Source organism: Phaenicophaeus curvirostris, unplaced genomic scaffold (genome assembly GCF_032191515.1).
Source record: "Phaenicophaeus curvirostris isolate KB17595 unplaced genomic scaffold, BPBGC_Pcur_1.0 scaffold_219, whole genome shotgun sequence".
NCBI lineage: Eukaryota > Metazoa > Chordata > Aves > Cuculiformes > Cuculidae > Phaenicophaeus > Phaenicophaeus curvirostris.
Genome location: NW_027206834.1, coordinates 140,370 through 199,955, shown reverse-complemented (window position 1 = coordinate 199,955; position 59,586 = coordinate 140,370). Strand labels below are relative to the sequence as shown.

Genomic DNA, 59,586 nt, shown 5'->3' with positions numbered 1-59,586 from the left:
GATCTATCAATATAGAGACAGGAATCCTATATTTGCATTATGAGAGTTTGGCCCAAAAATTCTTAATGAGTTCAGCACTTGATAAATTACTTACGGAAGCTCCTACATGACGGCATTTTTCCACATAATGAACTAAACACCTAATGTGTTTTGATTCCACAGCTGTGTTTTTTTTGCAAGCAATGTGCTTTTGTAGGATTTAGAACTGTATTTGTATTTAAAGAGAAATTAATAAGTATTATCTTGCAGAATGCTAATCAATTACTGTTGATGCACTAAATTTACCTGTGCCACTAAGGATGAATGATAATGCAGAATCTTAGATGAACCTAGAAATTAAAAGCAGTTATGTTTAAAATAAACTCCGTGATAACATTTAAAAAGAAAATGGTATTAGAAGATGTTTTTCCCATTCACCAAATCTGAGGTTTTTCTTTTAAGTGCAACAATCAATAGGAATTGTGTCAGGATTCTCCCTGAAGCCTACAGCAAAATCTCACGTCTTCAGCAGAGCTAGATATCTAAGATTGTCTTTCATTTTACAATTAAACGTCAACTTCAAACTGTTTGGCCTGGTTGGAAAGAGAACATCTACTAAAAGTTGCGAACCATTTTCTGGACAGTCATCCACCTCTGTTACCTCCATGAATGTGACATTAGCATAACGGAGTATGTTTTATGTAACATGAACTAGACCTTCACAGGTCTTGCAATTGACAGAAGGTTTGAACGAGCCTGAAGTGTGGAGGACTGTTCTGCTCCCCCAGTCTGTAACTTAAATATAGAATCATAGAATCATAGAATAACAAGGTTGGAAGAGACCCACTGGATCATCGAGTCCAACAATTCCTATCAAACACTAAACCATGCCCCTCAGCACCTCGTCCACCCGTGCCTTAAACACCTCCAGGGAAGGTGAATCAACCACCTCCCTGGGCAGCCTGTTCCAGTGTCCAATGACCCTTTCTGTGAAAATTTTTTTCCTAACATCCAGCTTGAACCTCCCCTGGCGGAGCGTGAGGCCATTTCCTCTTGACCTGTCCCCTGTCACTTGGGAGAAGAGGCCAGCACCCTCCTCTCCACAACCTCCTTTCACATAGTTGTAGAGAGCAATGAGGTCTCCCCTCAGCCTCCTCTTCTCCAGGCTAAACAACCCCAGCTCTCTCAGCCGCTCCTCATAAGGCCTGTTCTCCAGCCCCTTCACCAGCCTCGTTGCTCTTCTCTGGACTTGCTCCAGAGCCTCAACATCCTTCTTGCGATGAGGGGCTCAGAACTGAACACAGGATTCAAGAGTGGTTTCACCAGTGCTGAGTACAGAGGGAGAATAAACCCCCTGGACCTGCTGGTCACGCCGTTTTCTGATACAAGCCAAGATGCCATTGGCCTTCTTGGGCACCTGGGCACACTGCTGGCCGGCAGATTTCTAGACAGACTTCTCCTAGTCTGTGGCACTGCACAGGGTTGTTGTGCCCTGAGTGCACTTGGCCTTGTTAAACCTCATGCCATTGGACTCTGCCCAGCGGTCCAGCCTGTCCAGATCCCTTTGCAGAGCCTCCCTACCCTCCAGCAGATCAACACTTCCACCCAGCTTAGTGTCATCCGCAAACTTGCTAAGGGTGCACTCGATGCCTTCATCCAGGTCATTGATAAAGACATTGAACAGGGCTGGACCCAGCACTGAGCCCTGGGGAACCCCACTTGTCACTGGCCTCCAGCTGGATTTCACACCATTTAGCTGGGCCCGGCCATCCAACCAGTTTTCCACCCAGGAGAGTGTGCACCTGTCCAGGCCAGAGGCTGACAGTTTCTCAAGCAGAATGCTGTGAGAAACTGTGTCAAAGGCTTTACTGAAGTCCAGGAAGACCACATCCACAGCCTTTCCCTCATCCAGCAGCCGAGTCACTTTGTCATAGAAGGCAATCAGGTTACTTTGGCAAGACCTGCCTTTTGTGAACCCATGTTGACTGGGCCTGATCACCTGGTTCGCTTGCATGTGCTTCATGATAGCACTCAAGAGCACCTGTTCCATGGCTTTCCCTGGCACTGAGGTCAGACTGACAGGCCTGTAGTTCCCTGGGTCCTCCCTGCGACCCTTCTTGTAGATGGGCACAACATCGGCCAGCCTCCAGTTCAGTGGAACTTCCCCAGTCTTCCAGGACTGTTGGAAGATGATGGAAAGGGGTTTGGCCAGCACATCCGCCAGCTCCTTCAATACCCTTGGGTGGATCCCATCTGGCCCCATAGACTTGTGGGTGCCTAGTCGGGCAAGCAAGGTTCTGACCACCTCCTCTTGGATCATGGGAGCCTCATTTTGCTCCTCTCACTCCTGGATTCACACACAGAGGGAACAACTTTCTTTACAATTAAAGACTGAGGCAAAGAAGGCATTAAGTACCTCAGCCTTTTCCTCATCCCCTGTCACTGGTGTTCCTTCTGCATCCAATAGGGACTATATGGTCTCCCTAGTCCTCCTTTTATTATTCATATATTTATAGAAAGATTTTTTGTTGTCTTTCACAGACTTTGCCAATCTGGTTTCTAGTTGGGCCTTAGCCCTCCTGATTTTTTCTCTGCACAATCTCACTTCCCTCCTGTAGTCCACCCAAGATGCCTGTCCCTTCTTCCAGAGCCCATAAATGTTTCTCTTCTTCTTGATATCACTCAAGATCTCTCTGTTCAACCAAGCTGTTTTTTTCCCCTGACGGCTTTTTTTCCGGAACATGGGGATAGCTTTCTCCTGAGCTGCTAGGATAGCTCGTGCTACCAGAGGCACGAGCTGGTATGGGAGGGGGGCACTGCCTGCAGCCCAGGGTCTGGGTAGCTGCCTGCACCCACTGCAGCTTTGGCTGGGTGGCAGCATCCCTCCTGCTTGCTGCAGCACACGGAGCAGCTTTAATCTTCTGCCGGGTGGCCACCGTGGTCTTCAGTGTCTTTTGGCTGGTCTCTAGCCCCTCTCTGCACTCTGCCTGCTCAAACTGCCCCACACCCCTTTGCCCCACTCCTCATCGCTGCGCTCCCAATGGACCAGGTTTTGCTGTATTTACTAAGGCCTCTGCTGGCTTCTCTGCTTGCTGGCTTGCTCTTCCAGCTGTGTGGCAACCCGCAGGGCATCCAAGGTTTCTCTGACAGAAAGGTAGTTTCTTGAGCTCGCCAATAGGATACCAGCCTCTAGTATACCAGCCCAAGATAGACAGTAAACACTTAGGGGATCTACCAGTGAAGACGGTCCCTCTCAGTTTGACTTTCAGCATAAAGCAGAAGAAGTGGTTGGCTTTCTCCTGCTTCGGGCAAAGGCAAACCCATTTGTGAGGTTGCTTTTGCTCAAGGGCCTGGGCATACTTGGTGGTAATAATGAAGGATGGTCAAGTCCAATGCATACCTCAAGGGAATCTGACTATGGCTTAGAACTGCTCAGCTTGGCAGAGTACGCCAAACGCTGGGTAACTACACGAGGACAATTAGTCTTGTCCAGCTTGCTTTACACTGCTTTCCTGGGCTCTTATCAGCCAAATCACAAAGACAATGAATCCTGTCTATCTTACTGAGTTTAAATCAGAAATTCTTTTGAAATACCCCATTACATCAGGCGCAGTCCTCCAGACCCTGCCTGAGCTCTGTCACGGTGTCCCTGTCTCCAGCTGTGTCTCAGCTGAGCCTCTGCCTGGCCACAGACCTCGCTGCTCCAGCCCCCGGCTGCCTTTCCGGCCTGCCCTTGGCCTCCCCGTGGCCCTGCCTGGCCATGGCTGGGCTGTGTCTGACCCTGCTGCCACCACCGGGCCTGAACCCCAGCCCGGCCTGGCCTGGTCCTGGCGCGCCCTCATAGCTGCGGCCTCACCAGGCACTTCTTCAACCCTCTGGGCTCTCGGCTGCCCCAGCTGCCTGCCCTGGCACCGCCTGCTTCTCTTGCTCACATCGGGCGAGGCTGGGCCCTGCCCCGCCGGCCGTGGGGATCTCGTTGGCTCCCAGTCCGCGAGGGAGAGTGCCCGTGCTGCTCCCTGACATCGCTCTCTCACCACCCTCAGAAGAGAAAAAGTTCTTCTTAGGTGGAGGTGGGTGACGGAGACCAGCTCACAGGGACGTCTAAGAGAGACTAGACGGACTACTGCTCTGGTGGCAAGTAGCAAATCTTTATTCCTCAACCAGAGTTTTTATACTCTCCTGGGAGAGCTTGTCAGTTTCTACCAAGCTTGAGTGCACTGTTTACATTACTGCTATTCTTACCGTGAGAATACAAGTTATGTAAGTTCTACAAGTGAGGGACTACGTGTCTGTTCAAGGATTCACACATTCTTCTGTTTGTGCTGGTCTTATCTTAGACCTGCAGGTGTTCTTGAAATATATTTAACTCGGGCCCTGGAATGATGAGAAACTAAGCATGTTGCCAAGAGCCCTGATAGTCCACAACCTCCCTTTCAGGAGGAGCAGCTTTGTTGTTGGCATGATACTCTGTTCCTGACCCTTTCAGGCCAGACAGAATATTGCTCTCCAGGCTCTTGGCTTTCATTATTCTGTCTTTGACCCTTTCAGGCCCCCAGAATGTCTAATAGTTCTCCTCATTCCACCCTTTCTTATTTGTTAAATTGAAAGTGGTATTGGCTTGTCTCTAATATGTTCCAATTTAATTTTTCTCAAATCTACTATTACTTGTCGGAATTGTTTTATGATAAGTCTTAGTACATATGGACAGACAAGTAGTCCCAACAAGATTACAACAGCAATTATTATCAGGCCATAAATCCCTTGTTTGAAAGATTCAAAAGACGGAAAAGCAGATTTTAAAGCATTGACAAAAGTTTCTGTCTGTTCAGCTACAGATAGATCTATCTTATGAGAATTTAACATATCTTGAATATGTTGCCTCAATTCGTCCAGGTCCAAAGAAGTATTGGCATTATCCCAAATGCTTTGTAAGTGACTTTGGATTTTGTGCCATGAGAATACAGTGCAATTATATGTCACTGGAGTTACACAAATAGTACGATACTTTACATGGCACAAAAGGGATTCTCGAGTTGCTAAGATCTGCAATTGTTTCCCCATAATATCAACAGTGTCTTTAAGCGAATTTAAACGTAGTTCAATTTTCTCATCCCAATTGATTTGATTTTGGAATGCCTTTGATATGTTTATTGATAGCTCATTGACATACGTGGCTGTTTGAATACTTGTGGTCAAAGAAATGGAGGCTACTGTTGTTACAGTAATAGCAGTAATTAAGGCTGTAATTCCTGCTATTATTAGTCCAATCATTCTCTTATGCCGGTGCATGAGTTGCTGCGTTGCCTTTTTCAATATTTCTGATCCTCTATCCGCATACCAGTTTTGCGATAGATTGACAGGTAAATATACATAATCAGGCTGTTTTACCAATAAGAAAGGATCACTAGTGCTGTTCATGCAATTGGAAATTTGACAGTTGGTACAATTAACTGTATTATTAATAATGGTCAACATTCCACTTAGGAACGCATAAGGTTCTGGAACACAAGCCCGCATATAAAACTCAATGACATTTTGTGTCTCTCCCATTGCCCATACTGATCCTATTTGAGTCCATGTAATATTTAGTTTTTTTGCCTTAACTTTTCCCATGGCGGCAACAGCCTTCCATAAATTAGAACAGAATGTACGATTATTTTTTGTCCATATTCCAGAAACTAAATTTATTGGCCGCAATTGTTTATTAATTATATTCCAGTCACATAGAGATGTATTTGAACATGTTGTTTCATTAGTGTGACACACTCTCCAAGATGGTGTAAAATCCATCTGTGAAGGAGATAAATTTCGGCATGGGGGAATATGCGGCGGGGGTACTCCAGAACCTTTACTTCCATTCGTAAGATTTGGATAATAAAAATCTAAAGCCCAATGAATCCCTGCCGACACATTAGTATCCCAATCATGCTGAACAATCACTTCTTCACACAATAATTCAGTACGATTAGTCTGAAAACACATTGGATTACCATCTATTTTTCCAGAAAAGTTAAAGTTTGCCGAAAAGGCCACAATATGTTTATCAGAATATTGTCCCATAAATATAGTCTGATTATTGTATACAGGTATGTCCACTGGTTCTTCCCATGTAACTGGATGGATAACAGGAGGATTGGGGACAAAAGCCCAATAGGTTTCTGCCTTACATCTGTGTTGTATCAGCCATAGGGTGCTCAGCAGCATTGCTACCAACCGGATCCTCGTCTCCCAGTCTCTGCTCAACGACAGTCTTTGCATTCGTCTCCGCAGCTTTCCCATTTTTGTTTTTGGCATGTCGGACGCACCGTTCTGGAATCCACCGGGGTGAGGTTTCATCTGTTGGAAATACACAAACATACCCTCTGCCCCAGATTAGTACCGGATCAGGACCACGTATTTTTCCATCCATTGGATCTTTCCAATATATCTCAGGCTTATTGTTATTTTTATAATCCCAATGTCTGTCAGCAGCAGACTGACCATCTTCATCTAATGTAAAAAAAATTCAGAACAAATAAGGCATGTGATAATAAGGAAAATGGGGTATCCTTTATTCCCCATGTCCCCCCTTTTTAGTTTATTAATTTGAGTTTTTAGAAGGTGATTGTATTTCTCAACTATACCTTGTCCTTGCGGGTTATACGGAATGCCTGTCTTGTGTTGAATAGAAAATTGTTGACAAAAGGTTTTGAATCCTTGACTAATGTAGGCAGGGCCGTTGTCAGTTTTTATCGTTTTCGGAATCCCCATAACACTAAAGCAATGAAGTAAATGTGTACATACGTGCAATAATTTCTCCCCTGACAGAGCAGATGCAACGGAAAAATGTGAAAAAGTGTCTATGGTGACATGAACATACGAAAGTTTCCCAAAAGCTGGAATATGAGTAACGTCCATTTGCCATAAATCATTAGGCAACAAGCCTCTAGGGTTAACGCCGTAGTGAGGGGCAGGCAGTAATGGAGCACAAGAGGAGCAATCTTTAACGATCAATCGTGCTTGTTCTCGTGTAATATTACACATTTTTCTTAAGGTACGGGCAGATAAGTGATGTAATTCATGGAGTTGTTTAGCCTTACATATATTATATACTTGCGGTTTTGTCAGATCATCAGCTAATTGATTGCCTTGTGCCATAGGACCAGGCAGATTAGAATGACTACGAATGTGCCCCACAAAAACTGGGCAGCAACAGGGACTGTATAAGACTTAAATGCTGTTGAATGAAAGTTACTTTAGAATGTATCATTGGTACTGTTTCAAGCATACACAGAGCCTGTACAATATACAAACTATCAGTAATAATGTTCAAAGGTTGCGCATATTTCAGTAATGCCTGGTAAACAGCATATAGTTCAGCCATTTGTGCAGAAACATCCTGTAAAATCCAAACAAAATGATCAGGTGGTGATAATAGTACAGCACGACCATTTGAAGATCCGTCAGTATATACAGTCAAAGCATCCTGTAAAGGTGCTTGTTTTACAATTTTGGGAAAAACAATAGAGTGATATGTTGCAAAACTGAGTAATTTGTTTAATGGGTACTTGTTAGATATTTGTCCTGGAAAATTTGCAAGGGATAAGGCAAAGTCATCCGTCATATTGAGCAACCATGTAATTTGATCAGGTTTATAAGGCAAGATTATTTTTACTGGCTCTTTTCCAAGATAAATTATACTTAATTTTCGACCTTGTTGCACACACTCTGCAACTTTATGGGGGTACGATTTTAAGACAACATTCTGACCATGACAGCCATGAATCCAACAGAGGATTCCATCCTGATACAATACTCATGTAGGAGATAATTTAGTGGGAAGAATAATTAATTCCCAAGGCTTATTTATGTCAGTGTAATTTAATCTCGCATCTGTCATGGCCTTTTCTACTTTTGTCAAGGCTTGAGAGGCTTCCTCAGTCAAGCCACGAGGGGAATTAGGGTCAGGGTTTCCTTCCAATATCTTAAATAAAGGGCTGAGGTCAGAAGTGGTGAGTTTCAGAAACGGCCGTATCCAATTGATGTCACCTAAAAGTTTTTGGAAATCATTCAAGGTTGTCAGATGTTGTACTGAAAGAGCAATTTTCTGTGGTGCAAAATACTTAGGATACAATTGAAATCCTAGGTATTTAAAAGGAAAAGTTCGCTGTATTTTATCTTGGGCTATCTTCAGCCCATTTCGCTCTAATTGTTGTTCCATATGAGAATAGGCTGCTGTCAGTAATTCCACAGATTCAGCAGCCAACAAAATACCATCCATATAGTGAATGCAAATTAATGTTGGAAAACACAATCTAGTTTGTTGAAGACTTTTGTTTACAAATTTCTGACATAAAGTGGGACTATTCGCCATACCTTGAGGTAAAACTTTCCATTGATATCGGTCCATAGGTTCACTGTAATTGACAGAAGGAACACTAAAAGCAAATCTCTGGCAATCATCGGGATCTAACAATATTGTATAAAAACAGTCCTTTAAATCAATTATTATTTTCTGATAATTTGGTGGTATTGCCATAGGGCTAGGTAGCCCAGGTTGCAGAGCACCCATGGGATGCATGGTCTTATTTACTGCCCGAAGATCTTGCAATAATCTCCATTTACCTGTTTTCTTTTTCACTACAAATATAGGAGAATTCCATGGAGAAGTAGATGGTTCAATAATGCCATGACTGGGTAAATGGATGTCAATACTTTCTGGATAATCTATTAGATCTACTTATAAATTCAAAATATTTGCTATGCAGCACTTAGCATATTCATTTATCATTGTGATATAAATGATTGTTGAGCCTTGGCCTAATAACTGAACACTTCTTTTTCTTCCTTTAGTGATTATCATTATAATCATTTCAATTTTAGTGAATATAGTTTTTGGGGTTAATGTGGTAAAATATCTACTCAATAATTTGTAATGAAGCTTTTGAATTTTCGTCTATTATTGCCTCAATTATCCCTAAAGGTTGTCTGCACTAGGACCCAGCAATTGCTGACGAGCAACATTGGAATGCAGAGTGTTCTCACAACATTTTCCTAGAAAGATAACACCGTTAACTCCTTTAGACTGCTGCAAAGCTGAAAGGAAAAAAAAACTTAGAAAGGAAAGAGAAGGGTGGGAGGGCGGGGGGTGGGGGGGGCACTCACACACATACAGCTGCATGTTTTGCTAGGCATTTTAAAACTTTTTTCTTTTACTAGGTATTTTAAAACTTTTCCTTCTGAAGCCTTTCATTCCAAAGATCTCCAGGTAAATCTACCTGTTTGCCGGCTTAGTGGACATTTGAGATTGAAAGGTCCCAGAGATATATTTTCAAGGTTAATCAAAAACAATTTTTAAGTCTTACAAACGTTTGAAGCGCTTCAAACACACATACGCACACCCACTCATTTCTCAGCTAGCCGAATACAGTCATACAATGTTGGTTATTACTATTGGATCCACAATTTTTCCATGTTACGGATGTTTAAATTACACACGGTACCGGGAACATACAACACTTAAATTACGCAGATGCATTATCTAATAAGGCTTATGTCGATTGTCTAACAAATATTTCACTTATGGTAATCTTTTGTAGTTTCTGTATTGATAGAATCACGGACTGGTCAGTTGAACCACAGCCTCTGTCTCTTCATGGGGTGCAACTGCTGAAAAACAAATCAGTTGAATGATTCTAGTGCCCTTTGATATAAAGTCAGGAGGCATAGGCATTCAAGCTATTACTTGCATCGCTCTCATAAAGTCGGCATCAGTCAATTCTGGTAAAACAAGCAATCTTTGTAACAGGTGATCATGCAATTAACAATGTACTAAGTCCATCTTTGCATTCTTTTAGGCTGATCGTTTAAGCAACACTTATCTAGCGGTGATATTGTCTGCTTGCTTATCTAGGGTCTCTTGTAGTTTGTCTAGAAAAGTCATGTAATAAATGCCATTTTCTAGATTTCTTTTTTATTACAAATACGGGTATGTTCCAAGGACTATTAAATGGGACTGTATGCCCGTGATCTATTTGCTCTTCCACTAAATTTTGAAATGTACCCAATTTTTCACTCGTTCATGATTCCAATGTCTATTCCCATTGTATTTAATACATCTCTCCCCCACAAGATTAGTGGAACGTGCACAGCTAAGGGTTACACTACATTTCAACATAAGAGGCTGAGTTTATAGGGACTAAGCCAAATGTATTTCAGGGATTCTAATGGACTCAAATCTTTGTGAGTCATGCTCTACAGAGTCAGCTTGGAACACAATTGCTTTGAATAAAATTAAATACACTATTCGGCTATCTGTTGGTATTAATACTAGTGGAAATGGTGTTCGTAACACTAGTGGAGACAGCATTCATACTCTTGCTTAAATCGTTCCAGTACAGCCTGCATTAATGACCCCAGGTAAAACAAAGATTCCCAATCGAATTATTGACAATCATTCTAATTACAAGTTAGTAAAGCCACCCCCCAATGGTCCGTTTACGTTCCGTGGTATTGTGTGAAGTGCAGACGATTGCAGCACCACTTGGTTTCGTGGCGGCAGTGGTGGTGGTGAGCGGCTGGAGCGGAGCTCCGGGACCCTGGGTGGGGGGGTGGCGGGGGGCGAAGAAGGAAAAGCATCCAGAGATTTAGAACGGGGAAGCGAAGGATACAGTCGTTTAATGGAGGAGCGCGTTTCTCTTACCCACTTTTCATCACCTGTGTCCCCTCTTAAACATTCTTTAACCAGAGACGACAAGGTGAAGGCATCAATAGGGACCTTTTCAGGCCCATGAATAGTATAATAGCCTTGAATCTTATCTCCTACCTTATTCCAAGTTTCAACATTAATTGTACTGTCTTTAGGAAACCATGGACAAACTTCTTGTACGAAATCTAAAAAATGATCAACTTGTTTTCTTGTAACTTTTACCCCCCTAGCACAAAGCAGGGACTTTAACATACTTGCAAAGATGTTACGTTCATTACTGAAAGCAATGCCCATTTTTTTTTTTTTTTTTTTTTTTATTATTCTTCTTCTCTTTTTTCCTTTTCTCTTTCTTTCTATTCTTCTCTCTCTTTCTCTTTTCTTTCGTCTGCCTCAAAATCCCTTGTCCTCGCCCTCGATTTCAACTTACCAACCGCGGCTCGTGAAGGCGAGCGACGTCCTGTCCTTTAGCAACCGAGTATCCCGGGTTTCGGCACCAAATGACGGAGACCAGCTCACAGGGACGTCTAAGAGAGACTAGACGGACTACTGCTCTGGTGGCAAGTAGCAAATCTTTATTCCTCAACCAGAGTTTTTATACTCTCCTGGGAGAGCTTGTCAGTTTCTACCAAGCTTGAGTGCACTGTTTACATTACTGCTATTCTTACCGTGAGAATACAAGTTATGTAAGTTCTACAAGTGAGGGACTACGTGTCTGTTCAAGGATTCACACATTCTTCTGTTTGTGCTGGTCTTATCTTAGACCTGCAGGTGTTCTTGAAATATATTTAACTCGGGCCCTGGAATGATGAGAAACTAAGCATGTTGCCAAGAGCCCTGATAGTCCACAACCTCCCTTTCAGGAGGAGCAGCTTTGTTGTTGGCATGATACTCTGTTCCTGACCCTTTCAGGCCAGACAGAATATTGCTCTCCAGGCTCTTGGCTTTCATTATTCTGTCTTTGACCCTTTCAGGCCCCCAGAATGTCTAATAGTTCTCCTCAGGTGGGATTCCCCCTCTTCCAGCTTGTGCCGCTTCTTCACATCTTACCCCTCAGCAGGCTACAAATCCATCAGATCCCCGTGAGATCTGCAAAGCTTCCATGGCTACCAGAAGCCCAGCCACCATCTTTTGCCTAGACTCCCTGGAGGACTGAGGATTGCTCTTTAGAGCTCTTTTTTCTGCATTTTAAGGCAAAAAAACTCCTGGTAACTGACTGTTAGCAGTAGGTCTGTGCTAGTCCTTGACCTGGAGCACAATCCCATCTCAAGCCTTCCCAGAGGAGGGAGGTGGGATCAGATCATTGGCCAGCCTGTCCTCAGAAGCCACAGAATTAGTCTGTGTAATATAAGAGAGGTACTTGAGAAGTGACACCGACTCCTTCTTTACCTGTTGCCATGCAAAAAACCCACTGTTTTTTCCTGCCATGCTAAAAACTATATAGGTTGAGACAAAGCAAAAAAAAGGGTAAACACCTCCAGCAAAAGACATGGTGCATGGTCTAGAGAACAACTGCTCGGAGGAGGCGCGTAGGAACTGGGCTTGTTTGAAGTAGAAAACAGGAAGCTGAGGGGAAACCTTACTGCTGTCTAGAGCTACCTGAAAGTAGATTGGGTCGAGGTGAATGTGGCTGTCCTTTTCCAAGCGGAAAGTCATAGGAGAGTATAGAACGGCCGTAAGTGGTTCCTGGGGAGGACTGGATGGGAGATTCAGAAAGGCTCTTCACTCAACGGGCAACCAAGCACTGGCACAGGCTTCCCGAGGAAGTGCTTGCCTAGCTTTCATTGGAAGTATTCAGAAAAAGTGTAGATGTGGCACTTATGGACGTGGTTTATGAGGTGAACTTGGAAGTGTTAAGATTCCTGTTGGAATCAAGGATCTTCAGGCTCTTTCCTGAAAAAATTATTCTATGATTCTAACTTAGAAGACTGAGAGTAGTAGCAGCATGGCTGTTTTGATGCTTTGATTCCAGAAACTAGGTAAAATAATAAAATGAGCCCTAATGAAGGAAACGGAGCATCCAAATAATCATTCTTCACAGCTTGTTCCTACATTCAGGAGTTTGGAGAAAAGATTTCTTGTAGTTTGTACCACTCCATTCAATGATGCAAATAAAAATGCAAAGACTTGTGACACAGCAGCATTTAATAAATGTTGTTATTGAGTGGTACAATTGTCCGCGATGTCCTGAGCACAACGGTCTGACATCATAGTCCTTAATTCATCAATGTCCTTTCGTAACTGAGAAACGTCCAAGAGCTTCTTTGGAAGGCTTTCTGCGCTGCAGTAATTTTCATTCTCATCAGCTGAACAGCTCAGTGATTGTATTTCCGGCGGTAAGGAAAGATTTGGCTCCTCACCCTGGGCTTTCTGAGTCAGAATACTGCACAGTGCTTTCAACTCAAATATGCAATGGGACATTTCCTTGAACAACTGGTCTGCTATATGCATCTTCTCCGATACTGGCTGCCTGGAATCTTCCACCTGCCGCATCTGCTCTTTCAGAGTGGCATTCTCTTCCATCAGTCTTTGATTTTCCGAGAAAATGTTTTTTAACTGCTCTATTTTCCTGTCTTTTTCTTCCAGTCCTTTTATCATCTGCTCCACTACCTGATTTTCTTGCAAAAGGTTCTCTTGCATAGACTGCATGTCTAAAATCAGTGCAGCTATCTGATTTTGCTGATTCTCTATGACCTTACTGGCTTTCTCATTCTTCTCTTTGAGACATTCATTCTCACTCAGAAGCTGGTTTTTGTCCAACAGGGGAAGGCGAGCACCATCTTCCAGGCATTTTTCCACTCTCTGTTGTAAACCCCGTACCACTGTGACCAGCTCTTTTTCTTTTTCCTTCTGACACACGAGTTGCAATTCTCTCTCTCTGCACTGCGACCGGACCTCTAGGAGCTTCGTTTCTAACTCAGTCGTAGTTTCTTGAAGCTGCTTGTTCTTCTCTTCTAAAATTTGTAGCTGTTTAGTCTGCCCTTGTATATCATACAGCGTTCGTAGATCAGTCAGATATTTCATTAAGGTTTCAATTTGTCTTTGTTTTTCTTTGCTTTGCTCAGACATCTTCAGGCATTGCTTTTTCAGGCTATTAATATATTGGTCTCTACTTTTAAGTTTCTCCTCCATCTTCTTTTTCTCTTCACTAGATTTGTTTGAAATCAGTTTTATAAGTTCATTGAGTTGTAATTCCTTCTTTTCAGCTGCTGCAAACTGTCCCAGAGTTGCATATGTCTGTCCAAATGCTTCACAGATGGCTGACATAGGTTTGCTATCTTCTTCACCATTACCATGCCGCTCCAAAATAGATCGCGAACATGCTCCGTCTCTGCCATCTTCTGGAACAATGCCATTGTCCAGCTCATCGTCGGAAGGCACAGATTCCTTCTGTGTAATTTAAAAGAGATACGTGAGCACTGGCACTGGCTCCTTCTCAACCCATTGCCACGCACAAAGCTCCCTCTTTGAAAACATGCATAAAATGTTAGAGGTGAGGGATGGAAGAGAAGGGAGAAACACCGAGAACATCTTTGGCATTTCTGTTGAGTAGGGCTTTTGAAAGGGGCTTAAGTACACCAGCCCAAGATGCACAGGGGCGAGGCAGAAGCACCTGTTTGTCTAGATTGTGGGTCCTATGGGCAATCCTTTGACACGGATGGGATCTGCAAGAGAGCTGAGTGGTGGAAAGGCATTTCTTCTCGCAGCAGAAGCCACCTAGGTTTTCGGAGGACTCTAAGTGGCAGGAGGCTTAACTGCATCAGTCCTCTACTAGAAATCAAGCTCAAAGGGCAGCTACTAGGAGAGCCAAGTCATTAGATTGCCCTAACATTGTCTCAGTCCTAATTGAACATCTTGTCTACAGCACTGGTGCGTCAAGGTCCCCGTGAGAAGGTGTGGCAGAAGCAGCAGAGGAAAAGGAGTCCAGAAGCAGGTCAGCCCAGTGGGGCTCCACTGCCTCCTTCAGAGAAGGGCAAGAGTGACTGGAAAGCTGGCTGGTGGAGAAGGGGCTGGGGGGTGTTGCTCAATAGGTGCTGAATATGAGTAGGAAGGATTGCCAGGCAGCCAAGAAGGCGAATTGCATCGTGGCTTCCAGCAAGAGCAGTTTGGCCGGCAGGACTAGGAAAGTGATTGCCCCTTTTGACTTGGCACTGCTGAGACCATTCCTCCAATACCGTGTGCAATTTTGTGCCATAACTACAGATTTTATCATTCTACCTCAGAGTCCTTCAAGACGTCCTCATCATTTTCTTCATTTTCAATGTCTAATATGGGAAAATCATCTGCAAAGGAGGCAAAAAGCACAAAGGAGCTGTGGAAGCTTTTTCACACTGCTTTTCCCCATCTGCTTTTCCCCATCAGAGAATCTGGAAGACGTGGCCCTTCTAATTCATTACGAAATTACCATTGCCATCCTTCCCCAAAATGGAACATGAGCATGCTCCGTCTCTCTCTGCTCGTGGATAATGTCATTGTCCAGCCCATTGTCGGAAGGCACAGAATACAGGCCACTCCTATCTGTCCCCATAGCCTCCTCCATGGTCAAGTGTCCTACCTTCTTTCATCGATATAGGTTCATCCTTGGGAAAGGCTGCAGCCGCCTCCATTTTTTCCTGGCCTTTTGTGCCCCACGCAGAACATCCTTCTGTCTTGTCATCTTCTGCATCATCCTTCTGATGGTCAGTAACACTACACACAGAAAGGAAGGGAATGCATTCCGCAAAAATACACACACACTTGCATACACTTTCTGCTGGAATTTAACGGCCATTTCTTTGCCATTCTACCTATATTCATAGACCTCTGAGAAAGGGTAACTCACACACAACTTACTGCACGACTCTAGTAGTGGAGACTGAAACACTGACTACAGGCACGTTCATGCTACTGCCACCTATTCTTGTCCCTGGAGTAACTCATCCCTGCTGGCTACAGTCGCATCTGATAAATCCCCTCTTTGCTTCGAGGGTCGGGGAGGATAATAAGCCCACTGGAATACCGACATCTAGCTACAAGGCTTGTACCTCATCAGGATGCTGCAGTAATGCTACAACAACTCTTCACATCATGCTCGGCTAACATCTCCTCAAACCCAGTCCTCATTTTGAAGGGATTCAGGTATTCCCACGGATAGTCTCAGGAGCCGTTTTTTTAAAGAGCTCCTAAGTGGAGTAGCAAGGGACCAAGAAAGATGGGGGTTGCATTCCAAGCACTGCACTGCTTAACTACTTTGCATAGGCATTCTCTTCTAACACCCGTGGCAGAGGGTCTCTTGGTGCTCCAGAGAGAGACTGCTTTCAGGTTTGCTTCATAAGCAGAACTAAAACCAAAACAAAACCCTCAAACAAACAAGGAAAGAAAACATTAACAACATGCTCCAGGTCAAGTCTGCTCCGCTAAATGGTGTGTTAACGCCATACTGATACTTTGCCAGAAGCCTGGAGGCAAGGGAATGAACATCTTGTTTTGATAGAGCAAATCCTTAAGCTTGCTGTCTTCCTAAAGGGACTTTTACTACAGGCACCTTTCCCTCCTGCTTCCCATCAATCCAGGCTGAGAGAGGGGCAGGGGAAGAAGGACTGAAGTTGAGATCTAGTGCCATGAAGTGTCAGGCAGTGGTTTGTAGCAGGACAAGGCATGCTCAGCTCCTAGGCATAATGCAGTTCATTCACCCACCGCTGGGCTCCCTGCCCAAAGAGACTCCTGTGCCCAGGCACTGGTCTCTGCCTCCAGCAGGGCTGCCCAGCCATCAAGCACAGCAAAAGAGACTGTGTCTTGGAAGGCAGGAGTCTCTGGAGGCTACCTACATCTATGGAGACTGGAAAGCCTGTATAGAACTCTGGTTTTAACCCTGATCAGTCCCACATCAGACATGTCCCAGAGACAGAGGGGATTAGGGATTTCTAAACAGCAACGGCACGGCTGTGTGGTGTCTTCCTGGAAGCACATGCCCTGCTCAAGCCAGGTGTTCAGTCAGACAAGAGGAAAGGAGCCATCTCTGCTTGGACGAAGGCCTGCTGAGCTCCACACAAGGTTTCTCACAGGCACCAGTCTAGCAGAGCAGAGCAGGGAAGGGCACGGCAGTGTAGGGCAGAGTGGAGCATCCACCGGCTCCTGTCCCAGCTTGGGCAGTCCTCCTCCCTCTTCCAGCCAAGGGGCTGGAGACTTAGCAACAGGCATTGCCTGAGCCTTACGATTTCTTTGCAGACTGTCTCTTGATGCGAAGCCTCTTCCACCACTGGTGCTTATGCGCCTTGGCCAGGTGACCACTGATGGCTACGCTGTGCAGTCCGTCCCGGCTCTTCTCCTGGGGCTCGTTGCGCTCGTTGGGCTCATTGGGCTCATCGGGCTCATCAGCCACATCAACAGCCGCAGAAGCGCTGCGGCATGACAGTCGCTCCCATGCCCGCCTCAGGTGCTTGGTGAGGCGCTGCATGGTACAATGGGGATGGGGGTGGAGAGAGCGTAGGGGTGGGGAGGTTGTGAGGGGAGGGTGAGAAGAACCAAGAACTGATTCTCGTCACTGCCAGGCAGAGAAGTGCTGCCAGTCTAGGCACAGCCCCGACAGCACTGAGGGCTGCTGCCTGCGGGGTGTCTGGACAGGGGTGGGGAGTTTACTGTGGTGTCACAAAGAGGGGTAGGGCTGGGGGTGGGGTTTGTTGGGGCGTGTCATGTCAGGGCTGGGGGTGGGGGGGCAGCAGGGGGAGGGTCAGGGTGATGGAGGCTGTGGAAGTCAGAGGATCACAAGTTTGAAGAACCATAGACTCATAAAATGTTTTTGGTGGGAACATCATCCATTTCCAACACTCCTGCCAAGGGCAGGGACACCTTCCCCTAGATCAGGTTGCTCAAAGCCTACTCCAACCTGGTCCACCCTTGTAGAATTTTCTTGTGTTAATTTGAACATGATACTAAAGCATTGCATAAAAAGTGATGAAGCGGGCTATCATTCGAGATGACTGATTTTCATCATTACCCTTTCAGATTACATTCCAAAACTCAGGAAAAATTTTCTGGATTTCAAATATTCTCTCTCTTACATTTCACAGTATCTGACACAGAATCCTCTGGTGTGGCAACCTTGACCGCCTCACTCATTTCTATTTAGGATTTCTAGCACAGAGTTATGAATTTCTATTTCAAGTGTAAGCTTGCCACAGTGAAGAATTTAACCCAGAGCTACTTTCCAGTGTCGCTTTAGCAAAGAAGAAGTGCGGCCACCTTCGGAGTAAGGAGGTATCCTTCTGTTCCTCGAGCATTCTTGATCTGTCCTACTGAGGAAAAAGTGTATTGTTTCTTCTAGAGGAACAATGCATGTATTTCTATTTGAAGTCCCCGCTAAAGTGTGCCGGTCATTTTACGAAGCAGTTATTTACAAAACTGGAGATGAGGCAAAAGGGCCTTGGCATGTGGATATCAGAAGAACGGTACACTAGGTGTAGTCATGTCCTGCGTTGTGTACACAGAGTTTTCCAACAGCTGTATCCAAGAATTCCTAGGTCGTGTTCTGCATTAATACCCTAGTTGCTTCCCCTGTGGAAGCTTTTAACAGGGGCAGGAGGTTCCTCCTCTGTTCCTTTCAGCAGCTTAGACTGGAGGAAAGCCACCATGAGCTGGCTACCCAAAGATGATACTCAGGAAGCAAGATCATCTCAGAAAACCACTGAATTGGGCCAGCCCATCATCAATATCTCCTCTTCTCTGGAGTGTTTGCATCTCTTCTAGACTGCCCTTATGCTGAGACCTTGAGGTGGCAACAGGAGCAGCTCCGGCAGATATGGAATGTTGCTCAGAGGACCAGGGCTTTAACTCCCCATAATTATCTGAAGTAGAAGAGAAATGGAAGCCAGAGATGAGGATATCTCTGTTCATGAATGCTATGGGTGAGACCAGGGGCTGGTGGTAGGCCCCTTTGTTTCCCCTGTTCACAGCTCTGACCACTGAACTCCATCAATTCCTACTATACCTTAGCTCACAAAGCATCAAACATTTTCAGAGTTAAGAGTATCCAATTGTTTCTCAGAGTGCTCCTTTCTGGACCTTGTCAAAGACCACTAGGGGGGCTTGAAATCCCATGAAGCTTCTGCTTAATCCCTGCCATCAACTGCTTCAGTCAGTCACCGCTCTTTGCTCCAAGCTACGCAAGTGCACTGCCCAAGGATACTTAGCGGTTTCATAGAAAGAGTCAGACAAGAGAGGGAATCCTAGACTTGAGCTGGGAACAGAATACTCCTATGCAAATCCGAGATCACCAACTATCACCTGCCCAGCTCAAAAGGAAATTTCACCCTGATTCTGTGTCAGCTTCTGTGTGTCCGTTACCCACCCTGTGCAAGTTCCTGCCTCTGTCCTGGCAACCAAGCAAGCCCGGCAGGGCACCCTCTCCTTGTGTAGCCCTCCGAGGCTTCTATCTGGCTATGACCCCGTGTTGTTGCTCTTTGCCTTCCTGCACGTGATGCTGCACACACGGATGGTACAGGAACAGAGCTGCTGATGCCGCCTTTGATCTGTAAGCAGAACTAATAGGAAGAGCCTGAGACATTTGTGGTTTTCTGGAATGCATGGAACAGACACAGATGGGATCACCCAGCAAGTTGCCTGCATCCCTTGCAGGCAGGGTGAGCAGGGAGGGTGCAGTCTGTCTCCGAGGTTAAGAGGTAAGTTCAGTCAGTGAGAGGGAGCCCAGCCATGGTGTCCTCCTGGCGAGACTGCATCCTCTGCACCTGCCAGAAGGGAGGTGTCAACCCAGACTGAGCTCCCAGGAAGACACAGCCATTCACGTCTCTGGCTGCAGGGAGTGACACCAGCGTGCAGGGGAAACAGAGGGCAGTAGAGGCAAAAGATGTATAAGCTGTGATCCAGTGGACTACCTCTTCAGCCTGGTGGCAGAGCTGTGAGGGGAAGTAGACAGGCTAAGAAGCATCAGGGAGTCTGAGTAAGAGTTAGACTGGTGGCGCCACACACTGAGATCTCTGAAAAATGAACAGAGACAACCACCAGAAAAAGGCCCACTTCTCCAGCTTGCCCAGGTCCCTCGGGATGACATCCTGTCCTTCTGGTGTGACAACACCAACTCTCAGCTTGGTGTCATCTGCAAACTTTCACCAAATATCATGTCTCTTCCCTGCCACCATCCCCACCTAAAAGCCAATAGCCCCGCAGCCATGAGATGCATCAGGTCAAGTTCTATGTCAGCATCTGGGTGTCCATTATTCCCCCTGGGTGAGCAAAAATATTCCACTTTATGCAGCAGGAACTACTTCTTGTATCACCTGGTTGGTTTGCTGCTCACCTGTATCCATGATTTGGAGGCAAAAAGGGCTGGGACTGATGAGAGAATGCTGCCCTAGCGATGCTTTGGGGCACGTGGGTGCCTGTGCTTCCCACTTGGGGCGGTATGACAGCTTCTAGTGCGGAGGTGGTGAGGGGCGTCCAGCAGCGGCTGCTCCTGGACTGGATCAGTGTGATGGAGAAGTAATAGAATATGCACAAGATTTCTGGGAAGATTTATCTGTCTGCCTGTGAGTGGGAGATGTATTCTGTAACCAGCACTTGTGTTGCAGCACATGATTGATGGAGATCAGTCCCTCGTGTTGCCCAGGCCTGATAAAGGATGTTTGCTTTTTAACACTCCAGAATGAGCCTTAGAGGATTTGTTTGCCAGTATTGCTGGTATGAGCAGATGTGGCCTTGGTGATTCTGGCTGAGGTGAGCCTGGATCCCTGGGGGTGGGGACGCAGCTCTGGTCCTGTCCCAGAGGTGCCAGTGCCAGTGCAGCTGCCTTTGTATCCCCGAGCTGCCCCACTGGGCAATGCGAGACAAAAGCAGCCTCCACTGTGAAGGGCTGCTCCCTACCCCTTGGGGTGCTTCTGGGGTCAAGTTGTGCACAGCTGAGTATCGTCATTTTCCCTTTGGTCAGAATCGACAGTGGGAGGAAGGTGAGGAGAATGCCCGACCTGGAAGCCAAGAGGAGCAGGAGTTCCAAGCAACAGCAGATGAGGCTTCTGGAAGCACAGCCAGCACAGCGGGAGGCAACGACCACAGTCCAGCTCTCCCATCACCTCCTGATGCTGGTGCCGACACACAGGACAGGCTGGGAGGACTCTGTAATGTTCTGAAATACATCAGGGTGATCTTTTTTAGGCTAGCTATACTCAGGGGGCTGTGTCCACTGTCTGCCGTGTTCTGGTGGGTCTCCTTCACTGTCCTCTGGGTCAGGGCCCGGAATCCTGTTGCTTTGATGCTGTGCCCTAGGCCAAGGGGTGGTGTTCCACTCAGCTATTCCCTGGAGCTCGTATGCTGGGTGGGGGCTGTCGGTGTCTGCTGCCTGCTGGCTGCAGCAGCGCTGGACACAGCCATGTGTCAGGGCATGGCTGGACACGGGCCTTGATACAGGTGTGTGTTCTTGGTCCAGTTGAGGTTCATAATGGCTGTGAGAATCTAGAGCAGCAGCAGAACCTGAGTGCCAAGCAGTGCCAGGAAGCCCCCAGTGAAATCCGAGAGGTGAATCCACTGTGAGATTTGGAAAAGAAACGTACCCAGGACTCCAGAGAGAGTTATAATTTTGATGATGAGTACAATGCGGGTTGCCTTCCAGCCCTCTCTCTCCTCTGAGAAAAGTGCAAGAAAAATGAAGTAGAAGATGCTGAAGACCAGGCAAGAATACGCACAAACCAAAGCTAGCGCCATTCCCAATAGGCTGATGCCCATCACCTGCAGATGCTTCCGTCACTTCAGGCACTGCAGCTTCTCAGCTTCGTTTCTTGAAGTTGCTTGTTTTTCTTTTCTAAAATTTGTAGCTGTTTAGTCTGCCCTTGTATATCATACAGCGTTCGTAGATCAGTCAGATATTTCAATAAAGTTTCAATTTGTCTTTGGTTTTTTTTGCTTTGCTCAGACATCTCCAGGCATTTCTGTTCAGGCTATTAATACATCGGTCTCTACTTTTAAGTTTCTCCTCCATCTTCTTTTTCTCTTCACTGGATTCGTTTGAAATCTGTTTTATAAGTTCATTAAGTTGTAAGTCCTTATTTTCAGCTGCTGACTTTGACAAGCATTATCTCCTGTGAAGCATTTACCAGCTTCCGTCAAGAGGTTCACGTCTGTCCTGCTGTCTTCCCTCCACTGCCCATTGTCCCAATGTCTTGGATGTCCTAGGCCATCAACTCACAGCCACTTGTGGATTTGGTACAGCCTCTGAGTTTTTATAGCGTGCCAGGAGAGGCCTTGCTCAATCCGTATCTGGGGCCTGGCTGCAGTACCGGTGACTAGAGACTGTTCAGCATCCCTCTCCCACTCCTTCTCTTTTTCAACACTTGGGAGTGGGGCATCTGTGTTTAATGGGCACAGGGATAAAGCTTCTCTGTCCCGAAGCTCTCCTCCACACAGTCATAACCAAAAGGAGCAGACACACAACAGGGAACGGGGTCACAGCATCCAGATGCCAGCCTGTCCCCTGTGCCTGGGCAGTACCTCACTGCTTCTTGTAGCTCCTCTTAGAGGTCTTCTTCACGACAGACTTCTGGGGAGACACACAGGGGCCTACAAGAAAGATGGAGAGGGACTATTCGTAAAGGCTTGTGGTGATAGGACAAGGGGGAATGGGTAATAACTGGAACGGGTCAGATTTAGATTAGACATTAGGAAGAATTTCTTCACCATGAGAGTGGTGAGACACTGTGACAGGTTGCCAAGGCAAGTTGTGGATGCCCCATCCCTGGAGGTGTTTAAGGCCAGGCTGGATGGGGCCTTGGGTAACCTCATATACTGAGATGTCCCTGCCCATGTCAGGGGGGTTGGAACTAGATGATCTTTAAGGTCCCTTCCAACCCCATCTATTCTATGATTCTATGATTCTATGACTCTATGATTCTATGACTCTATGATTCAAATATCTGTGCTTGGAGCCAGAGTGTGTTGCAGAATGAGACCTCACATATGTAATTTCACCAGGGTTTGTCTTGCTCTTGGTATTACTTCTTGGTTTGCCTATCTTTCCATGTGCTCTCCCACAGCCAGGCATTTTGCTCTTCCTCTCCCTGTCCCACAAGGGCTCATGCCCACCCACCATTCTCCCTGCCATCCTGCCTTGCAGCCCTCAGAGGGAGAACCAGTTGCATTTGGAGGGGGCTCTTAGTTAGCTGGCCAGCTGTCCTAGGATTCTGTTGGAACTGACTGCCGGGAGCAGTAGAGCCTAGCCAGCTCGTGAGCCTGCCCACCCACCAACCCTTGACACTGTGTTTCTTTAGACTGGTTCCCTAAGGAAGGCAAGCTGGTAGAAACGGGCTTTTTGTTCAATCATCTCTTGTTACATTCTATGCCTGCCACCCCCATGCCCATAAAATATCAAAATTGTCCTAGTTGCGTACGTTCACTAGAAAGTGGGCAGGATTAAATTCCAAGGAAGTTCATGGAAATATATGGCACGGGTGGAGGAGAGTCACGTCAGAGACCCAGTGCTACTCTGTGAGCTCTGCGTGTATGAGGGCCCAAGGAAATCCCACAGAATCTGTCACCTCTCCTCTGCTTTGTGTCTCATGTTTAGAAGGACCTATTTTACTTTTCCCAGTAATGCCCCTCTGATCACTCTGACAGGCACTCCGCAGGCAAATTAGCTCTTTCACTTAGAATGTTCTAAACCCTTTTGGCTTGGATCAGCTGGTGTTCTGAACGTTATGTTCCGAGGTCTAGTTGCTGTGTCTATGGGAACTGCACCTGACGAGGAAGCATGATGGAAGTGGGGCTTCGTTCCCAGAACTGACGTGCAGAGAATCAGCCAGTCAGAGCAGAAGAGAAGCTGTGCTTGACCGATCCATGAATGCTTTACTGATCCATGAATTCTTTGCCTAGCATTTTGGGGGTAAGTAATACAAGAGCCCCTCATGGACCTTCACAGAGCTCTGCCTGACATACAAAGAGAGAGGCTATGTCTCCTCTCCCCTCTGGTCTTCATAGGGAGGAAGGGACTTGGAGCAGTGCTGCATAAAAAGATGTCTTCTCTGGCAACCTCTGTGGCATGCCCACCACATTAAGGACCTTGAGACAGACAGACAGACAGACAGACTTCTCAGAGGACCGTTGTGGGACAAAGGGAGGTGACATCTCTCTCTCTTTTTCTTCCTCTTCTCTTTTTTTTCTCTCTCTCTTTTGCCCCCTCTCTCCTACTTACCAATGCTTACTTTCCAATAGCCAGAGCAATAGCCTAAAACAATATAACTGTCAAAATCAATCGTTGAAAAGGATCACCATGGGAGAGTCCCGTGTCTCAGTGTCTGGGGCAAAGAGAGGCTCGATGTGCACAGCTCAGGAGCTGCCTGGGGTATCTGTGTTTGAGATGGGGCTTGTAGGGATCCTCTGTGCTGCTGGGACTGCACGGCCATTCCTTGTGGTAGCTTGTAGGCAGCTGAACACCTTCCAAGGCTGGGGCTGTGCCTTCCTCCCGGCAAGATGATGGCTGGGTGCCTGGACAAAGGCAGCAGGACAGGGAGGCTAAAGGCACACAGCTCCAGTGCAGGATCTGGTGCCTGTGAAGGAATGAACATCTCTGTGGAGCTGCTGTACACCACTGCGGTCCACAGGCTGAGCGTAAAGGGGCAAGAGAATGGGCCTTTTCTCTTGCAGTGAAGAGCACCCCAGAAGACTAAGCTTTTCTGCATCCCTCCCTACCCCTCGGCTGCCAAGAGAGTGAGTAATGCTGTGCAAGAATGTTGTGAACCTAAGGTAGCTTTGGACTTGGCACCTTCCCTTCATGCCATCACTACACTGCTAGGATCCTGCTTTCCCTCTCAGGCAGGATCGGCTGTGGGGAACTCACAGGTGAAGAAAGGCTGCTGACAAGCTAAGGATTGCTGGCAAGCAGAAAGCAGCCAGTGGCACAGAGGCCAGATTTTGGAGTAACTGCTATTGAAGTGTCCCACAGCTGGGGAAGGCTCTGCAAAGCTTTCACTGGCCCTTCCTCTTCTCCAGCAGCTTCTTGTAGCTGAATGTGTTAGACGTTCCCCTGGGACTGGGCAGAGGTTGGAAAAGCCGTCCTCCTCTGATGACTTTCACACATGCTCCTTCTCTGTCTCCAGGTGGAATCAGGTCATTGGTAAGCTCGTCCTCAAAAGCTACAAAATCAGTCTGTGTAATATAAAAGATAATTCAGAACTGGCATTGACTCCTTCTTAACCTGTTGCCACTCACAAAGCTCCGGTCCTTGCTGCCGTGCTAAAAATGATATAAAGTTAGAGCAAGACAAAAAGGGGCAAGAGTGACTGGAAATCTGGCTGGCGCAAAAGGACCTGGGGGCATTTCTCAACGGGTGCTGAATATAAGCGGAAAGGGTTCCCAGGCGGCCAAGAAGACCAATAGCATCGTGGCTTGCAGCAAGAGCAGTTTGGCCAGCAGGACTAGGGAAGAGATTATCCCTTTCTGCTTTGCACTGTTGAGACCACTCCACAAATGCCAAGGGTAGTTTTGTGCCCCTCAATACAGAAGGACCTTGAGGGGTCCTAACACTTTTCTTCCGATACTGCCTCTTGCACCAAGTGTCTGCCTACAAAGGTGGTAAAAAGCGCAACGATGTTGTGAGTGCTTATTTCACACAGTTTCCCCGCTTCTGCTTCACTGTAGAGAAGCTTACAAAGGGACACATTCACTTAGTTGGGAAATTACCATTCCTGCACTGCAGTGAGATTTGTAGTGTCAACGCTCCGTGAAAAGGACATGGGTGTTTGCTCAGTAGGTGCTGAATAGGAGCGGGAAGTGTTCCAAGGCAGCCAAGAAGACTGATAGCATCGTGGCTTCCATTCCAGCAGTGTGGCCAGCAGAACTAGGGAAGTGATTATCCCTTTCTGCTTGGCACAGCTGAGAACACTCCTCCAATACCGTGTGCAGTTTTGTGTCCCTCACTACAGAAAGACCTTGAGGAGCCCTAACGCTTCCAAAGAAGAGCCAAGAGGTGCTGCATGGCCTAGAGAAGAGCTGCTCGGAGGAGCAGCTTAGGAACTGGGCGTGTTTAATCTAGAAAAGGGGAAGCTGAGCGGAGACCTTACAGCTGTCGACAGCTGTCTGAAAGGAGGTTGTGGCAAGGTGAATGTCGCTCTCCTTTGCCAAGCAGCAAGTCACAGGAGAAGAGGAAGCGGCCTTAAGTTGTGCCTGGAGAGAATTAGATAGGAGCTTAGGAAAAGCTTTTCACTGAAAGGGCTTTCAAGCACTGGCGCAGTCTTCTCAGGGAAGTGCTTGAATTGCCATTGCTGGAGGTATTTAGAAAGTGTAGACATGGTACTTAGGGACGTGGTTTAGTTGTGGGTTTGGAGGAGTTACGTTTCCCGTTAGTAGATTAAGACTCTTTTCCAGCAGAAATGTTTTATCATTCTACCTCAAAATCCTTGTAAAAGACCTCCTACTTGTCCTCATCTTCAGCTCCTGACACGAGAAAACTACTACACCAAAGGTACCCAGTATGAATCTGCTTTGGGTGCTGCTTTTCCCCATCTGCTTCACTACAGAGAATCTTGCAAAGGGACCCATTTAGTTCGTTAGGAAACTACCATTGCCATCCTCCTCTGAAATGATGTTTGCACACATTCCTTCTCTGTCTGCAAGTGAAATCAGGTCATTGGCCAGGCTGTCCTCAGAGTACACGTGTGTAATTTAAGAGGGATTCGTGAGAACTGGCACTGACTCCTTCTCAACCCATTGCCACACACAAAGCTCTCTCTTTAAAAACATACGTAAAATGCTATTAGGTGGGAGATAGAATACACTGGAGAAGCAGAGACAGCATCTTTGGCATGTCTGTCGAGTAGGTCTTTTGAAAGACACTTAAGTATACCAGCTCAAGATAGACAGTAAACACTAGGGGATCTACCAATGAAGACAGTCCCTCTCAGTTTGACTTTCAACATAAAGCAGAAGAAGTGGTTGGCTTTCTCCTGCTTCAGGTAAAGGCAAACCCATTTGTGGGGTTGCTTTTGCTCAAGGGCCTGGGCATACCTGGTGGTGATAATGAAGGATGGGCAAGTCCAATGCATACCTCAAGGGAATCTGACTATGGCTTAGAACTGCTCAGCTTGGCAGACTACGCTAAACGCTGAGTAACTACACGAGGACAATTAGTCTTGTCCAGCTTGCTTTACACTGCTTTCCTGGGCTCTTATCAGCCAAATCACAAAGACAATGAATCCTGTCTATCTTGCTGAGTTTAAATCAGAAATTCTCTTGAAATACTTCGTTACATCAGGATTCCTGAGACTTGTATATGTGTGAACAAGTTGATGTTATTAAGAATAATTGATTATAACAATTTGTGACTGAACGAGGGCTTGGTGGTGGCTGGGGATACGATACTGTTTGTGAAAATACATTGAAAAGCATCAATAGGAATGATATGCAGGTAAGAAATATGGGGTTACAATCAAAGTGTAGAGAGATAAGTAGCTTGATGTTAAGATGTATATTCTTTGAGCACATAACACAAATGTCTCAACTCAATGGTGTCTTGAGGGCGGGAGGAGATGGGATGCAACCTGTAAGTGACTCAAATCTTTTGATGACATTTCCCCCCCACAACCTTCCCATTTGTTTACATTTTTATAACAAATTTCACCATTTGGACAGACTTTTCTAAGGAGCTTGAGTGACTGAAGTCATCACGTCAGACTCTGCTGACTGGTGGAGAAGGACACTGTCTTGTTTCAAATTGATGAGCACAAGGTCTTTGCTCTTACTCAGGCTGAACAAACTGTAACTGCAGCACATCGCATGATAACCAATTAAAAGCAACCTTGAGCACGTGGACAGCTTGTTTTAACCAATAATGTTATGTCTTGTGGCGCGTGGAAAGCTTTAAGGTGTGTAAATAAGTGATACTTTGGCAATAAAGTGAGAACGATTTAGCATCGCATCGGTGTACGGTCGTTACTCGGGACTCGTCTTCCTATGAGGTACCCTGTAAAAGTCCCCCATGTCCTGAGCATAACGGTCTGACATCATAGTCCTTAATTCATCAATGTCCTTTCGTAACTGACAAACATCCAAGAGCTACTTTCAAAGGCTTTCTGCGCGGTGGTAATTTTCCTTCTCTTCAGCTGAACAGCTCAGTGATCGGATTCCCAGCAGTAACGAAAGATTTGGCTCCTCACCCTGAGCTCTCTGAGTCAGAATACTGCACAGTGCTTTCAAGTCAAATAAGCAATGGGACATTTCCTTGAACAACTGGTCTGCTATAGGTAGCATCTCAGATACCGGCCGCCTGGACCGTTCTCGCTGCCGCATCTGCTCTTTCAGAGTGGCATTCTCTTCCATCAGTCTTTGGTTTTCAGAGAACACGTTACTTAACTGCTCTATTTTCCTTTCTTTTTCTTCAAGTTCATTAGTCATCTTCTCAACTATCTGTTCTCCTCGCCACGATGTGCAGTCCATCCTGGCCCTTCTCCTGGGGCTTGTTGGGCTTATCGGGCTTGTTGGGCTCATCAACACCAGCCACAGAATATCTAAAATGAACACATCTGGTTAAAACAGCAGTCTTATATTGAAGGTCTTTGCTTTGTGGGATACCTTTCTGCTTAGGGATCTGAACTTCCTCCTTGTTGTGGAAGCAGAATGGACCAAAGCTATCACATACCTCAGACTACGCAAAGAATTCATTATTAAAAATTCAGAAACAAAATTCTATTTCTGCTATGGCTTTCTACTATGGCTTTAGAATTAACTATACAATATTTTAAAGGGTTGAAGGATGCTTGCCGTACTGTCCCATACATTTGCTTCACCACTAATCCGTAAAAGACAACGAAGCGTGAGTTTTTCCTTTTAGGCATACCTGTGACGCCTACAGAATCAGCAGTTGGAACAAAACCTTCACTGTTAATCTCTCACATGGGTGCTGCTATGGACGGATTTCCTCAGACACCTCCTTTACTTGTTACTTTGGGGACTGAGTCAACGCATACTGGTGTGACAGACAAAGTAACCATGAAGGCAAACACCACTTTAAGGGAAATGAATGCATCTGCACAGTCCACTACAGACTTCTGTTCATTGGAAGCATCTAACGCAGCCACCTATTCAACATTTTCATTACCAAGTACAGTGGAGCCTCCTGATGCACTTCACAGCACATCCAGCCCTACTGTCTTTTCCAAACTCATCTCTTCAACAGGTCTTCCAGCTGCTCTTCAAGCCTCAGCAGTCACATCACGTACTCTCAGTTCTACTGCATCTATAACTTTACCCATTTCAATAGCAACTCCAACAACCCTGCTCAGTGCAAGTCCTAACCCAACACGTTCTACATTATTAACAACACCAATTTCTGTAGTGGTAGTTCCATTTCCACTTGAAACATCAACCACTCAGCTAGGGACTCTTTCCCCTACTTCAGCTTTAACAACTTTAACCTCCAAGCCATCTTTTGTCACTTCTGAGCTGCCTGCAGGGATTGGGAGGAGTAGGAATCCTTCAGCAAGTCATTCTAAGGGAGCAACAACATCCTCTCAAGCGCCTTTGTCTGCTTTGCTGGCTGGCAGAGCAATTTTCACAAGACCTGTATTTTTCCTAGGTTCATGGTTGACACTAAGCACATCGACTTTGACTGTTAGAACTAGATCTGGCATTGGTCAGACTACAGTTCACTCAACACCTATTTCTGCACTGACTTCAACTGCTTCTCAAATTCCTATGACTACAAGATTAGCTAATTTTGAGACAAGTTTTCCTCAATTATTCACAGTTTCATATTTTGAAACAGCAAAACCCTTGTCTAAACCTTCTCTAATATCATCAAATGCAAATTCTTCAGCTAGTATTTCTCCAAAGCCATTTTTATCTTCAGTGGATATTTCAGCGACTGCTCACAAGCAGACATCTCCACTAATAAAAGGCAGCATTCCTGCTGCTCAACCCGTAATGACTGTCTCTTCATCTCAAGTTGCTTCCCAAATTCCTATAAGCACTTATTCGAGTCCTTCTGTAATACGCAGAGTATCTACACCAGTGAGTTCACCGATTACCTCACTGAAGCCCAAAGCTATGGCAGATACTACTGTTGCCTCCCAAAGTCTCTATAAAGTACCTTCTGCTGCTTCTCCTCTTCTAGTCAACCCAACAATCTCAGATAGGTCTATAGCAAGTAAAGACTCAAGAGAAAATAAATTCATAACACACACTGATTCCTTTTCAGCTTCATCCATTTCTAAAAAGCCACAGAAATCCATTATGTCTACGGTCTTCCCTTTTAGGACATTGATATTACCTCTAAACACTACATTAATTACTCCAGAAATTGCAGAGTACTCAAGCAGTTCACATACAGAATTGAAAACTGACCCTGTGGCACGAAGTTCAGGCACTTTCCTTCCCAAAGATCCTTCTCTTACAAGGTCATCACCTTTTTTTACAATCTTGTTATCAGCATCAGTACCACCTTATACATCTCATACTACAAGTTCTTCATTGATTCCCACAGTCAGTAGGACATCATCATTAACACGAAGTTTAACTGCCACCAAAACATCCATTTCATCTCTAGATACACAAGGAACCTCAAAAAGTCCAGTTATAGACTTCACAACTTCTTCTGTATATTCTTTTACCTTCACTTCAAACTTAAGCCTTTCTACCAACCTTTCAGCAGCACTAAAAACATCCATTTCAATGCCCCCTTTACTAACACCTACAATTGCTGAAGCCACTTTAGACAGCCAGTCCAGTAGGGTCCCTATGTCTTCACCACCTCCTAAGACCACTCGTATCTCTACTGTTTCTCTAGGAAAACAGAGTTCTTCAGAAGAAGATGGAACGATATCAGCCATATCAGCTGGACTCATCACTCAATCTACTACACCAATGATCATGAACACAAGAGTGAATGCTACATCCTTAAAAGCACCTTATATTTTTGCAAAAATACCACCCAGCTCTTCAGGAAGTTCATTAATTGCTTCTGCCACTACTGTAGCCTCTAGGATGGCTACAGAAACCACTGATTCTTCTGTTGCTGACCTGGAGTTTTTTATGGCTTCATCTTCACTTCCTAACACCACAGAAACACCCATGCATGTGTCACTCAAATCTTTATTTACATCTGCAGTGACTCAGGCTTTACAGAGCACTAACGAAACTCCAAAAATTATAATCATGAAAACAAGTGGTACTACGAGTCCATTATCCCAGACAAAGATTACCCCATTTACAGCTTCAGAAGTTAAATATGCAACCTTATTTGAAAGGACTGCGCATATTTCAGAAGGCAGTCAGCCTTCGCGTGAACAAAGAAACATTACCAAGCCAAAGTCAACCACAACTGAGAAATCTTCCCTCCCGTATTTGACAGTATCTGCAGTTCAGAGTTCACCTTTTTCAAGAACTACCACCTCAGTTAAAAATCTCTCTCTGTCTGGTGTCCTGCATGTAACAACATCAGATTGGCCCAAAATCCCAATGCAGAAACCAATTCAACCTTATTTCAATTTAACAGAACCCACAGAGCTGCAGACCAGAACGCTAACGAATTTATCTCATTCTAGCGGTGTTACGGCTCTGCCTTCCTCTTCAGAGCCTGTGGAAGCACAAACTTCTCTAGTAAACACAGAAACAATGACAGTTTTGGCTGGCAAGGCTTTCTTTGATACAATGATTCATACACCGATGTCTACAGCTTCTGAATGTGTGGTATGGTCAGTTTTACTTGCCCCTATGTGTTAAAAGATCTATGGCTTTTCAGTCCATTCTGTTATGCTATGTATGTAAATAATAGAGATTTTAAATATCTTCTATTTTTTGTTTTTATTTGTATATTTAAAAATCCTTCTTTCTTCTTGGAGGTTTGTTGAATCACTGCTTTTATACTGCCCTGGCATTTTCTGCCACTTGAATGGATTCCTCTGTTAAAAAAATAGCTTTTAAAATTATATGCCAATTCTAGATAGCAAAAAATATTTCTGAGTTGTAGAAAAAGCCACAATCCATAGATTTTATTTTTTATTTCTGGATAACATCACCCTGTCTTTCTTTGTTTTCCATGTGTTTCTTTGTCATATGGTTTAAAAAGTTGGAAATGCGTAATTCGGTATTTCTTAAAAAGCTTCAGATTATTACTGAATGTAACATGTAACCACGATGCATAATGGTTTACATAGAGAATTCCACCAAAGCTAGATGGAACAGGAAGGGTGTGGGTGATGTGCATCATTCTCACCTGCTACAACCACATAAAATCAATTAATTCAAACAATAACCGATGAGAGGTCATATTGACATGCTGATTCTGTCTCAGGGAGGGTGATGAACAAGCAATCATTTGAGCTTCATAAAGGCAATGAATGTAAGGTTGATTCTGATTGTTTTTCCTTTATATGACAGCCAAGATACCTTGAACCTCTTGATAAATGTAGCCAGTTCGTATGTGTTAATACGGGTTGGATGTTATACAGCCTTTCAAGGAACTGCCCTAAGGACGTGCAGAAGCCAGACTGTGGTTTTCGAGGAATGCCAGTTCAAGTGAATACTGACAGTTGTTGCCCAGAATGGGAATGTCCCTGTAAGTCACTGTTTTATTTTTAAAACCAACACAGAGCCTTGATCTGTAAATTTCAAGTAATAACTTAAGGATTTATTACAGTGGGGATATGAAGTTGAATACTGGCATAAATTTAAAAGAGCTGTTCATCATTAGAATAAAATATAGGGAATGTTTTGGTATCTTTGTATTAACATTCAAGAGAGTCAAAATAGTTGGTTTTGAATTAAAACATTGAAATGAAATCTGTGACGTGAACACCAACATTTTCCAGCTGAGACTTTTCAGAATTTCTGTCAGTAGAAATGCTGAGATTTTAACATTCTGTGAAGAAAAAAAATGAAATACCGACATTTTCTGAAAGACAGAACCCCCAAATTTCAGTTAACACAGAAGGTTTTACTCATATGTAGAAGTTGCAGAAACTGGCAGCTGACCGTCTGCCAAGGGTTCAAAAAGCCCAAATAAAAGTAATATTAAAAGCCTTGCACCGTTACTGAAACCAATATTGCACTTTTACATATTTGTCTCCAGACAGGACAGAGCAGTCTCCTGTTATCTACATCTCAAAAATACGTATATTTTAACGCATATGTTTTATTAGGCAAAGTACAGATTCATTGACCTTGCCTGTAAAACACTGACTTCAGTGAAAATTATCGCCAGTTTAAACTTTATCACTGGACACACAGTGGCAGGTTAAGATATTTTCACCAAGTAACAGAGGACACTTCTTTCTGCTTATGGCTCAGTATGCTGCCTGCAGAATATGATCATCAATATGTATACAAATATATGTCATATGAAAGCAAATGTTGATAAAAGTGAAAGGTTTTAGAAATGCCTTGTATTTGGTTTTGTGGTAACCTCATTAAATGACAGTTCTTTTTTAGGTCAATGCTCTGTACTGTCTGAACTGAGTGTTATTACATTCGATGGAAACAACGTAGCCCTCTGTAATATGGCTTCCTACATTTTAGTCAAGTTACCAGGAGAAACCATCATTGCTCATATTGAAAAATGTCCTGCTAATCAGGTAATATTCTTGCATTTCCACAATAATGAAAATAGTTTCTCTTATAGGTATGAAATTCTGCAAAAATATAACTTTCAGATAAAACCCATACAAACTGAAAAATGGAAAGTTATTTAACATTCAAGGAGCATGTTTCAATGTGTTGTCTAAATAAACAAATTTTATTTAAGGTTAAATAGTTATTGCTATGTGATATTATGAGGAAAATCAAACGTAGGCTCCTTTTAAACTATCGCGGCGACATAACTTCTGAATAGCTTCAGACTCTCTGCCCACAAATATTCTTGAGGCCCTGAATTCATACTTTACAATATGTTAAATTACTGAATAATCACAAAAATCTTCTGTAGTTATTTTAAGAAGGTCTTAATGAGTTTGGGATTAGGGTGATGAGTTGTTCTTTGTAGTTGTGTAACTCTCTGCGTTACCGACAGAGAGGATCCAGCCACTTTATTTTTAGACTGCGGCTTTAAGCCAGGTCAGTGTCATTCTTAGAGTCTGTACATACATTTCCTTTGTATTGTTCACAGTCCTAAATTATGCAGTCCTTGAAGAATGGGCTTGTATGTCCGTCTTTAGTTTGTGGATAAACAAGTTCCTGATGAGGAACTTCATCAAGTTTCTTTCCTTCCCATCCCTACTTGGTCTCTTACCTACTCTCACTCGGCAATCGTACACTTGATCTTTAGAGGTTTACTTTTAAATTGTTCTCTTCACTGTTTCTTAGTTGCAGTTTAACGCAAAACACAGCTCACGTAGGCAGATGACCTTTAGAGGTCTGTAGGTGTAGTTCTTTAAGAGATATGCAATCTTGTGCAGAACTATGCCTTGGTAAAGTAGCAGCTTTATCAAAGTTAGAGATGGGGATTTTATTGGCATCAACATTGTATTTCTATGTATTTTTAACTGAGCTTGTTCATGTTGTGTTATCTTTTCTGTATTATTTTCCATAAAAACCCACATAAATTTGATTTGAAACTTTAATAAGTAAATCAAGTTTCTAAAAATAGGTCATGGAAAGGTGTACTACATTTGCTGCAAAATATGTATTTTTTATTTATAAGGGAAGTATTAAAATAGTTTGATTATAAAATTGATTGTAGAATAGCTTCAAACACAAAGAAAACGGTCATCGTATTTTTGCCAAAGAAGAATGCTGTTGACTATCATTGCACTTCTAATGTTTTTCTAAATGTTTTCCAGAGTGCAAATTCAATAAGAAAACCAGTGAGTACTTATTTTCTTTTACTAATTGCACTGGTACAGAATTAGAGAAACAATAGTAACTAAACTTGTTTGTCACTTTTCTTTCAAGGTTCCCCCTGCAAGCACTTCAGGGCTCTGTTTTAAGAAATTAAATGTAACAACACACACACATAAATTTCTTATTGATCGTTTAGCAAGAAAAGTAAGTATATATCACAAATGTATAGTATGTGTACACCTAAAAGATAGCTAGAGAGCTAGTCTCTTGTAGAATGCAGTAGATCAGAATTTAATTAATGTACTACAGGATTAGGATTACTTTTGCAGTTCAGGTTCCGAGTAATTTTGGGTAGACTAGGAGCAAGAAGCGTACGCTTCTGATACCATGCTTCACTTATAGGTCATTAATACAAAATGACATTTTGAAGTTCTTTTGTCATTTTAAAGAGGTTGCAAAAGGCATTTATACCTGAGGCTGTATTTCCAGATAGCCTAGAACTGAACAGAAATGTACTAAGATCAGTTCAGAAAGATAACTTTGAGTAATTGAGATGAGGTTTGGTTTTGGTGTTTTGCTTTATTTTTTTTACTATACAGCATGTGATAGATGAGATTTATTCCTTCCTTAATTAGAAAAGATTTCAATATCATTGTTTTTTCTTATGTGTACTTCATCTTCAGTTATAGGAAATGGCACTGACAGCAAGCTCTGTGATTTAAACACTGACTGTACGTGGCAGAGGCTGTAAAAAATATCTTTTGCCATAAGATGCAAAGACATTTAAAATCATCACAATCTGTTTCTATCCCTAAAATGTATTTGGTTCATTTTAGGTAGTAGTGGATTCTGTAATTCAGTCATTACCTCTTTCAAAAGAAGGACTGAGTATTCATGATACGGGTGCAATGTATGTCATTAATACTGCAGCTGGTATTAGCATCAAGTGGGCTCATGTTACAGGCATCATAGATATACAGTATGGACCACACCCTAACGCATCGATGAAGACAGAAGGACTCTGTGGTGAGACAATGGTGGCAATTTTTTTTCTTACTTAATAACGTCCCATTTAAAACTTACATCTCCTTTTTGTGTCTGTGATCTGCTGTCCTTATAAGGCAAGCTCCTGTAATTCTATTAATTAATAACGAGAAATAAAAAATTCTGTTTCAAAGCACTGCTTGCTAATAAGGGAGTTTTCAGAGCAAGTAATGATCAAGACATTGCATTAAATTAACTTTTAAAAAATGTTCACATCTCTGCTTGTGATTAAGAATACTGTTGAAGTCAAGTGAAGAAAAGGGGAAAATTTTCACTAGAGAAGTGACTACTGAATTTCAGGTAGCGACAGTATATTTCAGTGATCACGGGAAAAAAGAACTGACAGATATTAGCAGTGGCAGCTTATTGTTAAGCAAACACTAATAAAAGGTGTATCTAGGGAAGCATTCAAGTTCCCCGAGGATGCTAAATCCAAATTCAGACCTCTTAAGGCTGGATTTAGGGTCCAAAACCATGCTGAGTTGACTCAGACTTAAATTGCAATGATAGTAAATTTAGCGTGTTTCTGGCTTCCCTGATTATAACTCTGCCAGTATGACTTATATGGAAAGATGTGAGCAGGTATTTCAGAGTTATTTGAATTCTATAATAAATTTTAATTTTCTGGTGCACTGTGATTTTACAGGTTCTACACCATATTGCACAGGAAAATGAACTTTTATAATATTTTAAAATGCTTTTAGTTATAAAGCAGAAAAATTCAATTTAAATACAATCATGAACAAATTAAGCATTTATAATCAATTACTGTATTCTGCTTGAACAAAAGGAAAGTTTTGCTACATCTAGTGAGAGAAGGCAAATGCTGGCCCTGGCAGGTACTGCATCTTTTCCCACTATCATGTCATCTTCTCTATGGTTGCTGAAAAATATTGAGATGAGATGAGCTGAAGTGTAGGAAGGATTATATTATAGAATAATCTTTGTGCCATGAAAAGACACAAAGGGGAAGACTACACAGACAAATCCAACCTCTACTGCAAAGCGTTACTCTACCTGATGTTTTTCTGTGAAATCTGAAGGCTGCTTTAGTGCTTCTGTCCTATTCTTCGCCATGTGTTCCCATCTGGGATTCTCCTGTCCTTTCCCCTCTCATAGAAAAAAAAAATGAACAAAACCATGTGGGACTATGGGGTATATTTTCTTTATTTTTAAAGCTGTATTGATTCTGCAATTCTGTAATATGTCCCTACGAATTCTAATGCCAGCACATTTTGACAAGAAGCAAGAAGCAGAAATATTAAGAATCCTAGAAAGAACTGCTTCTGTCAAATACTTCTTATCATGCAAACATCTTCAGTATTTCTCTATGCGGTCTGAGAGCCTGTCGCACCAGGCTAGTCCAGTTCTATCAAGGGACCCTTGAGAGTATCAGAAGGCAAGGCTGGAAGCCCAAAGGCAAGAATTTAGGCTGTGGTTAGCAATGCAGAAGGAAAGTGAAAGAAGGATATAGGAACTTTGGCTGATCAGTCCCTACGATGCAAAACACTATTCTGAAGATTCCAGTTCTGGCTTTAATGGCTTGTTATGTGCTTATAAGGAGTATAGGTTTTCACTGATGAATTAACTGAATACATACAATAATGGGTTCAGGTAGCCATTCAATGTCAGGTGAGTTTGGAGGGGTTGTTTTTTTCAGTGGATTTCTATAAATAATTTTAAATAAGAAAAATATTTCCTCTAGAGAAAGCAATTTGATCATCACAAGATTCCTTTCATAACTTCCTGCATTTAGAATGTTCAATTAAGTTCAGTACAGTGTTAAATCATCAGTGATGTGCAGTTAATTTGAAAGCCATCAACATTTACTGCAAAGGAGTTCATTGCTCTTCGGTAGTATGAGATCAGAATCTGGTGCCAAGTCAGTGCATTTGCCACACCCAACATCACATTTTGGTAGGAGTTTTTCTCCAAAGTTAATTAATTGCTGGGAAAAATATCATCACTTGCACTGCATGTATCTGCTTGTTGTGCTTGGCCATTGACCTGACAAGTAAAATCGTAGCTATAAATTTGGAACTACAGTGGACATATAACTGCTTTCAGTTATAAATTCAGATGAGTAAGTCTCACAGTTAAGCAATGTTAATCGTACCTTATCAAGTGCATTTTTCTTTCCCAAAGGAAGTAATGTGGCATGTTTGCTTGTGCTTTGAATGCGATGCTCTGTCTCCAGGGGTGTGTAACGGAGACCCTACTGATGACCTCAAAATGCAAAACAGGACCATAATTAAAAATTTGGAGGAAATCGAAGTGTTCATTAGGAGCTGGGAAATCGAGAAATCACTTGATGTAACGACTAGGAGACCAGTAAGAAGCTGTACTGAAGATAACTGCTCATACTGTATGGAACTGTTGAACAGAAGCACTTTCATCCCTTGTCACAAGAAAGTGAGTACAAAGATCAGTGAAACTCCAGGTGCAAATTAAATAAAAAATGTATAGTTAATAAAAGAGTGAGAGAGCTATGCAGATTTTTAATGTTGTGCTTATTTTCATGAGTTGACAACTGGGCAATTTGGTAGCATTTTTTACACAAATCATCTGTTTCTGGACACTGTACTTTCTAATGTGTAGTGCAGCACGTCTGCTTTTCATAACTGTTTTTACATATATAATTTTAAAATAATTAAGGGGAATTTGACTAGTCAGGATTCCTACTTCATATACGCCTCCAGGAGAACTCTCATAGACTCAGATACAATGCAATTGCTTCTTTTCCGGTTTACAGCAACACCTGCCCTAGCATGAAAACTGCCAAGCATTTAGTTAATACATTATAAAATTTGTTTCCTTTCATGCACACAATGATGACAGAGCAGAGTGGATAAAGTGTATTGCGTGCTTCCCAGGCAAGAAGCAAGTGGACAAAGATAGGTAATAGAGCTAGCGATGTGGCAAAAGTAAGTGACTGCTTGAAGATTTGCCAAAACCGCAGGGAGAGCTGGGCTGCAGCACAGCAGTGAACAGGCAGAATGAAACAAAATCTGACTCCTTCCACCTTGCCATAAGCTTACGCAAATAAAACCAATAGAAATAAGATAGGTTGCACCACCTGCATTTAGACCCAGTAAGATAGGCTATACTGGGTCCTATGGACACAGAAACAGAGTATTCGGCAAGAATTCATTCACAGCAAGAATTTATGAAAGGTACAGCAGCAATGTTCAGCTGTGTTTGTTCACTTTTAGCTACAGGGCTCTACTGCAAATGTTCTTGTAAGTAGTGTGACAAACTCATTAGGACTTTGTTTTGTGCCTACTGATGTGCATAAAAAATTCTGGCGGTTTCAGTTTTGCTGAAGGAGTGTTCTGAAAAATATCCCTGCTTGTGATTTTTCCCTGGTAGCTGTATTATTTTTTGTAATTAATGATTGTTTTTAATTACAGAAAACTCTTCTACTTGTTAATTCTCAATTACAATACGTTCCTAGGTTTCACCACAGGAGTTTTGTGAGAAGATGTGGATCAACAGTACATATTTCTGGAATTATGAGTGTGATGCACTTTCTGCATATGTGGCTTTATGCAACAAGCACAACATCTGCATTAAATGGAGGACACCTGATTACTGTTGTAAGCAGATAGCCATGTTCTATACCCCAATCTGGCTTTATATTGCTGCAGTTTTAATGATGAGTTAAAAATACATTTCTTTCTATTGTTTTTGTAAGTACCCTCTCATTCTATCACAGCATTAGTAAATCAGGGTAGGAGTTCTCAAGATGTATTGTTTTAGTCTAAGTGTCATGAATCAGTTTTAATCTTGATCGAACGAGTTGCTTACCTGAAGTACTGTTGAAAATATAAATGCATGTCTGTGACACACTCAGTTGTTCTTACTACTTGTTTATCCAATGAAATACTGAAGGAATAACAGCAGCACTCGATATCCTATTTTTATGATTTGCAGCATTGAGTTGTCCTGAGGGCAAGGAATATCAGCCTTGTGTGCAACCCTGTGAAGCCAAGACATGCTTGAATAAATGGTTCTATGAAGATTCTCCCTGTTCTTATTTAAGGGAAGACTGTGTTTGTAAAAATGGCACTATTCTGCATAGAACAGCCTCTGATCTCTGTATACCAGAAGAAAAATGCAGTAAGTGCAGCAGGAGAGAGTGGTTTCGCAGATATGCTAATATTAACCAGCAGCTCGGTGTAAGCAATGTTTAAATTCTGTGTCCACCCTCAGTAAATGTGGATCTGGTACAGCTTCCTTCAACAGTGGCCAGCTTTATCCTCAAGCTACAGCAGTTTGTGCTTTCAGTTCACCTGTATTCAAGAGCCAGTGATGATGTACTTCTCCTGGGAAAAAAGGATGGTCATTCTTCTGTAGCTCTCTTTCCTGGAATACTTAAGAAGGAACAGTATGGGCAGGTTCTTTCCCTTGCACACAGTATCTTCACCCGTGGCAAAGCATTTGTTCATTTGGGGTTTTCGAGGTCATTATCTTTTCTTGGATTCCTTGATCATAACGCTCCACAGGGCTCTTATTTTATGCAATAATTTTATGCAATTCACAGTTGTTTGCAGGATATCTGCACTCTCTGCTTGTTGAAGGATATACTGTTTTTTCTCTCAGCGTGTACAGATAACAAAGGACAACCCCGCTCTGCTGGGGAGATCTGGAATGGATCCATGAGAGGCTGTTGCATGTACAACTGTTCAGAAAATGGAAGCATTGTTGCTGTAGAACCTGAATGCGATGAGGATGCACCACTAACCTGTGAAAGACAAGGGGAAGTTATTGTCCAGGTCATTGAAGAGAGAGCTTGCTGTCCAAAGAAAGTTTGTGGTATGTACTGCACTTGTTTTCAGTAGCAGAAGTGTAAGGTAAGTGCCGGACATCCACTGGCAGATAACAATGTTTAGACAGGGTTCAAGGTAACATTTTTCAGAAGTGATTTTTAGGTACTTGTGCCTGGTTGGGCCAAGAAAGCAGGTTTCTTTTCTTTGTAAGGCTATCTCACTCTTTTTTCTTAGAAGTCCACTGGTGAAACAAATCTTCTGTTAAAAATGAATTTTTAAGCTCTTGGGTGGAATTTCAAAAGAAATTGAGAAATACTCGATGACAGAAGTAGCTTGGTAATTGGGACAGTCGTCAGAGCCTGTATGCTTCTCTTATTAGTGTTTTGGCGTCACGAGGGGTGTCCTCTCACTTGCTGCTTTTTCCCAGAAGCAGCATTCTGTGAGCTGATCACTGAATACGATCATTCTGTCTAACCATGGTTGTTAGAAAAAGGAATATGCTTATTGCTCCTAAAATGTTAAGCAAAAGATACTTATGTCGTCATAACATCTTCAAATAAAACAAGAACAAACGATCTAGCTGATATGGTGCTTTTGCTCCTTAGTTAGATGCTTGTAAAAAAGATTGTATTGTCAATTTTTTTAGGGAATATTTTTACTGGGACATTTTAGCTGGCTTCATGTGTAGGAAGCCGAGCAAGTAAATATCTGCTTTAAGAGAGGTATAATGCACCACACTAATGGAGTTACACTGGCCCTTGGCTGAGCTTGGAGGCCTACATGACACTATGGAGTGCACTTTAAGATGACTTGGGCTGTGCCTAGTTTGTAGATCTCTATACTAGGTGGTACAAATACGTTGAGCTATAGGACTTGCACGTGCATCTCTTCAAATATGTCAAATTTGATTGTTTTTTATCCCACAGAATGTAACATGTCATTGTGTGACACTAATATTCCAACATGCAAAGCCAATGAAAAATTAGTGGTAGGATACCACGCCCTGTCCTGCTGTCCACAGTACCGATGTGGTAAGGGAAATACAAAACCACAGTTACTGAGAGATCTTCCATGCTTGTATTATGTGTTGTAAGAAAATTTGTCTTACACTTTGTTTTGATTGTTAATGTAATGGGATATTATAAACAGCAGCAGAAAATGATGGGGATTTTTTCACTCTCTGATGCTTTTTTGTTCTTGTGTTTTGTGTCACTCTTGATTTACAATATGATTTGGAGTATGTTCTAATAAGTAGATGAAGAATATTTTGCCTTTTATCATTTTTGTATTGTTGCTATGACTCTTTTAACAATATTGTTTACTTCACATCCTACAGAATGTGACCCTTCAGTTTGTTTCAATGCTACCCAGCCGGACTGCAGAGAAGATCAATTTATTGTTGAAACAAAACAGGAAGATCCCTGTTGTTTCTCTTATCTCTGTGGTAAAAAGCCTCTAACATTTTGATGAATAACTAAGAAATAGTTAAGTACTTACAAAAACTGTCTATAGTTTCAAACCTAGTAACTTAGGCCAAGAAGTTTTACAGCGGTCGGTTGGACTTCACCCAGGTTAGATTGCCTGGAGCATGAATTATTCTTGGGTTTGAGGATCTTTTATTTCCAACATCATTTTGAACATCATACTTAAACTTTGTTATAGTTTTAAATTTGAATGTCAATCCATAAAAACCCTTTTATCGAAGTAACAAACATAATATGACTTGTCATATAGTCTATTAAATAGAATTCACATGTGCGAACTTTTTAGTATCTAGAACTTTATAAATGTCTGTTTGGTTGGTTGGTTTTTTTTTAATTTAGTTTGTGAATCCTGTATTGAGCCTGTTCCCTTGTGTAATGAAGGGGAAATTCTCACCGTAGACCTTAGTACCATGCAATACTGTTGTCCTCGTTACTACTGCGGTGAGTGTAACTACTGTCAGTTCAATACGTGATCGAATTTAGTAAAATGACAGACTGTGTATGTGTGTGATTGTTTTCATTCAGCAGTTAGAGCGGGCTTCAGATAGAGATTAAGAGATCTAAACGAGGGTGTTTGCATTTGAAGTAGGTTCAAAGTCCTTGACAAACTCAGTGGTGTTCTAACCAATCCAGTGAATAGAGTTTGGAGAGATTATTTAGTTTACCAGAGAGCAAATAGCTACTTTCAGAGTGATCTAAATACCAGCATATTAATGTGGAACTGAATGCCATCCTTGGACTATGTCACTGTTCATATTAAAACAGCTTCCATGTTGTTGTTCCTCTGTTGTATCACTCATTAGTGTTTCAGCAGTTTCTTTACACTTTTAACTTTTAGGGGAAGGAGTAGGCCAAGGGTTTCAAATTCTTCTGGGTTGACCACTATTGAAACAATGAGCAGCCAGAAGAAATAAATGTGCCTCATAAAACACAGAAATTGTGCTATTTGTTCTTCAGTAACGTCCACAAGCGTAACTGCTTAATTTACATTAACTCTCATCCCATTGCAGTCTTTGGGTAATTACAATTGATTAAATTGTCTTCCAGTAAGTTTGGAGCTTAATGATTTTTACTTCACATGCTTCCATATTTGGGTGCTTTCCGTTTCCCGGCACTTGCACTGAGGTGAAAGTTTCTGCAAAGTTGTTTGGTGCTGTTTTTAGCAAATTCTGGCAGGTAGGAAGTCAGATCTTAGTATATGGTCTTCTTTCAGAGTCCCACCAAATAAGCCACCTCTGATAATACAGGCAGGTATTTTCCTATTAGAGTCATCTCTGGAGGGCAGTTGCTCCCTGTTATCTTACAGAAATGTGCTTCGCGGCACATCTGTAGCTTAGAGGAAAAAAACAAACATGTTTTCAGAAAGCTGTGATTTTAGTTTTCTTAGGTACTGGTTATCAGCTTGAGTGACCCTGAAGTAGGAAGAATATTAAATGATACCGGTGTGATGTTTAAATTTAAACATGTTCTAAGGCAACAAAAAGCACTTTTGAAGTTCTTTGTTTAAGAAGCACAATAAAATTTTAAAAAAAATTATTTTAAAAATTGTGTATCAAAAGAAGTATAAGCTGGAAAAGTCAAAGGAAATTGGAATGAATTCTCATACCCATCTTTCCCTCCCATTTAGTTTGTGATGAAAATCTTTGTTCTGAGCCTCCTATGAACTGCACAGATGACATGAAACTTGTGAAGGAAAAAATACCCGGGCAGTGTTGTCCAGAATGGCACTGTGGTAATTATTGCTTTATTCCTTAGTCATTGCTGTTAACAGGAGCCAAAAAATTAACTAACTGATGAATAACATTTTCTTGTTCTCTTCTCAGAATGCAGCTGTGAAAACACTACTTTTCCGACCTGTAAATTGGTAAGCACTGTCCTTTAGATATTTTTATTAATGTTATTCAACCCTCTTACTCTTCCCTTTCAATTCCTTGTGTCAATTATCTGTAAAGGGTGATAAGACTAAATCGGGACAGACTGAGACTGCCTCCTGGTCCCCAGCTCAAGCACGTAACTCCATCAGGTGTCTGCACAGTGTCAGCTATTCCTTAGGGAAATTTCACTTTGTGTATTTTAAGATGTCAAAAAAAAAAAAAGAAAAGCAATATTATTCTTTTCAATGTTGACTCAAAACAGTGTGCAGGGAAAGTTTTCCATGTAAACAATTCCCGATTGTTTTTTAATAAGTAGAAATGAGCTTTATGAACACATGTATTTTCTGGAGAAATGTGTTATTGAGTTAATCATTTATGCTTTTCATTAAAATGATTTAACATCATTGAATTTAGCTCATATGAGAAGTCATAAATACCTTGCTCCTCACATACTTTCCAATTATAGGGACTGTGATCTGGAAAATAATTACGAGTGAATGTTTGAACTCCCATTAGTAAAGGGATATTCTGCCTATCAAGCCTATAGCTTGGACTTCTCTTTCCCTTATGTGAAGACTGGAAAATTTAAATTCTAGGGAGGACTTGCAAATTTGAAGAGCTTTCATCTATCTTTTGGGAGAAAATTATTAGGAAACAGTCTTTTCCTATCAAGTTCAGTATTGAAATAACTATGTATCTCAGGAAAAATTACTGTTTAGTAACTCTGCTATTCACATGCATTCCTAGAGAAAATTAAGTGCTTTGCCTCTGTTGAAAGTGATAAATACATTGAATAACTCTAAATGGGCTACTCTTTCTTGAGTAAATCAAAAATTTTCTCTTTTATGAAAGGAGGGGTAGACATGATGAAAGTAATATTTTAGTTTTAGAGAAAAATGTCTGTTTAGCACTACAGTTAATTGTGCACGACATAACAAACTCTTTTACCTTTTTATACTCAGGGGGAAGTTAAAAAAATAGACAGTAGTGTTTCCAGTGCTTGTGGATGTACTCATTACGTTTGTGGTAAGTTTTTCCTATTTCTAGCTGTTTTGTTTTAGTTGTTAGTAAAAAGACCATGCAAAGAAAGCAGAAGTAGGACCATAAGAACCTTCTCAAACATAAACATTCTTTTATCTTCATTTTTATGTGTGACTACCTAGTTATGTAATTATGCTCTCTTTTCTGAATAGGATGCTTTGCTAACTCATCAAATTTTGTGTCCGTTCTGGTGGGGTGTAGGAGAGTTCTAAAAATCCTTAAGCTTTCAGAGTCAGGTACTGTCTCTCTGGTGAGAGGCAGGTCATGAACCACAGCTGAGTATGAGTGGTGTAACTGCTTCTAGTCCAGTGTTGTGGACAAGTAAGACATGTCACACCAGAGCAACAGACCTGTTCAGCCAGCATAAGGGTAGGTACCAAGCCAAACCTCTCTGGGATGGACAAGCGATGACCCAGATAAATTCTCAACCAGACCTCTGCTCCCTTCCCTCACTCAGCTACCCCGTGTAGACTAGACTTCAGCTGCACTGTGCATGGGGGTGCTTCAGGTGCACTGCAAACCTGACCTCAGCCCATGCTAAACTGCCTCCAGGAGCAACGTACACTTAGAGCACAGCTTGAGCACACACCCATCCCACAGGTGATTTCAGACATACTAGTTTATTTGACATTAAACATTCTGTGAAGTGCAGAATAATTCATATAGTGTACTTAGCTCAATGTTAAATACTAGAAGTCTTTATAAAAATGCAATCATCAACCTTTTTAATTTTCATAGTTGGAACACTATCAATTTTAGTTGATAATAACTGACAAATGGCAGTTTTGCATTTCATAGCATTTTCTTAAATTGAATTACAGCTCCTACTTCCCTTGCTTGATAATTAAACCACCAACCAATCTTTCTAGAGCATAGCACTTTACCCTACTTTTGTCTTCACACTGATTCCATTAAATTGCTTGATGACCTCTTTTTCCCTCCCCTCTGGTAACATTTATTTCTTTTGGTGTTAGAGAAGGATGAAGTGTGCATCTTCGAAGAGGTCACAGTACTGAATCCTGGACAGTCAGTAATTCAGTACTTGGATGGAGACCTTTGTTACGCTGTACAGTGTTTACAAGAAAAAGATGAGAACACAGGATATAATGCCATGTATTTTACAATAGTGAACTGTTCGCAACAATGTGAAGCTGTGAGTATCCTTAAAATAAAGGAATGATGCAATTTTTGAGCACAACTATAACATTAGGATAACAGTAGAAGTGAAGACTTTTGCCAGCCCTGTTTGCTCAGCAACAACTTGACAACTTAAAAGTGATGATGTGCGTCTTCTGCCTCCAGCATTATTTTGAAAAGCAACTTCTAGCAGCATATGTAAAAATATCCATCCATCCATCCATCCATCCATCCATCCATCCATCCATCCATCCATCCATCCATCGTTTCTCTTGGTATTTTTAGTTTAATAAATCAATGAATTTTCCTATAATGTATGTTGAAAATTTTACTTACGTATATATTTATTTATTGCTTTCCTTTCTTTCCAGCATCAAATATATATCCCTCCCTCCAGTCACCATACTTGTTGTGGTACCTGTCAAAACGTGTCCTGCTCTTTTCATACTGAGAATGGAACACTAATTGTGTATGAGGTAAGTGCCTCTGAAAAGAGATAGAAATAACTCCAACGAGACAATAAATAGGTGTCTGACACTTACTTCTTAAGTTAACTCATGCTGTGAGTCTTGTTTCATCCCTCCTTACTGCCAGTTACACTCTTAAGAGCCATTTATGATATATGATAGGAAAGGAGTGTGTTTTAAAGGTCTTCGATTTCACACTAGGTGAATTCCTTATTTCATTTAATTTGTTGTAGTATTTTCTACAGAGATATGGGCATGTCATCGTTTAGTTAAGCCTGGATATACTCTAAGTGCAGGGTAGGGTTCAAATTGTATCAAAAGTGTGATTTAGATGAGTTAGGAGCTTCTGAGTCTTCCCAGGGACGCTCTTCTCCTCCGTCTGGTTTCTGCAGAAAGGAAGTGTTCAAACTGCAGCACTGAGGTTCAGGATGGTGCGTTCCAGCACCCACAGACAAGAAAATGTAGATGTGGCCATGATTTAATTCGCACTTTCCATTACTTTTGGAGCAAAAGAAACTATTGGACTTTTTTCTGTCACAGAGACTTTTCATTCTACACTAGGACACTCATGCTGAGAAGCACACTGCACAGTGGAGCCATGGCTCCAGGGAGGAGTAGCTGCTGGTGGTTAGAGGATGTTTTTTTCCCTTTGTCACCTATGGGTGGTTTGCAACAAACTTTGCACTCCAGTAGGTGTTACGGCATCAGGGCACCATTTTTACAGACCTTTGGGGTTGGAGATAAAATTGAAATGTTTTGTCTTTCCCGACATTGGTTTTGTTTTATATATTCAGGAAGGAAGCAGCTGGAGCTCCAACTGCACTACCTACAAGTGCGCAAAGACACCCGCAGGGGCTATCATAGTGGGATCAAGTGTTTCCTGCCCCCCTTTTAATGACACTGAGTGTACAAAGGTTTGTACTATGGGTGAGGTAACTGACAATAACTGATACGGAATTTGGCTTACACCAGACAATGCGTGCACACCTCGTGCACTTTTTAAATTAAAAAAAATGGTAAGTAAAAACATGTAAGCAAGCAACTTATAGCCTTGTTTTCTATGTTTCTGTTTGCTTTTTGGCTAACAAAATATCTGTGAGGATTATGAAAATTTGTTTCAGGTCTTATTGGTAATTGCTTTAAAATATTGTGGAATTGGAGCCACGCTTGACATACATATGAAGTGCTAATCACTATGTCTTACTTAAGTTTGGAATAACACTTTGCCAAATTTGTAGTACACATACACTAAATAAATTGGATCAAACAATTCAGAAATGCTGCCTATAAAAGTGGGCTACATTAAAAATTTCTTAAGCCGTGCAAAGATTAGAAAGATGACAGAGTATATATGTACTTGATTATCTCTTAAACTAGGCTTTGTATAACATAACAAATGATACCTCTCATACATGAAAAGGCATTTACCTACATCATATATCTAAAAATCTGCATTTGGCATGCCCATATAAACTAGTTTGAAGAACATGGATGCTTCATGTAGATTACATATTTGTTTACAATTTAATTTGTAATTTAATACTTCTCTAACTTTCTAACGCTTCTTATAATTATTGCACTTGCAGTACAGCATTTATTACTACTACTACTAAAATAAATATACATGTAGAGAGGATAAGTACCATCACTGCCTTGAATACAGATTACAAACTTTGCTCAAGTCCCACTAATCCATTGCATTTGTTTAAAAAAGTCCTTTCTCCTTCCAATCCTGAAGAAGGCGTTCTATCTGAAATTAATGCCTGTTCTGCTTTGACTTTATCCTTGAGTTTCTGCCTTGGAACCCTTTTGTTATCATCTGTTAGGATCTTTCTCTAGTAATAAATGAGGATTTTGAAGAATGGAGCCCTAAAATTACCACCCTGAATCAGACTTACCTGTTTTTCAGAGCTGCTCATTGTAGACGAACTGAACCAGTAGCTGAGGAGAAAGCTCTTCTGAGAGACAGCTCACGATAATTTAGGAATATGGATTTAAGAGGCTGAGTTTAAGTGCTCATTTATAATGTTCTTGAACAACTTATTTAGCAGTTTTTATGCAACGAGATAAAAAATTCATGCTAACATGAAAAGATGGAAGCTTAAAACTGCTTTTTGTCTCTTGTTATCATAAGGGTGTTATTTATGTTGAGCTGTCTGCTTGATATGCAGTTCTGGGCTATGCACTGAAATTGTGGGCATGTTTTTTCTTGCTTGCAACCATTCTGACAGATTCAGACAACTTCTCTCTCTTCGCTCACCCTTCTCATGCTCTCTTTTAATTTCAGAAGGACATTTGCTTCACTTCCATACACTTCCACTTTCTAACAAGCAACTTCAGCAGAAATTAATAGCAATTGTAATTGAGAAAAAGAATTGAGCACGCTAATGTTTCTGAAATTCTGCAGTTAATATTCTCTTCCAAAAGCGTGTATATATACATATTTAATGTTGTAAAGTGCTGCTTATTAGGTATTAATTATTTGCTTGGCGTGTGATGAATGTAAATTCTTTTGCATCATCAGCAAAGACGCATACATGAATTTTTTAAACTATCTTAATAAATCTCTGCAGTGAGGAACAGATGGTAGTGGATGATCCAAAAAGAAGCTTATACAGACTAAGTGTCTTATACAAAGGATACAAGATGAGCAGTGACAAATTCATTTCCAGTGTCAAAGGCCGTAAAGAATTTGTGAACCAAATCTTGAGCTGATTCATATCTTTGTAATTCCCTTGATTTCAGTGACACTATTTCTAATTAGTTGGACATCTTTAAAACACGGAACGTCTTGAGATACAATTTACCTTTGCATTGAGCACAGTCTTTTTTGAAATATTCTCCCTTTATTTTTCTAGAATGGAGGCGTTGTGCAGACGTATAATGATGGCTGCTGCAAGACCTGTAAGTGATGAAGGCTGCAATATGTGCTAGTTTGGCTTTGGTTTTGGAGGGCTTGTTTTTTTAACCTCACTTGCTGGGACACAAAGAAAGAAAAAGCATGCAGCTCCTGCAAATCACATACAATTCTTTTAATTACTAACTACTCCTCTTAAAAGTCTTGCTTCGTTTGGCTGCTGACTTGGTGATTTTTAACATTATTGTTCTGGAGTATAACCAAATCTCTCCAAATATAGCCTGTGTAAGATAAAAAGTTATCTTGAGTAAAATAATGAAAACATTCCCTTTATTGCTAACCTGACTCTAAAATACTGCTTATAAGATTTTCACCATGAAAGATAGGGGTTTACAGTCCTAAAATTTATTTCTAATTTGACGATGTTTTGAAAGATGACTCCAAACTTACCGATTTATTCTATACAGCTAGTATGCACCTCCTAGGGCAAAAAATACTGGAATATAATTTTTTAAATCCCAAATGTGGAAGAGTTATAGTAATACCTAAAGAAATCCTTATATAAAATTGACTTTTCAATATCTGGGAATACATTCACATTCTCTGAGTGTATTTTGTGATGCAAGCTTATATAAAGTTTTATAACTTATGCAATTTTAAGTGTTAGTTGAGGACAAACTGATTTTCTCTGCAGTTTTGACTAAGAAAAGTTTTACTATCCGGGTATATATTTATGTATATATAAAAATAAAACACCATTGTATATAACTAATTGTGCAGAGCAAGAGCTTGTTGAATGCTACAACCCCCCTCCCCCTTCTTATTTGGTCTTTTTTTTGTATTCAACACTAGAGTTAAAATATCTGAGCAAATTAATCCTTGGAATCTTTTTGGACAAACTTTACTTAATAATATTGAACAGGAAGTCACTGACTTAAGACCATACATTACATAGTAATTAAAGATTCAGAAGTGCACTATATTGTAAGTAATTGGATGATATAACAAGAAATATTCAGATCTATCAAATACAGAACAATATTTAAGTTTCCAATTCATCTAAAGCTTTGAAAGTGAACTGCAAGTACTGTTCTTCTATTGTATCTAAAATATAAAATAAAAGCTATTTTAATGCAACATAATATATTTTTTGACAGAAAATCAGCATAGAAAAGTAACATACCAGAATTGTGCTTAAAAGCTTACTAATCAATATTATTTTTCTAATGTGATAAGCTACGTTGAAAAGTATTTAACTACTGCCCCCCAGTTAGGTTTGCTGTATTAGTCAAAAGAATTAACAGCTACTGGTTTTCTGTTGACCAGGAAGACCTATAATTTTGACTGTATTTCTTGGCCTCAGGAAAGGCATCGTTATACTTCAGAAACACTTGCTGAGGTGACTGCTAAAAACACAGCTATAATTCATACAATTATATGCTATTTTATTTTTATTTAAAATTTGTTTTATTTTAACCAAAAGCATGTGCCCTGTGGTGAAGCAGATAAAAAGAGTACTTAGAAGTAGAGCTTGCAGCACCTTGGGGTCTTAATGGGAACAAATAATCTCTCTGAAAGAGCTTGTGATTCAATGCATGCAAAGTGAATGCAAATATTTAATTCTTACCTTGCCATAGAGAGACTCATTACAAAAGTTTGGTTTACAAGGAAGCATCATTCCAGTTTTGTGCTAACCAGAGAGTAATAAAGTTCAGGCCGTCTTTAGTGAGACTTGAAGCAGCTGCAGAGTTTCTAAATTTAGAAAGCTCATCATCTTTTTTCTAACAGAAAAATTGCAGTTGGCAGTGTAAGAATTAATGAAATGTCTTTTAAATAAAAATGTTTTTATTTAATGAGAAACTTATATTCCTAATGATTCTGCCAGGTTCTGGACTGGGTCTATTACCCTTTGCCATTAGTCCAGTAGTGCCTACCAATAGTATTAATTGTGAACCAGGTATTACTTTTAATAACGTCTTTTCTTTTTCTAATAATAGTGGAAGCACTGCTTGATATACACGTATGGCTGTCATCACTATTAAATGTTGCCATGCAATTAATGGTATTGGGCCTGATACTGAGAGATGCTGAGCCCCTGCTGGCCTCTGAAATCAGTGGGTTTCTAAAGCCTGGTTAGGGTTCACTGCTCAGCACCTGTCAGAATTAGGTTCATCCATTTGTGGTATATGCTGCAGATGGTTCTTCCTCCTATTCCTTTCTGAAACTGGTTTTAATATGTGAAATTACTGTACAGGGTAGCCAAAACAAGAAATGTTACTTTAAAAAAACATCATCATCCTGAACACTGTTACCAAGAGATTTTAAATTTGATCTCAGGTCTCTGAATTTAATCACGGAACTGTTTTTATCTTAAAATAGAGCAAGATTGTGCATAGCTGCCTAGCTCACCTTTGTAGATATGGATTTATGCTGTATTTATTTTTTGTCACAAATAACATGTTATGCAAATGATGGGGGAGGGGGAACATAGAACTACAATCATGCATTAATAAATAGTCTTTACACCAGAAATTACAGAATGTTACATAACCGTTGCGTTTTGAACACAATTCTTTGCTTTTACAGATAGGTAAGTCACAGAAACTCCTTACTGGAATAAGGAGTGAGTAGAAAAAGTATACCTAATAATGAATGCAGATCTTCTTGACTGTTGAGAGTGAGAGAGAGAAAAACATAGCAACAGAGTTTTCATTAAATATCAGCACCTTGTATGCTGAAATGTCATATATCTCTCCACATGACTTGTAGAAGTACAAAGATTCCACTGTCTCCACATATTTATGCTGGCAAGTGCTTTCTGATGGAAATATCACAGGACTTCTTCTTCTTAAGTGTTGCTGAGCAACAACCAAGATGCCGGAGGCTAACAGCTTCGGTCCTACAGTGATCTACCAGTTCTGTAACAGCATCTTGTTTGAGCATGCAATGCATCGATTAAATTCTAATTCCACTCTGCAGCCAGCCTAATTTTTAAATACCCACTGGAGTTGTGGTTGCAGAATATCTCAGTTACGCAGAACACATTTATCTTATAGAAGTGCTCACGAGGTCCTGGGGAACAGAAAAGTTGTTCTTGTGTACACCCACCCACGAAGGCATGCGCTGAAGTTGGAGAAACCGCTGAATAGTGCTTGTTTTACATACTGAATGTCCAGAATGGTTGTGTAGAAAAACTAATAAGCAATTTTGATGGGTGGTGAAACAGGAGACCTAAATAACTGCTGTTATACAGATAGTAATAACAAACAGCCTGATATGGAGCACAGCACGAAAGATTGTACATTTAGCTGTTTCAGTACCATAACAGAATTTTTAGTATGTCAAAAATGGCTTAGCACTCTATAGCTTTGTTTTTCAAATCAAAGGAAAAATCCTATCAATCTCTTCCAGAATGTACTGAAAATTGTAGTATTTCCCTAATCCTAGATCCATATGCTGACACAGAGCTACAGCTTCGGTTCCGGTGGTAAAAACTGCAATGTATCTAGCAAACATTTGCATTCCTCTCTTTCAAAGCTTCCTTGAAGAAATTCAATTGAAATTATATAGTTCTATTTAAATTCTAAACATTCAAAATGACATCACATTTGTAATCACATTCACTGCTTTACCTTATAAAATGTTAAATTCTGAAAATTTTCTAACATACAGGATCAGAATCTTATTCATATTCAGTATTCCTATCAAAACAGAATTAATTCTAATAGTATTCAAAATTACTCGAGACATCTTTTTTCTAGTTGCTCGTATTGTCTTGCCATATATGCAATTCAAAATCATATTATTATTTTAATGTTTATAAAATCTGTATCACTTAATGAGCCACTTGACACTTCATATGTGCCAGCTATAAAATCAATAGTAATGCTCAGGAAGTATTTATTAACATAATTATTAAAATTATTTTAACAGTTTCACTTTTTTAGTAGCAAACACGGTACAAAAAGTGTATTGATTCAGTATGCATTTTCTGTGTTTGGTCAGGCAAAAAGGAAGAAAGGATTTGCCAGAAAATGACAATCAGGACGACCATAAGAAAAAACGATTGTATAAGTCAAAGCCCGGTAAGCATAAAAGACCGATGTTTCACACTGGGCTTACCGTGCCAAATATTCAGAAGTAGGTTATAGCTATCAACAAGCAACAAAAAATTGTTGCTATCTTTCAAAAGCAGACCTTTGACCTGAGGAATGTTATCCGACTAGTAAATGGTGTAAAATTAGCTGTTCCTATGACTGGAAGACTGAGCATTCCTACCTGGAAAAACATCTGGCTTCAGAGGAAAACGATACAGCGTCATTGCTTCTAACTAACAAAGACACTGAACTCTTCACCATGAGATAACATCCCATTCTAAAAGAGGAGCAGAAATGCTTCCACTTAGAAGGTGATAGAAACACTGCTGCCTTCATCTTCAAAGACCTTTACTCTCCAAGTGTTCTTCTCTGGTGAGATTCTGTTCAAGAACCTAAGCAGTCCTAAGGAAAGAGGCAAAATATCATCACAGATTTCCTTGAGGGCTGCCCACCCTTCCCACAGTCCAGATTCCCTTACGCTTCACCCAGAAGTTCTTCCAGACTTTTATCTCCTCAAAATTTCTATTCACATCCTTAGCTCCACTTCCCTTCCCCCCAGCTCTCCTACAGCAAAATCCCTGACATTGTTTCAATGACAGGAATTTGGCCCGTCACATGGTGGTATCTGGAATGGCTGGTTTGGAACTATGTATGTGTTCTTTGGCCAGATTAATGCTGTCAATCTTCGGACAGGAAAATTCCAGGAAAGCTCTAAGAGTTACCTTTTGGTCTAATTTGTTTGTTTATGGCCCATTTGTTCACAGGCTCTTTGGAAGGGAGTGGATCAAAGCATCCTTCATATGCCTCACTTGCTTAAGAAAACAGATTTAAAACTATGACTAAAATAACAAGACCTAACATGGACATTCTGTATTTTCCAGCATTTCGGCTCTGCTTAAGTTTTAATTGAAAAAAGTCTATTTCTTTTCTGTCAGGGTATCAGGCAAGAAGACTCTTTGTCTAATGCAATAGTGAAAAAAAGTTTTGCTCTGAAATTTAGAAGACAAAATAATTTTTAAGACCAGAGTCCTTTTCAAATGTAAAAATGGGTTTTAACCACAAAGTTCAAAATCTAACACCTGACATCTCTAACTTCAGTTACTCTTTTACCTACAGATAAATGTGGCTTCTTGTGACGGAAAATGCCCATCTGCAACAATTTTCAATGTCAATATTGATAGCCATTTAAGATTTTGTAAATGTTGTCGAGAAAATGGAACACGTAATCTCACTGTACCACTACGCTGCTCAGGAAATGGCACTGAAATTACGTACGTCATTCAAGAGCCTATAGACTGCTCATGCCAATGGAACTGAACATTACTGTGGATATCATTTAATCTGAAGAATTAAAATTAGCTTCCTTTCACCAGACTCCCTTTTTTACCTTGGAGGGCTACAGTACTCTGCAGGGGAAAAAAAAATAAAATGTCTCAATTATTCTTCATAATGTAACTTTTTGCAAGTTTAGTAAAGATTATGTCGTTCATTGTTCTTCAGAATTTCTTTTTAAATATTGGCATAAATAAAAAGAAAATATAAATCCTTTTGAACAAGGTATAATTTGGCCTTCATTTATTTCTACTTTGTGGTTTTCTGCTAAGCTGTTGAAAACCGGTTAATGCCTGTGTTTCCACTGCTGTAAAATTTTGGATTGTGGCTACCTGTCAAAGTTCAGAATTTCTTGGTTTCTCTTCCCTTTATTTAGAAACTTCCAGTTAAGAACTATCACGGGTCCCCTGTTTACATGGGAAAGAAGCACATTAGTGTTTTGAGAACAACTGAATTACCTTGTTAAAAAAAAATAGTGGGTTCAAATGAAACATTTTTTATCCTGCTGAAAAGTGTGTCTTTTGTCCATTACACTGTGGTCAATGAATGGACTCTGATTACACTGTAAGTCACTGAGAAACACCACAACTGTGGTCTGTATGTACCTGTGGTAAATCTCCAGAGCATCCAGTAAAATGATAATAATATCTTGGAACTTCTGTCATTTATTTATTTTTGATCTATGACTCTATGACTTATTTTAAATATATGCTATAAATATGAAGCATGACAAGGAAAAGGCTGGAGAGTTTAAGCTTTTGTGCCTTTATTAAAAATACCTAAAGCTGTTTCTGATATGAAAAATTCTATTTTATATCCATTTTTCAGTTTTCACAGATAAGGAGTGAGTTGTCTTCTAGCTGTAGAGTAAGATTCCATGTGTATATATATTTATTAAAAAATTAAGATACTGCATATTTTAATTATTCATAATGGCTTTCTTCCTCTGTTGCCCAGTTTGAAAATTTGTGTTTAGTATCTTTTTATAAAGTATGTACAAATTGGTTTCTTGTTTTTTTTTTTTTAATACTGAGATTTGGACTGTTGACTGAATTTAGGTTTAATAATTTTGGAGACGACTAGGAAAAAAATCCAGATAAAATATATGTTTTGAAAGGCTTAGGTGAGCTATTTATGTTCAGGCTGGGAATATCCATGATTCAGCAACTTAAGCTTAATATACTCTCCATTTCTCTTAAATATATTGCATAATATATTCTTTAGAACTAAGGATGGAATTTACATTTTTTTAGAAGACTACTTTTCTTTATACACTCACTGAATGAAACTGGTTTACATGATGACAGTGGGAGTTTTGCCATTGACATTATGGTGGCCAATATTTTTCTTATCATGAAAATTGTTCCAGAACTAAAATTCTTGTCTGAAAACATTTTGACAGTTTTTACTTCAAGCTATTTTCATTTCATTACAAAAAGGATGCATTATGACATTGGTTTATACAATGAAAAATAAGCAAAACCCAGTATAATATTTAACCACTATAAAGAAACAGTGATCATGTAGCAGTCAAAAGAAATCATTGTTTTGTCAAAGTATATGCTTCATTTGCATGTTTTTCTTATTTGTATGGCAAATATTTCAAGTTGTTATATACTAAGACCTAGAACAAAAATATTCTCTGATATTGCTACCAATGCAGGCCAGAAATGGAAATTAAGTCAGAGTTATAGCTGTAAAGTTTGTGTACTCTTAAGCAAATTAAAAGGGCGACTTTTAACAGAAAAAAATACATCCTCAAGGCCTTTTGATCTATCAATATAGAGACAGGAATCCTATATTTGCATTATGAGAGTTTGGCCCAAAAATTCTTAATGAGTTCAGCACTTGATAAATTACTTACGGAAGCTCCTACATGACGGCATTTTTCCACATAATGAACTAAACACCTAATGTGTTTTGATTCCACAGCTGTGTTTTTTTTGCAAGCAATGTGCTTTTGTAGGATTTAGAACTGTATTTGTATTTAAAGAGAAATTAATAAGTATTATCTTGCAGAATGCTAATCAATTACTGTTGATGCACTAAATTTACCTGTGCCACTAAGGATGAATGATAATGCAGAATCTTAGATGAACCTAGAAATTAAAAGCAGTTATGTTTAAAATAAACTCCGTGATAACATTTAAAAAGAAAATGGTATTAGAAGATGTTTTTCCCATTCACCAAATCTGAGGTTTTTCTTTTAAGTGCAACAATCAATAGGAATTGTGTCAGGATTCTCCCTGAAGCCTACAGCAAAATCTCACGTCTTCAGCAGAGCTAGATATCTAAGATTGTCTTTCATTTTACAATTAAACGTCAACTTCAAACTGTTTGGCCTGGTTGGAAAGAGAACATCTACTAAAAGTTGCGAACCATTTTCTGGACAGTCATCCACCTCTGTTACCTCCATGAATGTGACATTAGCATAACGGAGTATGTTTTATGTAACATGAACTAGACCTTCACAGGTCTTGCAATTGACAGAAGGTTTGAACGAGCCTGAAGTGTGGAGGACTGTTCTGCTCCCCCAGTCTGTAACTTAAATATAGAATCATAGAATCATAGAATAACAAGGTTGGAAGAGACCCACTGGATCATCGAGTCCAACAATTCCTATCAAACACTAAACCATGCCCCTCAGCACCTCGTCCACCCGTGCCTTAAACACCTCCAGGGAAGGTGAATCAACCACCTCCCTGGGCAGCCTGTTCCAGTGTCCAATGACCCTTTCTGTGAAAATTTTTTTCCTAACATCCAGCTTGAACCTCCCCTGGCGGAGCGTGAGGCCATTTCCTCTTGACCTGTCCCCTGTCACTTGGGAGAAGAGGCCAGCACCCTCCTCTCCACAACCTCCTTTCACATAGTTGTAGAGAGCAATGAGGTCTCCCCTCAGCCTCCTCTTCTCCAGGCTAAACAACCCCAGCTCTCTCAGCCGCTCCTCATAAGGCCTGTTCTCCAGCCCCTTCACCAGCCTCGTTGCTCTTCTCTGGACTTGCTCCAGAGCCTCAACATCCTTCTTGCGATGAGGGGCTCAGAACTGAACACAGGATTCAAGAGTGGTTTCACCAGTGCTGAGTACAGAGGGAGAATAAACCCCCTGGACCTGCTGGTCACGCCGTTTTCTGATACAAGCCAAGATGCCATTGGCCTTCTTGGGCACCTGGGCACACTGCTGGCCGGCAGATTTCTAGACAGACTTCTCCTAGTCTGTGGCACTGCACAGGGTTGTTGTGCCCTGAGTGCACTTGGCCTTGTTAAACCTCATGCCATTGGACTCTGCCCAGCGGTCCAGCCTGTCCAGATCCCTTTGCAGAGCCTCCCTACCCTCCAGCAGATCAACACTTCCACCCAGCTTAGTGTCATCCGCAAACTTGCTAAGGGTGCACTCGATGCCTTCATCCAGGTCATTGATAAAGACATTGAACAGGGCTGGACCCAGCACTGAGCCCTGGGGAACCCCACTTGTCACTGGCCTCCAGCTGGATTTCACACCATTTAGCTGGGCCCGGCCATCCAACCAGTTTTCCACCCAGGAGAGTGTGCACCTGTCCAGGCCAGAGGCTGACAGTTTCTCAAGCAGAATGCTGTGAGAAACTGTGTCAAAGGCTTTACTGAAGTCCAGGAAGACCACATCCACAGCCTTTCCCTCATCCAGCAGCCGAGTCACTTTGTCATAGAAGGCAATCAGGTTACTTTGGCAAGACCTGCCTTTTGTGAACCCATGTTGACTGGGCCTGATCACCCGGTTCGCTTGCATGTGCTTCATGATAGCACTCAAGAGCACCTGTTCCATGGCTTTCCCTGGCACTGAGGTCAGACTGACAGGCCTGTAGTTCCCTGGGTCCTCCCTGCGACCCTTCTTGTAGATGGGCACAACATCGGCCAGCCTCCAGTTCAGTGGAACTTCCCCAGTCTTCCAGGACTGTTGGAAGATGATGGAAAGGGGTTTGGCCAGCACATCCGCCAGCTCCTTCAATACCCTTGGGTGGATCCCATCTGGCCCCATAGACTTGTGGGTGCCTAGTCGGGCAAGCAAGGTTCTGACCACCTCCTCTTGGATCATGGGAGCCTCATTTTGCTCCTCTCACTCCTGGATTCACACACAGAGGGAACAACTTTCTTTACAATTAAAGACTGAGGCAAAGAAGGCATTAAGTACCTCAGCCTTTTCCTCATCCCCTGTCACTGGTGTTCCTTCTGCATCCAATAGGGACTATATGGTCTCCCTAGTCCTCCTTTTATTATTCATATATTTATAGAAAGATTTTTTGTTGTCTTTCACAGACTTTGCCAATCTGGTTTCTAGTTGGGCCTTAGCCCTCCTGATTTTTTCTCTGCACAATCTCACTTCCCTCCTGTAGTCCACCCAAGATGCCTGTCCCTTCTTCCAGAGCCCATAAATGTTTCTCTTCTTCTTGATATCACTCAAGATCTCTCTGTTCAACCAAGCTGTTTTTTTCCCCTGACGGCTTTTTTTCCGGAACATGGGGATAGCTTTCTCCTGAGCTGCTAGGATAGCTCGTGCTACCAGAGGCACGAGCTGGTATGGGAGGGGGGCACTGCCTGCAGCCCAGGGTCTGGGTAGCTGCCTGCACCCACTGCAGCTTTGGCTGGGTGGCAGCATCCCTCCTGCTTGCTGCAGCACACGGAGCAGCTTTAATCTTCTGCCGGGTGGCCACCGTGCTCTTCAGTGTCTTTTGGCTGGTCTCTAGCCCCTCTCTGCACTCTGCCTGCTCAAACTGCCCCACACCCCTTTGCCCCACTCCTCATCGCTGCGCTCCCAATGGACCAGGTTTTGCTGTATTTACTAAGGCCTCTGCTGGCTTCTCTGCTTGCTGGCTTGCTCTTCCAGCTGTGTGGCAACCCGCAGGGCATCCAAGGTTTCTCTGACAGAAAGGTAGTTTCTTGAGCTCGCCAATAGGATACCAGCCTCTAGTATACCAGCCCAAGATAGACAGTAAACACTTAGGGGATCTACCAGTGAAGACGGTCCCTCTCAGTTTGACTTTCAGCATAAAGCAGAAGAAGTGGTTGGCTTTCTCCTGCTTCGGGCAAAGGCAAACCCATTTGTGA

The 59,586-nt window shown here is 41.7% G+C and overlaps 2 protein-coding genes across 3 annotated transcripts; one reads left to right on the top strand and one right to left on the bottom strand.

Moving 5' to 3' along the window:
* Positions 1-12,820: 12,820 nt before the first annotated feature.
* Positions 12,821-17,099, bottom strand: LOC138734790 (centrosomal protein of 85 kDa-like). Its single transcript, XM_069882602.1, has 4 exons — positions 16,858-17,099; positions 15,219-15,352; positions 14,882-14,946; positions 12,821-14,053 (listed from the first exon to the last, which is right to left on the bottom strand). Exons 1-4 carry the CDS (start codon positions 17,097-17,099, stop codon positions 12,821-12,823), a joined length of 1,674 nt encoding a protein of 557 aa, XP_069738703.1.
* Positions 17,100-29,508: 12,409 nt separating this feature from the next.
* LOC138734784 (otogelin-like protein) lies at positions 29,509-54,734 on the top strand. 2 transcript variants are annotated; one of them, XM_069882594.1, is made up of 23 exons: positions 29,509-31,318; positions 32,009-32,186; positions 33,059-33,201; positions 34,405-34,428; positions 34,517-34,613; positions 35,246-35,431; positions 37,647-37,861; positions 38,904-39,045; positions 39,383-39,568; positions 40,052-40,264; positions 41,145-41,249; positions 41,555-41,662; positions 42,042-42,143; positions 43,330-43,434; positions 43,526-43,566; positions 44,539-44,602; positions 45,592-45,770; positions 46,126-46,230; positions 47,016-47,135; positions 49,080-49,125; positions 50,964-51,035; positions 53,084-53,163; positions 54,292-54,734. In XM_069882594.1, exons 1-23 carry the CDS (start codon positions 29,555-29,557, stop codon positions 54,490-54,492), a joined length of 4,476 nt encoding a protein of 1,491 aa, XP_069738695.1. In that variant the 5' UTR covers positions 29,509-29,554; the 3' UTR covers positions 54,493-54,734. The 2 variants fall into 2 exon arrangements, with proteins under 2 accessions (XP_069738695.1, XP_069738694.1); XM_069882593.1 differs by lacking the exons at positions 29,509-31,318; positions 50,964-51,035 and having other exon boundaries at positions 32,117-32,186.
* Positions 54,735-59,586: the final 4,852 nt, after the last annotated feature.

Excerpts from the sequence above, each read along its gene's own strand:
- LOC138734790 (XM_069882602.1), bottom strand. The coding sequence starts at position 17,099 with ATGCAGCGCCTCACCAAGCACCTGAGGCGGGCATGGGAGCGACTGTCA. Across the intron at positions 15,353-16,857 it reads AGACAGTCTGCAAAGAAATC|TGTTACTGACCATCAGAAGG; the intron begins GTAAGGCTCAGG and ends TTCTGTGTGTAG. Across the intron at positions 14,054-14,881 it reads ACGTCTTGAAGGACTCTGAG|AAGGAATCTGTGCCTTCCGA; the intron begins GTAGAATGATAA and ends TAAATTACACAG.
- LOC138734784 (XM_069882594.1), top strand. The coding sequence starts at position 29,555 with ATGACTGTCTCTTCATCTCAAGTTGCTTCCCAAATTCCTATAAGCACT. Across the intron at positions 41,250-41,554 it reads CTGTCCACAGTACCGATGTG|AATGTGACCCTTCAGTTTGT; the intron begins GTAAGGGAAATA and ends CACATCCTACAG. Across the intron at positions 47,136-49,079 it reads ATGACACTGAGTGTACAAAG|AATGGAGGCGTTGTGCAGAC; the intron begins GTTTGTACTATG and ends TTATTTTTCTAG.